Source organism: Mesocricetus auratus, unplaced genomic scaffold (assembly GCF_017639785.1).
Source record: "Mesocricetus auratus isolate SY011 unplaced genomic scaffold, BCM_Maur_2.0 Super-Scaffold_100028, whole genome shotgun sequence".
Lineage (NCBI taxonomy): Eukaryota > Metazoa > Chordata > Mammalia > Rodentia > Cricetidae > Mesocricetus > Mesocricetus auratus.
In genome coordinates, this window is record NW_024429209.1 from 6,568,457 (window position 1) to 6,640,545 (window position 72,089).

The 72,089-nt window shown below is 44.3% G+C and overlaps 1 long non-coding RNA gene across 7 annotated transcripts; it reads right to left on the reverse strand.

The window, feature by feature from the left end:
- Positions 1 to 36,677: 36,677 nt before the first annotated feature.
- On the reverse strand, positions 36,678 to 50,131 carry LOC121134567. 7 transcript variants are annotated; one of them, XR_005871661.1, is made up of 5 exons: positions 47,118 to 47,282; positions 46,409 to 46,607; positions 46,193 to 46,272; positions 44,675 to 44,807; positions 36,678 to 38,491 (listed from the first exon to the last, which is right to left on the reverse strand). It is a non-coding gene; the product is annotated as an uncharacterized LOC121134567 (long non-coding RNA). The 7 variants fall into 7 exon arrangements; XR_005871663.1 differs by lacking the exon at positions 47,118 to 47,282 and adding an exon at positions 46,923 to 47,087 and having other exon boundaries at positions 46,189 to 46,272; XR_005871660.1 differs by lacking the exon at positions 47,118 to 47,282 and adding an exon at positions 46,923 to 47,084.
- Positions 50,132 to 72,089: the final 21,958 nt, after the last annotated feature.

The following is a 72,089-nucleotide window of genomic DNA, read 5'->3' on the forward strand; positions in this document are numbered from 1 at the left end:
TCTAACATCATCGATACTGTGTGTTGACAGCGCTTCTTTTGAGGATGGTTAGTATAATTCATTTTAATCACCTTGATCACAATGAAATTTAAACCTTTAAAAAAATTTTTGTCTCTTTGCAGTTCTGCACATGTTCATTTCAGTTACAGCTCACCCTGTCTTTCTGCATGTGTAGATGTCGGGGTAGGCACTTCCACTGATGTATGAGGGCTGTCTGTCCTCAGATCCACATTGATGGAGTAGGACATCCATCCTTTATCAACCAGTCACCTACAAATTCATGCCTAGGCTAGGGAAGAGGACTGGTGGTAGTGATGTGTCCTGTGTCTTGGGCACTGTGCTGAGCACCTTATATAAATATTTCACTAAGATGGACAAGAGCTATGAAGTAGTCATCAGAATTTCCATTTCACAGATGGAGCCACAAAAGGGACTTGATTGTTCCAACATCACGGTTTGGATTGAAATTCGGATCTATGGGTCTATACAGCTGTTACATGACTGCTGTATTGGCTGCCAGTATCTGAGGGTGAGCAGGATACTACCCAAAGTCCCTTCAGAAGACAAGCAGGCAGTATTTTTCAATAACATTACATGTGGTCAGGGAGCTTTGGAGATATTGGTGAGAAGATTTTACCACAAAGCTTAAGAAGAATTCATTGAGGAGGTGATGCTTCATGGGGTTTTGAAGCTTAAATAAGAGCTTTCCTTCTGGGTAAGGCTCAGCCTTATGAAGAAGAAAGGGGGCTGGTGACATCTCTCAGGGGTACAGTGCTTGCCTAGCAAATGCAAGGCCCTGGGTTTGATCCTCAGCATCTTAAAAGGAGGGAGGGGAAAAGAATCAAGATCCAGGCCTTCCATATATGGGCAGAATTTAGAAACAGATGGAAGTGAATTTTGTTCTTTCTTCTTCTTGCTGGCTGTGATTTGTTTCCAAGCCTTGAGTTTGCCCATCTGTAAAGTGGGTAATCAATTCATCCATTGCTGTGAGGACTGAAGAGCATTAGACTACAAAGTTCAGAGTCTGCTACATCCAAGAAAGATCTCCTCTGTTATCCTAAGTGATATCCTAGAGGACCTCTTTGTCTGTGTTGCAGTGCCTTCCCCTTCCACCTGCAAACCCAAGAATGTTCAAGAAGAGGGCCCTGAGGAGCACAGACTTCTTGACCAATGGAAGCAACTGGCTGATGATGAAAACCACTTTGGTTTTGACTTCAGCCACACATGGTTGGAATGCCTCCTCTGCCACATACTAGTCTGGGCCTGAGAACTTGGGCAAGTCACTTACCCAGCAGAGGCTCAGTTTCAAGCATCTGTGAAATGGGATCAGTCAGCCATGCCTCAGAGGCAACTATGGCATGTGAACAAAGTGCCCAGGTGGCATTGGCACCTGGGTTTAATGGGACACTTCTAAACCTGCCTCTGTATCATCTCCACATACCATGCAGGCACTGATTCCAGTGGTCTGTGGCATATGTCTATGGTTGCAGTATCTACACACAGGCAGTAACCTCCATCTGGGAACTTCTCTGAAGACCTCTGATGCCCTGCATCCTTCAGGGCAACCAGCCTGGCAGAGCCCCTGGGCAGGAGTTACACCTCTGCCTGGGAGACCAACTTCTCCACATCCTCCCCCAGTGATTGCGGGAAGGGGCGTGAGTCATTCAAGGAAAGGGGGTTGGCACTGACTCCCCCAGCCTGGGGGGCAGGCCAGAAGGCTGTGGCTAAAGGACCTGCCTGGGTTGCAAAATAAACCAATGTGCTGTGTTCTGACATCACGTGATGGAGCCAGAGCTGGCTCTTCTTCCCTGGGTCACTGACTCACCTCAAGCTCCCTTTAGTCACATGGGCTCCTGAAGGGTTCTGAGACACTCTGCATTGGAAGAAATACCCCCACAACACACACACACACACAACCACACCACTTTAAAATCTCACCATGAATATATAAATATTATGCAATAATCGGCCAGTTGTGCTGCCACACACCTTTGATCTCAGCACTTAGGAGGCAGATGCAGGTGGAACTCAATGAGCCCCAGGCCAGCCGAGGTTGCAGAACGAGACCCTGTCTCAAACACACAGGAAAATGAAAGAAAGCAAAGACTATCAAGCATGAATACTTGCAATAGCAAATGACACTGAGCCCTTCCATGAGCCTTATACAATACTGAATCTAGAAGTATTCTCCTGAGTGCCTTCAAGGCACCTAACTCAGTTTAAATTCACTTTAATTTATTTTGAAGTATACAAATGCATGCTTCCTCCTAAAATGACAGAATATTACTGAGCAGGCAGGAGCTCCCCCTTAATAATTGTCACCCTATCTGGAGCCAAGCACCACAACTGTGTGCATTTCTTTGCCAGGTCTTGGGTCATCACATGATATATACCTATTATACAAATTTTCATAAGAAAAACAAGGCGAGGGAGTTCCCATGTTAGCTTTCACTCCTTGTGGATTGTTTCGGGGCTTGGTTTTGCAACTATCAGAATGTCTTAGAGTGGTGTTTCCTATTTTGTTTCTTCCAGGCTCCACTTTTTCCCTGTGAAGGTCGCTTAGTATTCAATACTATGAATTGCTGTAACTGTAATAGATGCCAAGTTGTGGGCTTCAAACCTGGCTCTCATTTTTTCCAGTGTTTGTAAGCAATCCTGGAGGCTGAAGCCAAGAAGAATCTGCAACACATGGTTTGGGTGTGGCACACACACTGCACAGCTATCCCAACACGGTGGGTTGTCTACATATCCCTTTAGATACTTCCAGGTAGGAGGCCATGAGGCGTCAGGACTCACTTCCTAGTTCTTCCAGTCAAGTGCCCAAGAGGAAGGTTGAAATACACAGAATTCCTTCTCTCTGAGTCCAGCTGCTCAGCTGAAAAATAGCACGGGGAATAAAGTAGAGCCAAAGGATCATCCAAGGTTGAAGGGAAGCATTCATCTGCTGATCAGAAATTGTCTATATGGGGAAACTGAGGACTGTCAAAGAGAGCTGATTTTCCAAGAGCAGGTCACCACCCCCTTCTTGCTGGACCTGCTCTGAGTGTTTGTTAAAACAAACAAACAAATCCTCTTACCTAGGATCTAGGGGCCATGTTGCCCAATCAAATATGACCAGGTTTCTTCCTTTGCTTAAAATGTGTCAGAGGCTTCCTGTACCCCAGCTTTCTGAGCATCCAGGTTTCCTGAGGTCTTTTCATATTCTTCTGGGTCTCTCAAGAACATTCTTTACTATTGCTTCTGCATGCTCATCTTCATCTCACTTAACTCCCATGTTTTTTAGACCCCAGCTAGATTGCAGGACAGAAGCCAAACTCCTGAATTCAAAAAATGTAATTAATTCACTTATCAGCAACTAATGACCTATTTTGTTTCACTGTTCCCAGAACCTATGAAAATGGCTACTTGGAAAGAAAAATGAAAGGAGAAAGAGAGAGGAGGAGGAACAGAGGGAAGGAAAGAATGGCTGCAGGAAGAGAAGGGGAAAGAAAAGTGTTTGCTTCCCATTGCTGTAACACACAGCAGAGCAAAATCGGCTTGTAAAAGGGAAATGTTGGTTCTCTGTCCCCTGCTTGCAGTTTAGGATGTGAGCTCTCAGACCTCAGCTGTCAGCTTCCAGTCCCAGTTGCCCATATCTGCCCTGCTGTACCCACATTGGGGAGTCTCTAGCCTTCTTGAACCAGAAACCCAAAGTAAACTCTTCTATAAGCTGGTTTGGTTGGTCATGGTCTTTTCTCACAGCAATAGAAAAGTAACAAGACACCTTCTATTACCTCAAGATCTCCCCACTACATAAGCATGCATGCGCAAGCGTGTGCGCGCAGCACACACACACACACACACACACACACACACACCTCTACCTATTAAAGGCTCCACCTTCTGAAAATAATACCAAGCTGGGTACCAAGCCTTTAAGCCCCTGGGCTGAGAATAGATGCTGAAGATCCAAGGGACAGAAAGGAGGGACTTGTGTGGATGTCCCGTATTAAGTTCTCTCTCTCTCTCTCTCTCTCTCTCTCTCTCTCTCTCTCTCTCTCTCTCTCTCTCTCTCTCTCTCTCTCTCTCTCTCTCTCTCTCTGTCTCTTTCTCTGTTGGATTTTTTGAGACAGTGTAGCCTTGGCTGTCCTGGAACTCGCTCTGTAGAACAGGCTGGACCTGAACTCACAGAGATCTGCCTGCCTCTGCCTCCTGAGTGCTGGAATCAAAGGCATGTGCCACCACCGCCCAGCCAGTATTCAGTTTTTACTTGTGGCTTTACTCTCTAAGCACTCCATCCTTCTTTTGCACTGGACTCTAGGGATGTAAGAAGAGAGACAGTGAAGTCCCAGGCATCTTGGAGCTTGAGTTCTGGCACCTGCAGGGATGCTTCAAACAGGCTTCTTTTCTTTTCATGCACCCTATGGAGAACCACATACCCTGAAAAAAACACCAGCAGCCCAGCTTGCCTGAATGGCTTGGTAGTTCCATATCCAAGCAGTAAACATCAGAGAAGTTTGCAAGGAAAAAAACTAATTTCCCAGATCTTTTCCAACCTCTGTCTGTCTAAAACCTGCTTTTTCTCTCCCAGGCTAGACTCTGAAAGTAATGAGACTGACTATATCCCTGCTGACTCATCGCCATTCAAGGCTTCTTCCGGACAGCATGCCCTAGGATGGACCCTGCCGTCACTGCTCCTGAGACCTGGGTTTCTTGGCACCCAGGGAGTTGCTGCTCTGACAGAGCTACAGGAAGCCATTCTCTGGGCCATCTTGCTTTTATTTGTGACTGTCATAGAGATACTTTGCACCAGTTCAGTCATTTCTGCAAAGGCAGAGAGAAACAGCAGGGGAGACCACACTGGGCTGGGACTCTGATTTGGACAGAAGAATAGGAGCCTGGCCTGACCCAAAGGCCAACAGTATTGTGCCAGAGACCAAAGTTTTGGCAGAGCCAGAGTCTTGCTTGCCAAGAGAAGTTGGAAACAGCCAAAACCCTGTGTGGATGAAGACAAGCACCACCCTCGTGTTTGTGATTCACTTTTGCTCAGTCCATCTTGCTGCTTTCCCATGAAAGGGGCTTCCAGCTCAAAGAATCTGAGAACCAGTTTTGGTGTCATTTCATCCAAGGATCTCTCAGCCATGACAAAATGATAGAAGCCATGCTTCTGTGACTTCAAGAAAAATGCCAATCACTAGACTTCCTTTACCTTGCCAGGGCTTAGCTTCCTCATCTGTAAGCTGGGGAGTGACAATGAACCAGGGGTGGCATCCAACAACTACTGTGAAGATTAATTTGATGAATGTATTAGTTAAGTTCCCAACCAGTAATGAACACTGAATATGGTGCTTCCTGTTCATTCTGTGTTCATTGCCAGAATCTTCATCACCACCATGTTATGAGTTGACAGACCTGAAGTCACACATCTTTGGATGTTGCATTAACTGTTAGGATGGATTGCCCTGGTAGTGGCTCTCAAAAATGCCCTACTCAGAAAATATACCATTGTGTGGTTCCTTTATCCAAAACACTGGATTTTGGTCAAGAGCTTGCTTACACCAATGAAATACCCATATTAGAATTATTTGGTCTGGAGGAGATTTATAATGACCCATGCCTTAGGGAGGGCCCAGGCAATCCAGATGTCACCATTAAGCCCAGTTCAAAACTGAATGAAACTGAACATAAGAGACCAATGGAGACCAACAGGAAATCCACCAAGCCAAAGAAGATGGCCTAAAGTACTAACACTTGAGCCACTGTTGCCCATGGCAACAGATAGCTAATTTGGCCATGGCTCTACCAGCTCTCTTTCCTAACTTGTTTTAGTTCAGCTAGACTACCTGGATAGGAAAGTATAGAAACCAAAGCCACTTAAAGAAAGCACCTATCAGTCATCTCAATCACATCCCAAGCTATCTGGACTCGTAGAGTACATCTTTCCACATGAGCCTCACCTCAGGACCACCTGCCATTGAGAGCAGAGGTGAAAGTACCAGCCGAATGTGGTGGTTCCCTCCTGTAACACAGCCCTCAGCAACTGAGATAGGACATTGCAGGAGTTTGAAGCCATCCCAGACTACATAACAAATCCTAGGCCATTGTGGGTTACAAAATGAGACCCTATCTTCAGACAAAGAGAAAGACAGAGAATATGAGTTCAAAATGATTGTAGACACTTCCTTAATATGGGCTTAGAGGGGGAAGACCCACCTGATTAGGAGAAAGCAAAGCACTTTAACAAGTGGACTACAGTTTATTGCTCAGAACAGATACCATAATTCAAAGTAAATACTTACATGCTACCAACAACTGGTCACCAGGGCATCTCTGATGAATGGAGGGTCTCTATTTGCTATAATCATCTGGGTGCTAGCAAGTATCTCCAACACATCTGAAGCTTCTAGGGAAGAGGTGATTTTCTCAAACACCCCCACATTAACCTTACAAAGATTCGCTCTGTGGGCAGCAATAACAACCAGGAAAATAAAGTCATATCTACTCTCCATCCCCAGCCAGGTGTTCCTCTTGGAATAGGCCATGGCCCTGTGTTTACTGAAAGCAGCCACTGGAATGGATTTAACCCACAGCCCACAGCCTGAACTTGCTGCTTACAGACAACCCATGAAGTAGGCATTATATACCCACTTCACAGAGGCAGAAATGAAGGTCACAGGGGTTAAGGTCTGACTCAAAGTCATGAAGCTTGTGGTTCCGTGTTTAATGGATTCCAGATCTCCACCTGGTCTTGCCCCCTTTGTTTCTTCCTTCAGGTTGATCTAAGACACATACAAACAGTTCAAAAGACTTCCTGAGAGTGACTTCCTGCACTGGCTCTGCCACCACTCCTGTCTGGGAGCCCCAAGGCTTCGTCCTCAAGTGATAGTCAAGGTTAGTCATCTCTTTGGACTCCATTCCTCCCTCGCCACAATTTAGCCTCAGAGACACCTGACTCTCTAACAAGGACTTTGTCGTGAATCATCACAGATTCTGGACCCTTCAGGCTTGAGAACATCCTAGCCAGATTCTTCACCACACACCCTTCTTTACTAACGCCCCTTTGGTGGTTTGAAAGAAAATGGCTCCCAAAAGAAGTGGCACTATTAGGAGGTGTAGCTTTGTTGGAGTGAGTGTGGCCGGGTTGGAGGAAGTGTGTCGCTGTAGGAGTGGGCTTTGAGGTTTCCTCAAAGTTAACTCCCAGTGTTAGAGACCATTTCCTGTTGCCTGCAAGATGTAGGACTCTCAGCTATACCAGCGGTACCATGTCTGCCTGCATGCCGCTATGCTCCCTGCCATGATGATAATGGACTGAACCTCTGAAACTGTAAGCTGACACCTCAATTACATCTTTTCCTTTGCAAGAGTTGCCGTGGTCATGGTGTCTCTTCACAGCAACTGAAACCCTAAGACACAAGAACTTTGTTGTAATGTATCATTATAAATTCTGAACTGACATCCCAGCCAGATTCTTTACAATACCCCTAAGTTCATATATACATAACTATTCCACAAATATCCCATGTTCCCTCTCACCACAGGGCCTTTGCACAAGCATAACTTGGAGTTCTCTTTTGTTCCAGGAGTCTTTCCATTAGCTAACTCCTGGATGAATTCCTCCTAAGAAACTTCACTTCAGCCATAGGACCCTCAGAAGTGCCCTACCCAAAGAGCAACCCTTGCTGGCCTGGGTAATACAGCTTTATGGTAGAGCTCCTACTTAATATGAATCAGGCCCTGTGTTCAACACCCAGCACCAAAAATTCAAAGAAATAACTTCTAGCTGTTTTCCTCTTGTTATACTTTCATCTATATATATGGGGTTACAGCTGCTAAAGAATGAATGAATAAATAAATGAATGAATGAATGAATGAATTACTATATTTGCTCAACCCTATTTTGACCTTGCCCAATCTGTGAGCTTGGGTCAAAGAGGTGCCATGGGTCCCTGGGTATACCACATCAGAGACGGATAGACCTCTGTCTGGGGAAAATTTGACCTCAAGGTTGAGTAACAACTCATGGCCGGAAAGAGGCCTTTGGCTCCTTGAGCTCAGCTGCGGAGCATGCTGGGAATGCAGTGGTGAAGGGAGACATGTGAGAGGCATGGACAGAAGCAGAAGTTGGGGAACTAGAGACAAGGCAGGGGTGTTGCCTCAACCTTCAGCAAGGCTCTAAAGGCAAGCAGCCTCTGGGGCAAATGCTGTGTCCTGCTAGGTCACAGGGAATGTGAACATCTGGGGGAAACAACAGCCTCCTCCCTAGTCTGTTAGCATGCCCAGCTCTTTCCCTCCTTGGGCCCTTTGCAGTTGTGTCTTCTGTACCTGCATTTTGCTCCCCTGTCAGTCAAGTTTCATATAAGAGGCTACCTACCCACAGATATATTTCCTAGCCCACCTCCTAATGTCCCCACCCACTCAGTCACTGTTTATTCTGCTTTAAAATCTTGCTTTACTTTCGTTGAGGCATTTGTCAAGGCATCCAGTCATCTGAGGAAAGGCAGAGCCATGTATGTGGTCCCATGGCCTTGCGTCTGCCTCATGGTCAGCCCTTGTCAGAGGGCAGTGAGAAGCAGGAGAAGGGCAGGAGGACAGGGCATTTGTGCCAGCTGTCCCCATGGGCCATAGCAGGATACAGGTGTTCATCCCCTTCCATCTTACCCCCTCCACCAGATTTCCAGGGCCACCCAACAGACCTAAATCCCCTGGACTGGTTGGTTCAGAGTGTTGAGTCTCCAGCAAAGGAGAAACCAGTTCCCTGATTTTGTGTCTTAAAAGGGTGGAGTCATCACCACATACCTACCTGGCCCACCACATACCCACATCAGCATGGCTGTAGCTGGCCTTCAGTTTACTCATCTGTAAAATGGACTTGATAAAAGTCAATTGGAGTTAAGAAACGAAGTAGCAGTCAGAAGCACAGGGTAGATTGTTTAGAAAATGCTACCCTCACCAGCAGTGCTTTCCCATGGCAACCGACATCCACATCCAGCATCCAACATGCTGCTCCTTTCTCCTCCCGTTGCCCCTCAGAATTTGCACTGGGAACCTCCAGAGACATGGAGTCTTACCATGGCTAGCAGTCTTACTCAGCCAGTGCCAAGCTTTTTTATACTGACAGCCTCTGCTCGTGTATAACTACATATACTACGAGAGGGCCCAGCTTCAGTTCTAGAGACCTCGTTCTGGGAAGGGTGATCCTAGCTTTTTTCTGAGTGTCCTCCAGAGTGTCCAGTGAACTTGCCAACCCACAACCCAGAGCAGCTCCAACTAGGAGGGAAGCATCTACACCTTACTTCGGTGTGTGTGTGTGTGTGTGTGTGTGTGTGTGAGAGAGAGAGAGAGAGAGAGAGAGAGACAGAGAGAGAGAGAGAGAGAGAGAGACTTGCACATGTACATGCATGTGTGCTGAGTGTGTGTGCATGTATGTGCTTATGTGGACATATGCACATGTTGCATGAGGGTATGTGAGTGTACAGGAGCCAGAGGTCCATTCTGGGTATCTTTTCCCATCACTTTCCACCTAAGTTCTTAGAAAATGTGTCTCACTGAATCCAAAAGCTTATCAGTTCAGCTTGGCTAGCTGAACAGTGAGCTCAGGGCTTCTGTTTGACTCCCATCCCACTGCCCAGCCCCCAACACTGTACTTAGAGACGCTCACTGCCATTGGCCAGCTTTTTAGATAGATTAGTCAGGTTCCCAGGCTTGCACAACACACATCTCACCTCTGAGCCATCTCCCCACCCTGTGTCCCGATTCTTTCTCTCCTATCTTTATTTTCTTTTTCCTTCTTCCATATATAAGCCTCTGCCTATGGCTCTGTACATCTCTGTCCCCTTGAAGGGGGATGTCCCCTCATCTTCTGTGCTATGGCTTGACCGGCAGTCACCCATTGGCTCTTGGAAGCCATTTCAAATCCCAGTGAGAAACAATTTCTAACCCCGAATGGGTAGGAAAGCCTCTGCTGCAGAAAATGACAGTTCCCTTTGTAAAGAAGCAGAACTGTCTTGGTGACTGAGGCCTGGCAGACCAGAACTGCAGTCTGCATCTAGAAGGACGAGGAACCCAGGCACACCCTCTGCTCCAGCTCCCAGGACCAACCAGTGCTGGTATCATGTGCTGGGATATCAGCCTGTCAGATGTCACCATTCCAAGCCAAGAACCAGAGAGGTGTGGCAGCAGAGAAAGCGGGAGGTGGCTACTCAGGCCAAATGGTGTCATTACTGCCAATTAGAGAAATGGCCCATTATCACCATCTAGTCATCGGCATCACAGGTGTGCCCCCATGGACACCCACCAGGACGCTGCCAGTAAATGCTCATGCTTTACCTTGCCTCCTACTCTCCTCACATAGCTTGAGGGTAAAGGCTAGCACTGCCTGCTCCTTTGCTCAGGGATCATTTTTTGAGACACAGTACTATGCAACCCAGAACCTTACTAGGTTCTAAAATGCCTTCTAAACTAAGACTGAAGAACCTTCCAGAAAGATACTAAGTTTTAATATTTTCTAGCTAGGCCCACAATTTCTCCCTTAGTAAACTGTATGTCATGGTTCAGATAAGTTAAAAGGTATAGATATAAGACTTGGGGTTCTAAAAGCCATGTTACTGTGACTCTAAATATGGTTGTCTTTGTTCTTCTGAATTTCATTCAAAATTAATGAAAACACAGATGATTATTGCTTGAAGTTTAAGAAGCTAGGATGGGGAACCAGAGCTGGATCCAGCATGCTCTTCATAGCTGTGCCCCCTTAAACAAACCATTATAGGGCCAAGAACCTGTCTCAGTGAGAAAGAATCCATGACCCATGTTCCTGTCACTCATAGGGACACAATAAATAGAGGACGATACTTGTATATTATAATGTAATGGGGAACTAGGACCTTGATCCAAAGGACTCTGTAGATGACTGAGACAGGCTGCGTGACCCAGGTGGATCTACATCTTGACTTCAGCCTGAGCAGGCACTGCCAGAGCCTATGCCTCAGCCCTGCCCACCGATGACGTAATACACCTGCTGCAGTACAAGTCCCCAGTTTCTCCGCCCTGCCCAGCTCCAACAACACCCCAGGATCCCCCTCCTCTCTGAACTTGACGTGAATCTTTTAACCATTAGACACTTAGCATCATGTTTTCCACCTTCAGAAGTTTCTAAACAGTAATTAGGCCATGGAACACCCTGCCAGGTGGTGAGAATAAATATCATTAGTGTAGGAGGGAGGGAGTGTGGGGTAAGTAGAGGTGCTCCAAGGCTTGGCAAATGGCTGGGGCTGGCTGGCACGAGGTGGAGATGCCCCATTCTGAACTCCCAGCTTCCTAGCTTTCTCCTGTGGAACAGGGACCTACCAATGGGGATGCAAGGACAGGTGACATAATCAATAGAGACCACACTGGCTTTGGTTTCCAAAAGATCTGCTGCCTGCATATGTCTGTTTGTGCGTTGTTATATATGTACAGCACACGTGTGTGTGTGTGTGTGTGTGTGTGTATACACATGTGTATGTATGTGCACGTGTCTGAACACCAGAGATCAACCTGTCTGAGCGTCAGTGTCCTCACAGTTCACAATTCATCAAGCTTCAGTGGAGGCAAATGAGGGTAAAAGAAGTGCACACCATTCACCAAGGATAGGAGTGGTCGTTCTATATGGACCAGCCTGTAATCCCCAGAGCCTTTTAGTGGAATCACTATTCCACTTCGTAAGGAGGAAACAAGCTCCATGGGAGCCTAGCCCATCAAGCCTAGTGGGTTTAACCTTGAGCCCAGGTCTCCTCCTCAGAGTGCTGTTCTGTTCAGCACAGAATGTGTGATGCAGCTTGGGGAAGATGGCCACACTGCCTCCACCTAGATTTCAAACAGTACAGGGAGGAGGCACTGGTTGAGAAAGAGGGCAGCGCTGCCCGCTTGGTCCTGGGAGATGAGATCTATGTAGGCAGGAAAGCTGGAACTGGTAAGCCCCACCCAAATGCCTGTTCTGAGTCCATAGGTCCATGCCTGTGATATTAATTACAGGTACAGCCAACCTGTTACGCACACAGACCAGGAACTGAGGCATAAGGTGTCTGTAAATGTGGGCCTGGTACCTTCTTTCTCACTATTGTGACAAAGAGGATGACACTGGCAAGCATGTGACGCCTTGCCTGGTCCACTTGGAATAGCTCTGATAGTTTTCCCCTCTTTTGCATGTCCATCATTGTGCCAGTGCAGCTCATATGGCCCAAGCTTTTGCAAGTTTCCTATCTGGTTTTCTGGTTATCAATCTCTCACCACATCTAACTCACCCTCTCTACAAGCCATCAAAGCCATCCTCTTAAAATACAAACCTGATCCTGTCTTAGTTTCACATCCCAGTAAAAGTCTGTGGTCTACAGCTCTTGCTGCTTTCCCAAAGGACCTGAATTTGGTTCACAGCACCCAAGTTTGATAGCTTACAACCACCTATAACTCTTGTTCCAGAGGCTCCATGCCCTCTTCTGAACTCCATGAGTACTCACACATAAGTAGTACATTAATGAGCTTTTACACACAGAGAGGCATACATTAATAAAAATAAATACTATAAAAATACTCTCAAATAAATACTATAAAAATACTCTCAAACAATGAATCTTCAATAGACTCCATTATTCACAGGATCATGTCCAGAGTGCTAGTCAATTGCCCCATTTTACTGCAGTAGAAATTTTTAATAGAAAATAGAAAATAGAATATGATATTTCTGTATCTTTGTGTGTGTGTGTGTGTGTGTGTGTGTGTGTGTGTGTTCATTGCAGCATTCCCACCCCTAACCCCCAGTCTATGGGGATTCCCGCATGCTGGACAGGTCTTTCTGCCTTAGTTGATCCTCTGGAAATGCCCTCGAAAACACTCCCAAAGCTCTGCTTTCCTAATCTCCCAGGTATTTCTCAATGCAATCAAGACTGAGCATTGTGTCTCTCCTCACTTCTCTAGAAGGCAGCATCCAGAAATATGGCTGGTCATGAGATGCAAAAAACAGATGTTTCATCTGTTTAACAAAAACTGAGATGCTGGTGATATTTGGGGATGGAGAGAGAGAGAGAGAGAGAGAGAGAGAGAGAGAGAGAGAGAGAGAGAGAGAGAGAGAGAGAGAGAGAGAGAGAGAGGACCTGAGGACAAGGGGCATGTGTGGCATTGATAGTAGAAACTGAGAAATAGAGAGGACTTTAGGAGCCTATAGCGGAGGATCTTGAATATGGGAGCTTATAGAGTAATCCTTTTCATGGAAAACTTCCTTTGGAAACTAAACATATGCAACACTTCCAAAACTAGGCTGAATCATTTGGAACCTCCAGATTTGTTCAGGTTACACAACCATTGGCATTTACACTAAGTCCATGAAGTTGGCTTATCTACCTTCCCAGTAGGATTGATTCTTCATCAGTGTAACTGTAACAGTCCATAATCCCTTGTTTTAAGTCTTCCCACTGGGATATTTGACTGCCCGTTCTCTCCATGACCAGTCTTTGCCATCCTGAGTGATCAGTGGCAGCCGATCTTCTCCAACAAGTCCTGGCATTTAAAACGAATTAGCAATCAATTGTTGCTGAATACCTGAATGTGAATTTTGGACTCACCCTGCTTACTTTAAGATTAAAGTTTCCATTGAAAACAAGTCAGTCTCCCTCCTCAGTGCCACCACTTTCAGTTTTGGTCCTCACCACTTCCAGCTGAAGATGGAAAACAGAAGTTTAAAGGGTAGAGGAAGAAGTGTCTGAACATTCAAAACAACAAAGAGGGGAAGTTGTCCAATTTGGTTCTAAAAATATGTCTTTGCCCTTCTCCTCATTGCCCAGCGAAAATTTGCTTAACCTCCATCTTGCTGGAAAAGCGACCATAAGAGGGTTTGTCAGAGTCACCCATTAAAGCATTTGTCAGAGTCACCCATTAAAGCATTGCCAAGACCTGTGGGTGGTGGTAGCACGTGTACACCTTTAATCCCAGCACTCAGGAGGCAAAGGCAGGTAGATCTCTGTGAGTTTGAGGCCAGCCTGGTCTACAGAGTGAGTTTCAGGACAGGCTCCAAATCTACTAAGAAGCCCTGTCTCAACCAAAAAAGAAAGAATAAAAGGAAGGGAGGGAAGGAGGGAGGGAGGGAGGAAGAGAGAGAGAAGAGAAGAGAAGAGAAGAGAAGAGAAGAGAAGAGAAGAGAAGAGAAGAGAAGAGAGTAACTTACAAAGCCAAGTACCCAACTAATTGATTGCCATGGCATTTACATCCCTAAGTTCAGGAAGACTGGATACTAGAATACTACTCCTTCCTTCTGGGCCTGTAGCCTTATTTCGTTGCTTGAAACCGTCTCAAAATTATGGCCCCTCTTCATTGTTTTCCTAAACTAGAGAACTAGTCCATAGAATATTCCATGTTGCCTAAGAAGCAGCTCAGAGAGCAGAAAGTTAACCAAAGTCTCCCATCCCTCAGTTTTCAAAGGAATAGACCCCAGACATCTCCTGCACCTCGACTGATGCTATGTGAAAGAAGAAAATTAAAAGCACACTTATAGGAGACATAATACTATAGATGGTATGAGCCTTTCAGGGAATGCATGCCCAAGAAGTCTGAATGGATGCTAACTTTATACAACACTAAAAGAGACAATAAAGTCACCCACAAAGAGAGGAGATAGAAATGACCCTCTTTCGCTTCCTTCTTACATTCTTATTTTCCATTTAAGGGTGGCTACTTCGGGATCTCCCCTCCTTAGAAGAAGTGAGGTGTGCCCTTGGGGAGTAGAATGTAGCGGGATCCTGAAGGTTACTCTGGCCAATCTCTAGACAATGTGAGTGGAAACCCAAAGTTACCTGTGTCTGAGAACCACAGAGCTACCAGGTCTTGTGACCAGCTTAGACGTCACCAGTTGGTGACCAGGCATTACCTCACCTCCAAGAGCCACAACTTCTTTAAAAATATCTATTTCAGTGTCTTGCTCTGGGGACTTGATGTGGTCACACTGCATTTTAGTTGGTAATAAATAGGGAGTTCTTCATAGTCATTTGGGAGACAGTACCAGACTGTGCTAGGTTTCCTTGCCTTCACTCCACAGCTCCTGAACTCCCCATGGAAAGTTTTCTGTGTATCTGTACTTCCTGATCACCTTGTCTATCTCTCTCATGGTCTAGAAGTCTCATGAATGGGTCACAAACCACATTCATCCCAGAAACTAAGAATCATCATAAACTCTCAGAAGATATCCTCAACTTTACCTACATACTACCATCTCAGTGTCTGCTCTCAGATTTCTGCCCATGTCCATGTAGACACTGCTCTTACCTCTTCAAATAATCCTTCTGCTTTGTCCAACCCTTTTGCTGGACCCAGAGCCCACAATTCTACTCCATGTCCCTAGGGTATGAGAATGAGAAGAGCCAGACTGCACTATGCCTCCAAATCTTCAGGAAGTTAAGCAGTGGCTGCTTCCTCCCTTACTATTGTTTGTGGTGAGTCGGGGGACTTCTAGAATTTGTTTTTCTTCTTTTTATTTGGATATTACCAAACAATCATGGGGTGAACAATACATTGGCATCAACATAGTAAACATATAAACTTGACAGCCTTGAACACATCACTCATCGGGCTCTCTTATTCACACCTGACGATAGCTCCACTGTTCAAGGTGGCATTACTACCAGCTGAGGATGAAGTTCAGAGAAGGTAAATCACTTGATCAGGAATCCACTTCATAATGGCAGATCTGGGAATGGAACACAGAGATTGGCTGACTCCAAGATCATACTCTTAGTTACATGATGAACCTCTCCTGCAGGTAAAGAAGCAGATGAATGTGGACCCACAGACTAGCCCTAACCATACCCCTATCTTTGACAATTTGATCAGAGCAAGTGGAGAGGTAGGACTGTGAAACAGTCCTTTTCTACATTATGAATATGAATTGCTCTCATTGGTTAATAAAATGCTCACAGACCCGGTAGCTGGGCAGGAATTAAGGTGGGAAAGTCAAACTCAGAATGATGGGAAGAAGGAGGGTTGAGTCAGGAGAGGTGCCAGCCAGCTGCCCAGGAAGCAAGACATGCTAGAGGACAGGTAAAACCATGAGCCATGTGGCAATACATAAATAATAGAAATAGATGAATTTAAATGTAAGAGTTAGCTAGTAAAAAGTATAAGCTATCAGCCAAGCATTTATAATTAATATAAGCCTCTGTGTGGTGATTTGTCGAGTGGCTGCGGGGTATTTGGGAACAGGCAGTTGGGATAGAAACTGTCCATCTACAGTGGGATCTCTGTCTCTTTCTAATCCTAAACTGGAGAAAGTCTAACCTCTTTAGGAGTGTGTGTGTTTGTGTGTGTGTGTGTGTGTGTGTGTGTGTGTGTGTGTGTGTGTGTGTGTACATGCATCAATGTTTATACATGTCAACAGAGACAGGCAGTGTTATAGCCCAGAGACTTCTGAGGCTTTCCTATTCAGGCCAGGAATAGGTGTGTGGATCAGATTGGGCCTTTTGAGGAGCTTGGATGCTCTCAAAATTTGTCTTCTGACTTCCACATCTGTGCTGTTCCAATAAATAATGATGACAATGATAATAACAATAATGATAATAAATAGTAAATGGATGCAATTAAGAAAAAATCTACTTGAGTCAGCTTTCCAGGTACAATCTGCCTTCTTCTACAGAGGCATGTGGTAGTAATCTGCTGGGGTCTTGCTGTGGTGAAAGCCTGGTCCACTGTGAGACAGATCATGTCTGAATCCTCTACTGTGACTTATGTAAGGACTTGGGCATCCCAGAAGTTACTGCTTCAGTGAACACCGGCTGTATGGATTATGTGAATCAGAGAAACCCGTGTGGACAGGACCAAACAATATTCTCATGCATGGGTCACTGTTTCTAATTCTTAGCTGATGCTTGGAATGGAATGGGAAGAACTAAAGAAGATACAATATGGTCATTGGAATTTTCCAGGGGCTGGGGACTCAAAGTAATGAATCAGCCAAGCATTTATAATTAACATAAGTCTCTGTGTGGTGATTTAGGGAGTGGCTGCTGGGTATTTGGAAACAGGCAGTCGAGTTCTGATGAGTTTCCTACATCTTCCCAAAGACAACCTGTCTCTTTTTCACCCACAAGAGCCACAAAGGACCAGTCCTTCTCTTTGCTGGGCTGATAACAAGCTCCCCCATGAAATGCAGGAGAGCTGATGGCACAGCAACCTGATTTGAACCCAGCCCCAGTACTTAGTAGGAGGGTATAAATATCTATATTCTGTCCCTAAAATATAAAGCCATAGCTTGGTGATTTATACAGAATAGAGATTGTATTGGAGTCACAATTCTGGAGGGGCAAGGTCTTCTTGCCAGCTCTGAAGTAGTGCATAGCATCATCTGGCAGAAGACAAGAGGCACACCCATGTACATGTGTCTATCAGGTCTCTGTCCCCTTTCTTACAAAGCCAACAGGATTCTGTCATGAGGGATCCTGCTGAATAGATTTGCTTAATGTTAACCACACTCCAAAGCCCACCTCTAAATACCACAGTTAGATTACATGCCCATACTCTTAATGCCTCACAATTCAGCAAATGGGAATAAATAGCAATTCACAAAGCTTTGAGAAATCCTCACACCACACGAAAACCACTTGGAGGCACTTCCTTCATTTCTACTCAAACCATTTTCCTTTAAAATGAGCATCTTTTGTGCTTGTCCTGGAAGAGAAGTACCTGACTTCAATCCTGAGAACCCATGCAAAACAGACAAACTCAACACATGCCTATCATCCTAGTAGGAGGCAGAGATGAGATTCATAGGGCTTACTGGCCAGCCAGTCTAACCAAATTAGCAAGCTATAGGTTCAGTAAGAGACCCTACCTCAAAAATAATGTGACAAGTGACTGAGGAAGACACCCTACATCACCCTCGGACCTCCACATACATGTGCACACAATCACAAAAACATACACACATGCATGAACATGTACACATAAAAATGAATAACATGGCATCTTCTCCATTTTTTAAATATTTATTAATTTGTTTATTTATGTATATGAGTGCTTTGTTTTCATCCATACCAGAAAAGAGCACCAGATCTCATTACAGATGGTTGTGAGCCACCACGTGATTGCTGGGAATTGAACTCAGGACCTCTGGAAGAGCAGCCAGTGCTCTTAACTGCTGAGATATCTCCCCAGCCCCCAACATGGCATCTTCTAAGCCTGCCATGATAGAACATCCTGATAGTCCTAGCACTCAGGAAGCTGGGGGAAGGATTGTGATTTCCAGGCCAGCCTGTGCTCTCTTTGCCACAGCAAGTCAACAGTAGACCTGGGATTCAGACCAGGACCACAAACCAAGACTTTGTTCCATTTGAATTTGAATCGAAATCTTCACTCAAAAACAAAATCATTCCTTGAAGACCTACTATATCCACATCCCAGCTCTAGATGCTGAGAATAACTAAGGAAATAAGTCAGATCCTAGATGCTGCCATAGTTAAGGCAAGCACCGCAACATCTCCACATTTATGATGTTGCCATTTCTGCTCCATCACACCACCGCTCTGATACTGGTGACCCAACACTAGAGGGTCATCAGCACACAGTAGCCCAATAATCTCTAGCATACACACCAGCTTTACAGAGCACAGCAGCATGAAGCCCTGCCCACGGGTGGAGACAGAGGCCTGGGACTAGCCACTTCCTGCTTCCCTGGGCAGAACAGGTTGAAGTTCTCTGGCACATGTGGCAGGGCTTGGCTGGGACAGAGAGCAGAGACACAACCTGGAAATTACAGGTCACAAATCTCCCCTCCCTCTCCTCCACCTGGTGCCCCCTCCCTAGTCCAGTCCTCAGCCAAGCACAAGAGCAATCACTCAAGTTTACGAGGCACTGTGTGCAGGTTGCAGACCTACCATCATCAGTAATGGGTTGTTGTTTTTATTTTCCATTTATGGGGAGTCTGAGTTACTACCTAAGGTCACCAAGAGCCATCAAACTGCTCCAGGGCCTGAGATTTACATACAAGTCATGTGACCTGCAACAAACTTGGAGCAGAGAGGGATAAAGGGACATTTACAGTCTAATTAGAGTTGATGATTGATACACAGGGACTGCAAAGATCAGCCTCATCTACCCCTAAAAGCCTGGGAAACCTTCACCCACAATGCATTGTGACAGCCCCTGGCACACAGGGCGTAAAACCAGTGAAGCTGAGGAGTTCTATCTAGGAAGAAGGTAAGGAGGAAGCAGGGGAGGAAGGCCCTCTAGTCCTCTCATCACTGTACCAAATTAATGTAGTAATTACCATTATTAGCTGAACAAAGGTCCCTGACAGCCAGTTAATAAGCTGCGGTGGCCTCCACAGCTTTCATCCCGAGATCTCAGAACGTATTATAAATAATTAAATGCTATCATTTGGTGATTTGTGTAACCAAAGAGCCTTACAACCTCTACTTTCTGGGTTTCTTTCTTTTTTTTCCACTTTACAGGGAAATGCAGCTAAGCATCCTGTGTCCAAGTAGAGAAACTGAGGCACAAAGAGCCCTAGTGAACTGGTTTAGATCATGTGTGGCTTCACAGATGTCTTAGTTTCCACTCCCCACTGTTTCTCTCTATGGGATGAAGGACTGTTCCTCACCTCCCCCCCACCGCTCCACCCCCAGCCCTACCCATTCTCAGGGATGATTATATATTAGAATGTTTCATGCTGGAAAGATCCTTGGCCCCAGCAGGGAAGGTGCACAGATTCCTCACTAGTCCTAACCTAGCCCCCTGCTACTCTGTGCATTCCCTACCTGGAACATGGTCAGAAAGTATACTCCTTTTTCATGTGGTTTAGTGGACCCACAAGTTTGGATTCTTACAAGAAAAGTACATGTTTCTGTAAAGTGTCCAAAGCCTGTGCCCTTTGCATCTGCTATTTAGCTGCCACCTCCCCAAAAGCTATCATTTTCTATTTCCTGTGACTACCATGCACTGGCAGCTTAATTTACATGTGGCAGGACTCTACGACCAAAGAGCCATTTCGTCATCGGCTGCCAACAGGGCTCCAGAGACTGCGCCAGGACCTGCACAGCCCAGGGGCTGTAGGAGCCAAGAGCATACTGTGCTACCCATGTGCAGGGTGGATGTTCCATCTGTAAGGTGGACCTTGTGCTGAGTCCTGCCCAGATACAGGCATTGGGAAGTGAAGTGTTTGCTGAATTTCCCTCTCTCCCATTGGCCTGAGCTTCCTGTCTCTGAATCTTCCCTTTAATTCCTTAACAGTATGAGTGATGTGTTGTGGTTGGTAGTTATTCCCACTTCACAGGTATGAACCCTGAGATTAGAGTGTTATGCAAAACTACACAAAGAGCAGATGCCTGTATGATAAAGGAATTCAGCTTCATGTTCCTCTTCAGTCCCCCCCCCCAGCTAATCCATTACCTAAATAAAGAAGAGAACTACCTCCTGACTGGTTTGAAGCTCCAAGATCCCTCTGAACCAGCATTGGGGGGAGGGAGAGGGGAGATCAACACCTTATCCAAAGCAAAATGGGAAACTGGCAATATCCAGGTCTTCTGGCAACCCAATTCAGAATATTTGGGGGTGAGGAATTTTACTATCATCATTATTATAATTGCCACCACAAATAAAATTAACTAGATCATGCTAGATGTCCTCATTGCCTGTGGAACATTTAGCTGAATCTGCACTTCAGTGAAATTATAGCAGGTCCCAGCCCATCATCTTGTCCATACGGATGAAGCAACCACATCTTGTCTGTGATCACTGCCTCATTTTCATTTATCAGATATTCATTGGGTACCAATGATAAGTCACACCCAGTGCTGGAGGTCAGGATGACATGGATGACTGAGACAGCCCACCCTTGGGAAACACCCAGGCTAGGGAAGCCATTGAGTGCAGATCCCAGAAGGAGGGTGCCAGGGCAGATGGAAGAAGGCTAAGAAATCAGGGAAGCCCAGGATAGACTGTTCACAACTACAATGGGTAGACAGCTAGCTACTGACTCAGAGGTCACTAACAGAATAGGTAACAGAGTAACTAGGACTTGCAAAGCTTTGGAGATCTCTTTGATTCCTCAGGATGACCACGTCTCAACTCATAGAATGGCTAACTTGCTTAGTTTACTCTGCTGTAACGGAGCACCCTAGACTGAGTGACTTAAGCAAATACACTTAACTTCTCTCAGTCCTGGAGTCTAAGAAGTCCAACACTGGGGCACCAATGGATCTGGTGTCTGAAGACATATACTTCTTGGTCACTGGAAGTCATATTCTGGTTGTACTCTCATGTGACCAAGGACTGAGATGGACAATGTCCTCCTGGGACTTCTTAGAAGGACATTAGTTCCATGAGGAAAGTTCTACCCACATGGGATGGGGGCTAATTATAATGGCAGCCTTAAAATGCCCCTCGTTTTAGCCTCCCCACCTTTGCACTCTGCCATAACAAATATTGGGATCTTATTTAACCCTGGTAGTTTCCATGGGTTAAAGAAGATTCTGCCCTCACCAAAAGCACACACTTCAAACAAGTTTTCCTCTCTCGGGGAAAGTCTAATGGCATCTACTTAGGGTAATTTTTGTTTGCTGCTTTTTTAAGACAGAATCGCACTCTGTCTAAGACTAGAACTCAACACAACACCCAACCTCTGTATCCTCCTGCCTCCACTCCCCCAAGTTCTGTTCCACCTGGCTGACAGTCAAAGGACAACAAGCACTGTCCCATCCTACAGATGTTCAGCTCAGGCATCTGAAACATGACCGATAGGGTACAAGAAGGTAAACCTAAACCAAGCCAGGCATTGGTGGTACATGCCTTTAATCCCAGCACTTGGGAGGCAGAGGCAGGCAGATCTCCGTGAGTTAGCACCAGCCTGGTCTACCGAGCAAGTTTCAGGACAGGCTCCAAAACAATACAGAGAAACCCTGTCTTTGAAAAACCAAAAGAAAAAAGAAAAAAAGAAAGAAAAAGAAAGAAAGAATTCTAAACCAAAGAGGTTGGTAACAATATTTGATGCTCACAAAGAAGAATCTAGGATGTAGGGTCACTGCTTGTCTGTTAGCCCCTCAAAGACTTACACAAATTAGGAAGAATTTTTGCACATGATCCAGAGAGCCATCATCCACACAGTGGAGTCTTACTCTGTCTTTAAAAGAGGAAGGGAACCTGCTATTTGAGGTAACATGAGTATCACTGGAGCACTATACTGAGTGAAACAAGAGTCACAGAATAAACGTATGTGCCTGACTCCACTTACATGACATATTTAAAATAGTCAGACTTAGAGACACAAAAAGTAGAATAGTGGTCACCATAGGCTAGGGGCAAGGGAGAGGAGAATAGGACTAAATGTTTCAGATATACAAATAATAGAACCAGTTCTAGTGAAGCAGGGGTGACACACGGGACAGGACAAGGACACAGCACTACTTCTGTGGTTAACAATACAGTACTCTGCACTTAAACATTCTAGAGGGAAAAATCTTCATCTTAATTGTTCCTATCACACAAAGAAATGGGGAAGGAGTGATAGAGCACAAGGAACTTTTGGAATGGTGACTGTATGTATTACCTTGATCAGTGATGGGATGCTGGGCTCAGGCCTCTGCAAACTCATCAAATTCTATACATTAAATCTGTGTATTTTTAATTAAATCTGTGTATTTTTAATATCAATTATAACTTCATAAACCACTTTTTAAAAAGTAGAGGTGAAATAAACTGCATAAGTTCCTAGAAAGCCTTGGACATAGGAATTCTGCCTCATCCTTATGCCAAACTCCATAAAAATCTCCCTTTTATGCGGCTGCTTATGTGGACAGAGTGGCATTCCTGCCCGGGTTGGCAGCTCTATAGAGCAGATCGCAGGCTCTTGGACTTATTGGCTCTGACATATGGGTCATGCTCCCGGGCTGGGGGTTTTTGTTTTGTTTTGTTCCTAATATATATAGTTTTATAAGATTTCTTTTATGTTAGGCTGACTCTTTGATCTCCCCAGGAAACTCCCCCTCCCCCGCCCCCGGGTTTTCTTTTAATCTACAAAAATCACTGACCACAGCTGCAGACTGGGACGGATTCTGTACAAAGACAAGCCGAGTCAGGGAGGGAGCGAGCAGAGCATTGGCTGCAAGAGAGATAACACCGAGTCTGCAAAGTGCTCCTCTGAGGCCCTGCAGTTTGTATCTAGCAAACTGTGGCATCCCAGACCCTGTGTCCAAAATGCAGGACTGCAAGCGGTCTCTGACCCAAGCCTTGCTCAGATGTTTGCTGCTTTAATCCTCACTTGGTAGAGTGAAGACATGACCTGCTTTTAGCAACTGAGGAAACTGAGGCTCAGGGGTCCCTTAGGCTTGGTTCCTCCAAGCAGGCACAGAGACCAAAGATCCTTTCTTTCTTAGGTAATTTGGAATTTAAAGAGGAATAGAAGCCACATCACAGGCTGCTTCCATATATGTTTATCTAGGCTCCCCAATTGTGACACTCTGCCCAATTTGTTTGACTCTATCATTTCCCTGTTTCCTTCACCCCAGACTCTGATGATTATAAAGAAATGAGAAAGAAAACAAGAGATGTCACACATCTCTACCACTAAACGTTTTGATGTTCATGTCCTAGGAATGGGGACCTTCTTTAACACAGTCGCAGTATGATAGTCAGAATCAGTACATTTAACGCAGTTACAATGCCATTCCACCTATACAAAGCACATACTCAAGTTTTGTCAGTTGTGGTAACAAAAGTCTTTTATAAGCTGTTTGTTCTTCCTGGTTCAAGATCCCATCCTAGGCCATGCATTGCATTTAATAATCTTGTCTCTTTAAACTCCTTTGGGCTAATGCTTATATTTAGCTTCCTTGACTTTGGTTTGCTTTAAGATGATTGGCCAGGAAGTTTGCATTATATGCACTAAGTATGATTTGTCACACATACACGCACACCCAAAGAGAGGGAGGGAGGGAGGGAGGGAGGGGGAGAGCAGCAACACCACCTCTTCTTGAAAGCATTCCAGGAAGAAGTAATGGATTTGTGAGAAGTGGTGGCCCAGAAGCGAACCCAGCCAAGTGAATACCCACAATGGGAGGATAAGGACATGTCCCCCAGTGTCAATCACATCTCAGAGTGATCCCAATTGGAGAAGAGCAGAACTGAGGAATATAAACCCTGTTCCCAGTCCTCACTTTCAGCTTAGAATTTCATACCCAGGTACTATAGCCACAGAGGCTCCTGTATCCACAAATAGTGATGGATCTGGGGAATCAAGTTTGGGCACTGACACTGTTAACTATAAAGAGTTTGTCATATCCAGCTTTCATCACACAGCTTCCAACTGCTGGAAATGAAGTTCTATCAAGCTCCCAGGCCATTACCCACAGCCCATCATTTTTCTGGAGAGCTAAAGTCTATCAGAAACTTAGATAATCCAACTCTGCAATGACTGACTGTCCAACAGAAGACCTGCGGAATGGCCTCAAGACTGACTTCATATCCACTAAGACTGGCCCATCAGTGTGACTGGGACCCCACGAGGAGAAGAGCCCCATGAGGTTTCAGAGATAAATTGGGAGTAACAAAGTCAAGACTAGGGATATCTGGGTTTAGATTTCCTGGAAAGTCTGGGCCAGAGGCCAAGATAGAATCCAGGGAGCAAAGTTGAGCAGCCAAGTCAGGGGCCAATGAGCTCCTGGTGAGTTGCCCTGAGGATCAGAGTCCATGAGTCAGACTAGGACAGAGCAAGAGCTCTAGGGTAGGAGGCCCAGATCTCTGAAGGCTTGTATAAACTCACTGATCAACTCCACTAAGCACCTACTGTGTGTCCTGTGCTATTTACAAAGCAGTAAATGCATCAGACAATAATAATAATAATAATAATAATAATAACAACAACAATCCTTTCCCTATGTGCTTATTTTTACTAAGAGGAGAAAGAAGCAGATAAATGAATAAGGTATAGTAGCATACACCAGTGCTCAGGAGTTTTGAGCAGAAGAATCACAAGGTTGAGGCAAGCCTAAACTACATAGCAAGATTCTGAGTCAGCAAAAAGTATGGGTGGTAGTGGAGGGAGCAGGAACCTTGTTGTTGCTCTGCAGAAATAAAGCAAACAAGGAGGAGAATGCCACCCTGGGTGTGAGATGAGGGATGAGTATATTTGATGGATAAAGCACCTCACGCGGGAAGTACGACAAATGTGGCCCAGTGTGTAGTGTTCAAACAATAAATGTAAAGTTTACGGCTCTCACTGTGAGAAGGTGACGAAATCTTAAATGCTCCAGAGGTCAAGCCATCAAACTACAAAGGGGGTTCCTATCCTTCCTGCTAGGGTCCAGTGAGCCCAGCTTCAGGGTATTCATCTATCTTGATTCCAGGAGACTCTGGTAAAGGTTGAGGAGCAGTAAAAAGCTATGGTCTTCTCTGTGGATGCAAAGACCAGAAAGAAGGTGGACATCAAGTTTGTGGTTCCACCTGGACATGTGCCAGCAGCTGGGACTGTAACCCTAGACTTTCATGATTCGGGCAAAATGTGGATAGTGGGGGCAGAAGCAGATCTGAGATGTAAAGATTGATAAGTGGGCTAAGGCAAGGGATGTCAAAGAAATTCCTTCCTGTGGCCCCACTGGGTGCTACATCTACAAGCAACACAAGTGACTTCAGCCCCATTCAGAAAAAGCTGCCACCATGGTCAGCACAGACACCAGGGGAGAAGGGATTGAGTCTGTAGCTATGGTTGTTGGCCTGAATTCCCTTGATTACACTGTATATCCAGCAAAATCACATCATCCAGCACTCTCAGCCTGAGACTTTGCATCATGGCGGAGTCTAGCTAGATTCCAACCTCTTTCCCAGCTTGAATGTATTCCTCCTAACCAACCCACTGAAACCCCAGGGATGGCTCTGCAGGTCCACATAGGGCCCTTGTCCACAATGCTCGTGCTGACTTTTTCTTCTCCTGTCCCTTCTTGCACCTTACAGTCACCTGGATGACTTCTAAATAAGTACCTAGTAAGTGCCAGATGCCATGATCCTATAGAGAACCCTTGCAAGGGTCTGTATCTTACATTTACAGCTGCCACATCACCTAGCACTTCCGGGCAGTAAGTATAAATGAAGAAGGAAACATGGACCTAGGATTCCAACCCAGGCCCAACAACACCAATCCCTTCCACAACTCTCTGTAGCCTCCAGCCCTGTTTCTCAACTGTAAAATGGGTTCAATGATCCATACCTCAAAGGATTGCTGTGAGAGTTCAGTGTGAGGCTGTAAAGAAGTGGTTCTCAACTTATGGGTCTTGACCCTTTTAGGGATCAAATGACCCTTTCACAGAGGTTGCATATCAGATATTTATGATTCGTAACAGTAGCAAAGTTATAGTTATGAAGTAGCAACAAAAATAATTTTATGAGGAACTGTTTTAAAGGGCCACAGCCTCAGGAAGGTAGAGAACCACTGCAAGCCATAGGTGCAGGACGTGGCCCATTCAGGAAGTGCTGAGTTCATAACAGAAGCGGAATCATCCTTTAGCCTCCATTGCAAAGTCCATGGGAATTCATAAAGAAATTCCTGTTCCCTCTCCCAAGAGAAATCACTCCAGCTTCCCAAACCTTTACAACTCCAAACAGGCCCCTTCAGCCCCTTTGGTGAGAATGGGGGCACACACATGCAGGCAGCATTCATTTGTTCACCTATTACAAGCCAGCCTGTATGGCCCTGCTATTAAACTCTCTGTGGGTGAGCCAGGTTAACGGTGGGGCCTTATGTGATAAGTCATTAATCTCCACATGTAAAGCAAGAACCGTACAACTTGCTTCAACCTTAATCTCCCGTGAGTTATGGCCTCTTCTGTGATTCATAAAACAAATCAATCACACCTCCCAGGCGCTCATCTATTTATTACTGCTTTTTAAATGCTTGGAGAGGGAGAACACACTGTATGTTTTTCATCCCTCCTCCAGCTGCAGGGAAATGGACTCTGTGCCCCAGTTCAAGTCACAGACCAAGATTCATGGAATCCTGGGCTTGCAAGGAGCTGGGATGGTTAGTGTCCACAGCGTCCAGAGGGGTCCTTGCTATTGCTCAGTATGGGGACTGGTGACAGGCCTGGTCATCACAAGCAGGGGTCACAAAGGTTCATCCTCCAGGATTCTGGGTGGTGCAGTCTGAAACAGCCCTTTGCTGTCTGCTCCATGAGGAGAGCCTCGCCCCAGCCCAATGCCTTCAGTTGCCATCACTGTTTCCCATCTACTTACTTTACAGCACCATACAATGCTGGTGGAATTCCTGGCTCTGTGTCTTTGCTAGGGGTATCTCAGTGTATTTTAGAAATCAGTCTGTCTCTGCTTGAGTTTGTTGGTCCTTCCACTCATGGTGTGTGTGTTTGTATGCATATGGGGCAAGGGGGTACATGTGGCGGTGCACATGACTGTGGAAGCCAGAGGTCAGCATCCAGTGTTTTCCTCCATTGAACACCGTCTTTGTTTTTATGAGACAGGGTCTCTCATTAAACATAGAGCTCTCCAAGTTGGCTAGATTATCTGACCAGCAGGCTCCAGAGGTCCCCTGACTCCAACTTCTCAGCTCTGGGATTACAAACACAGGCTGTCATGCCAGCTTTGTTGTGTGGATACCGCAGCTCAAGCCCAGTCCTTCTGCTTATTCAGTGGGCAACTAATCCAGGCCCAGCCCCAAGACTCGGTCTTAATCATTGCTATCGCCCTAGCATCCAACTGGGTGCCCATCAAACTATTGACACTCAGAAAACATGTGCAAGTCACTTACTTTGCTATCCTTCCAACTTTGGGAGAAAGGACTAAGAATCCCATTTTAGAGAAGATGAAATGACAGTTTAAAAAGTTAAGTCACAGGTATGAGGTCAAAAATCCAAACACTGAACCATTGTGTTGGTAGAATAGAGGCACAGATCTGCTGGGATGGGGCAGGGGACAGTGGTGGTATTAGGGTATGGACCAAAGTGCCTGGAAGAAATGGAGGAGTAAATACAAGGAGACAAGCTGAAGGGTCAGCTCACATAAAGACCTGGACACCCTCTGGACGTCCTAGCATCTCAAGGAGACAGAAAGCCAAGTGTTATTGCCTGGAGCTCTGGATTGTTGCAATGCTGCCCAGAGGTGTGAAAGCTTTCCCACCCCATCCCCTCTCTCACAGGCCTCTTCTGCTTTTCCATTGGTTCAGGCAGTAGGTGGAGCAGACCATAGAAACTGGGAAGGGGCAGGGTCCAGGGCAAAAGTTGATAGAGGACATGAACTGGTAGGAGGAGCAGCAGAAACAAGCTAGGAACAAAGATACCAGAGAAAATCTCCACTGGCTAGTTCTGATTCCAAAAGCCCAGTTTCCAAGGTCAAAGGTCTTCCACTCCAACTCATAGATTTCACAGTCCGTTGTGCAATGAGCCACCCAAGGTTGCTCCAGAAGGCCATGGGCCAGAGACAAAGCCCCCTTTAGAATCATGCTAATACCCTTGTGCTAACTGCATAGCACTCCTCAGCCTAGACAGAGAGAATGTCCAATCTGAGATTCATCCCTCTGGAGTACAGTAGAAGAATGAGACAGAGAGGAGAAGGAAGAGGGGTGAAGACCACAGCTACAGACAGTGAGTTTCTGTGCAAAGGAAGTGTCCCTCCAGGTGCTGGTCACTGGTATAATGTGGGTGCAGCACAGGAACCCTGAGAAGTGGCCTGATCCATAGGTCATTGCACCTTTGTTTAGAGGAAGCAGGGAAACCCCTTCCCTTTTCCATAGACCAATGCAGAAGCTGGATTATGAGGGCCTAGGGTAAGTAGCTTAAAGAACAGAAGGATGCTAGAGAAAATGCCACTCATTCTGTGTACACGTGCACAGGTGGACATGGGGGCCCATGCCTACTTGTACCTGTATGCTTGTGCACAGTTTGAGAATTGGAGAAGCAAGTAGAAAGTATGAGTAAAAAAATGAAAATCATAGTAATGCATGTGTGGTTCCAACAGTGTCAGTATGAACCAAAGCCCAGCTGTATCTCTCATCAGTGCACTGATGTTCATGTGCAGGTGTTGTTTGGGGCACTGAGTAAACATGAGATTGGGTGAGAGGCTCTGACTTCAGTGAGAAATTCACCATTGATGGTGAGTGCAATGAGACATACAAAAGAAAGGAACCAGGCCATGTCACTCACTTTTTGTCCTCACTGTGACAATATCCCTAACAGAATCCACTTGGGGGAGATTTATTTGGGCTTGTAGACTCCATCATGGTAGGAAAGGCATGGCATTAGGTCAGCCCATGGCAGCAGGAGCTCTCAGTGGCTCGTCACTTCTGGAAAACAAACAGGGAGTAGCAAGATTGTCTGGAAGCAGAGATGGATATAGTTTTCCAGGGGCAACCCCAGAAATACAGTTCTTCCAACAAGATCCCACCTCTGAAAGTTTCAGCAAACCCCATCCCCCAAACAGTGCCTCTTGATGGGAGCCTGTAAGGGCCTTTTCAAGTTCGAACCTTCAAGTGGAAAACTGGGAGATGCCTAGAAAGCTAAGGACGCTGGGCCAAGAAGTGGAAGTCTTTCTCATGGAGAATAAGAGCGCTTGAGAGAGGCTGTGGTGGAGCCAAGACAAATTAGAAAGAGTCTCGAAGAAATAAAAGTAGTAATTATTACTTTAAAGCCCACACTCAAAGCAGCTTAACAGAATGTTGCTTTAATTATATCTACCTTAATGAACAGATAAAAACAGTTCCCAATTAGTTCTGTAATTGGTTATATGAGGAGAGATGCTGCTCCAAGCTCCAAAGCCTATGCCCTTTAGACAATTTATGAGAGGAAGAAAGATGTCTTGAGTCCTAAAGCATGCTGCCCTAAAGAGCTGCCACAGTCCAGGCTCTCACAGACATCTCTTCCATATGAGTTTCTTAGACGCAGACTTTATCCCTAGTCATCCCTGGGTCTGAGACAGGAAAGTAAGAACTTTGACTCTAGATGGCTTAGTACTTAAAGTGCTTCTCAGACAAGCAGGAAGACCTGAGTTCAAATCCCCAGAACTCACATAAATCTAGGAGTGGTTGCTTGTACCTGTAACCACAGTATTTCTACAGCAAAATGAGGGAAGCAGACTAAAGAACCCTAGAAGCTCACAGGCTCGCCAGCCTGGAATTGGCATTTACATCAGAAAAACAACAAAAATACTCTACCTCAAACAAGGTAGAAATGTGACAAACAGTACCCAAAATTGTCCTCCACATACACAGCGAGGTGCGCGAACACTTGTACTCACATAAAGAAACAAACAATTTTGACTTTACATAAGAGTATCTCTCCATATATCATAATGGGCGAAATGAATTCAGACCCTTCATCTGTTTCTCATCAGCTCTGTAGTCTCCAACAATTCCCTCAACCTCTTTCAGATTTACATCATAAAACAGGGATGATGATAGTACCCACTTGGTGGAGTTATAAAAATTTAGCAAGTCAGGGTCTGGAGGGATGGCTCAGGAGGAAAAGTTCTGCAAGCATGATGCCCTGAATTCAGATACCCAACAAGCATATGAAATGCCAGGCATGGTGGCACACTCCAACAATCATGGCACTAAAGAGACAGAGACAGCAAGCTCCTTGGAGCTCACTGGTCAGCTAGTTTTGCTGTATCAGTGAGGTCCAGGCTCAGTGAGGGATACGGTTTCATAACAATAAGGAAAGCAATGCAGGAAGACACCCAACGCTAATGTCTGACCCCCACATGCATGTGCTTGCAAGTGACTTGCACACACACACAAACACGTACACAAGAATACACCACACACATGCTAAAATAATAAAATACATGTGCAAGCCATGTAAGCAAAGGACACTCAGAGTACAGCAGAGCAAGCTTTTTGAAAACTCTGGCTATGGTGTGGATCCACCCAGGGTATGCTAATTTGTTATTGCTAGAGTACAAAGGACTGTTTGGATAGGGGATAAAGTACCAGGGATTTCTCATAGCTCCAAGTTAGATGTTTGGTGTGAGTCTCACATGTCTCCCGAGTTTCTCACCAGGCTGTCTGTAGGACTCACCTCAAGCCCAGGGCTCTGGAGAAGAATCATTCTGATTCTTGATTTTTCCAGCTTCCAGGATTTACTACATGTGTGGGGCCTGGGAAGATGGCTCAACAGTTAAAAGCACATACTGCTCTTCCAGAGAACTTACATGGCAGCTCACAACCATTTGTATCTCCCAGTTTCAGGGGCTCCTTAGGTACGACACACAAGGTGCATGTGACTACATGCAAGCAAAACTCACACACATTAAATAAAAATAAATACACCTTTTAAAAACAAGAGTTAACACTGTTTTGGGTTCATGGTCTCTTCCTTCAACTTCCAAGCATCCCTCCCACCACTCTGGTTAAAGATGTTCGGACCATTGCTGTTCTCCATTTCTAAAGATTTTTGTCATCAGAGTGAGTCTTCCTAGATAATTCTTGCCCATTTTCTCATCTTGATGTCTGTAACCTTAGTCATGACTGCAAAGGATTTTCAGTATGTCAAATTCACAAAATTAGTGCATGGACATGTTTAAAGTGCCATTTTCCTGCCTATCACAATATGTATAGTCACCTACATATTATCACAGTGATTCTTTTCATAAATGGCACATGAAACACTGGTCCTCTAACTGCATCTTATTCTCTTTGGAGTGTCCCTTCAGCCTACCAGCATTAAGTCACATTTATTATGTTTTCTTTTTTCTCAATATATGTTTTTATTTAAATTAGAAACATGCATGCTTCACATGTCAATTCCAGCTCCCTCTCCCATCCCTCCTCCCTTGTCCCTACAACCCCCCCCAACCCCCAGCCCAATCTCCACATTATTCCCCAGGGAGGGTAAGGCCCTCCATGGGGGGATCTCCAGAGTCTGTCATCTCATCAAGGGCAGGACCTAGGCCCTTCCCCATGTGTCCAGGCTGAGAGCATTCCATTTAAATACACCCACAGTCCACACAGTACATGACTCCTATGTAATGATGGTTGAATTGAACTTGAAAAAATATAGCATTCTATACACATTTGACTTAAGTTCTTTCTTACACTTTATAATTTTCTTTACTTCTTCAGATCTGATCTTGGTTATAGATTTCCATAAACTCATAGGTCCATAGACCTAAGGACTGGGTAATCAGAAGACCCCATCTGCCAGCTATTCCTGTGAGGCAGGGAAGGAGATTCAGGGAGAGAGGGAGGGAGTGAGGGAAGGAGGAAGGGAGGGAGGGAGGGACGGGGAGAGGGAGGGAGGAAGGGAGGGAGAGAAATGGAGAAAAAGAGAAAGGAAGAAAACAAATTTAAAAAGAAAGTAAGGAAATAGGAGAAGGGAAGGAGAAGGGCTCCTTAGTATTCTTTTCATTGCTATGAAAATACAATCATCTGCTTTCTCTTTAGGAGCTGTGAACATGGTTCAAGACCACCCATAGGCAATTCAGTCATCATTTGTTTATAGAATGAATAATTCCCTTGCATCCCCACCCTGGGATTCAGGAACACCAAGATGAATAAGCTCCTGTCCCCACCCTTGGGTCTCCCTCGGTCTACCTCATCTCATACATGAGTTTACAAGTGCCACCTTTGCTTAAGAAAATAAGGCTGGCTGATTGTCCGGGCCTTGCCACCACCAAAAGTGAATGAGTCTTCGCCTGATCGTTCAGTGTCTTGAGAACAATTTGTTCCTTTGTCTGGTTTCTCTCCATTTTTCAGATAATTTATATACCATGAAAATACACAGGTTTTAAGGAGACAAATCTTTGGCAGGAAGGTAGAACTTTCCTATCACCCAGAACATTCTCTTGCACCATTGCCCAGCAACCACACCCCCACACACACACACACACACCAGGAAGCAGCCCCTGGCCTGGCTCCTCACTTTTACCTGTCCTGGGGCTTGGTGTGGCTGGAATCAAACCAGTGAAAACTTTTGCATCTGATTTCTTTGGCCCAGAATGATTTTCTTTCAGTTTTGCTCACATTGTGTGTATCGCTAACCTGTTTATTTTTATTGCAATGATGTATCCCACTGTATAAATAGACCATAGACTCTTACCCATTCTCTTGTTAATGAATGTTTTAGCTGTTTCCAGTTTTAGGCTATTGTGATTAAAACTGGTATGAATATTTTTGTACAAGATTTTCTTGTAGATGTGTGTTTTTATTTCGCTCAGACGAATACCAAGAAACAGAAACACTAAACCATAGGCTAGCTGCATATTTGACTCGTTAAGGAACTTCCCAGCATTTTTCAAAGACACTGTAGCTCCTATATACCACCGCTAGTTCCAGAGGCTGTAAGTCCTTGTAATAGTGAATGGCATCTTTTTCATCATTGTTTTGGTAGACATTCTGAAACACATGTTGGGACTCAGGTTTATGATTCTCCCCTCCCTCCCTCACCACCACAATCCTGGAAGATAATTCCCAAACCTTACAATACTTAGCATGCTAAGAGAGTACACTACCATTGAGTTATCTGGCCTGTTTTATTTTGTTCTATTGTGTTCTGTGCCGAGGTTTCAAGATATATCCCAGACTTCAACTTCAACTCATGATCATCTTGCCTTAGCCTCCTTTGAGTGCTGGGATTATAGGTTGGGCCACAGAGCACCACCAGAACTGTTGTTCTTGTTTATGAAGTTACTTATATGAAGCACTGCACAAACAAGGTTTGGTGCCACATACCTGTACTCTCAGGACTCCAGAGGCGGAAGCAAGGGGATCAGGAGTTCAAGGCCATCCTCAGCTATGTAGGGGTTTGAAGCTACATAAAACCCTGTCTCAACCAAATGAAAATGTGTTGCTTCTTGGAACAGACTCTCACTACTTAGCCTAAACTGGCTTCAAACTCATTGACCCTCCCAGCACCACCTCCCTAGTGAAGGGATTATAGGCGTGTACAACCACACCCAGAACAAAGTCAACCCTTAAGAAGTGCTGGACACGTATTACAAAAGCCGGGTGGGGTAGAGGGATTACCCAAAGGAAGGGAGGGAGAAAACCAGCCAGAGTGGGTAAGGAGCACCAGGGACAGTAGTGGGAAGAAGAACAGGTGAAAATGGAATGGCAGGCATGCATTGAAGTGTCATAATGAAATCCATTACCTTGTATACTGACCTAAAAACTTAATACAAAATAAGAGTTGGGACTGGCCAGATTTTCTGATTAAATCAGATCCAGAATATAGTCCCCAAACTGCTCCTCCAGGATGGAAAGAGGGGTGTCAAAGGTCATACAAGCTCCAAAAAAGTCTTTTCAGGGTCTGTTTGAGGACTGCTCTACTGAGATTGCAGCCAGCAAAGACTACAACCACAACTCTTCTGTCACTTAGTATAAGAGCCCACACATGTCTGTGGGCTTTCTGTCCTCCTAGGATCAGGGCTGCACAGCAGAATGTGACATGACCACCTTTTCCTCAAATGACACATCATTTTCATACGGCTCTGGCATCATACCTGGCCACAGCAGGCATGGCAATCCACAGGTGCATCTTCACCTGCAAGAACTCCAGACATCCCATTGGAACAGACCAGCTGAGATGTATATACCAGTCTAGGTGCAGTATTGTCTCCTTTGCTGTCTGATGCAGCACCACTAGCCTTTGAACCTGAAATGCAACTACTTGGCCCCCTGATTAGCTGACCAGTGAATCACAGAGAGCTTCTGTCTACCTCCCTGTCATTGAGATTATAGGGACACACAACTGTACCTGCTGTGTGTGTGTGTATGTGTGTGTGTGTGTGTGTACATGAGTGCGTGCATTGGTGCATATATTTGTATATTTATGTGTGTCTGTGTATATCTTGTGTGTGTGTCTGTATGTATCTGTGTATCTATGTGTGTGAGTATATTTGGATACTTATGTGTGTCTGTATCTTGTGTGTACATCTCTGTGTTTGTGTGTGTGTGTGTGTGTGTGTGTGTGTGTGTCTTTGCTCCTGCAAGTGTTTGTCAGCTGGCCTTCGAGCATCCCATCATGAAGTGGTGCTTATGATACTGCATCCAGCTTTTACAATGGTTATAGGAGATCCAAACTCAGGTCCTCAGGCTTGTGCAGCAAGTAGCTGAGCCATCTCTCCAACAGGTGCCCAGCTTTTTATGTGGTTGCTGGGGATCTAAACTCAAGCTCACACTTATATGGCCAGCATTTTACCACCTGAGCCATCTCCCTGGCCTCTAAATATATTATTAAGATTAACTGTACCCATTTCTCTGTTAATCTAACTATGAAGAATCTTATATGACAAACATGCCTTACATTCTGTTTCCACTTACACCCTCTGGTCCAGCTCATACTCATATATATATGACGCTGTATATGGACACATCTCCAGGTCCAGATCAACTCAACACAGCAACATCACAGTGGAAGCAGATCAGACCCTCATACTCCCACCTCACAGGTCTTCACAGAACCTCCATCATTTAACACTGGGCCTTAAAGAAGTAACTACAAGTCCCCTATGGTCAAACCAAACTCAACAACCTGAGATGGCTGCTGCCTATTACAAGCCCAGACCATCAAAAGAAGCTGCAGGGGCCAGAGAAATGGCATGGTAGATAAAGCAAGGATTTGCTGTGCAAACCTGAAGCACAGATCTGGTCCCCAGCGTCCACATAAAAGCCAGAGAGGTATGGTGGTGGTCAGCCTGCTCTCCTAGCCCTCACGAGGTAGAGCCAAGGAATCCTCCAAGGCAAGCTGGATAGTTAGACTAACCAAGGCCGTGATCTCCTGGTTCAGCAAGTGACTCCGCCTCACAAAGTGGAGAGAAATTAAAGAAGACATCTGATAGCAACCTCCAAATGCATGTGTGCGTGCGTGCACGCGGACACACACACACATACAGGAACATGTATGCATATCACACATACACATGCCAGGGAGGAGGAGGGGTGGGGAGCAGCAGCCTCATGCTGAAATGCTGATGAGGGTGGCCAGCAGCCAAAGAAGCTGCATTCAGTACTGAAACTAATCACTCAGGTGCAAGGCAGGTAAAGGGACCAGCCATCCCGGCTTGCCTGGGACTGTTTGAGGGAGTTTCTGGGAAGTGGGACTTTCAGTTTTTAAAACCAGACAGGCCCAGGCAAAACAGAAGGAGTTGCTCACCATGTACCCAGGCATGCTCTTGGGGCTGATTCCCAGGGGTCTTACAGCAAATGGACCCTCCCACCCAACAACCAAGCCCTAAGATGCATAGAGGAGGGGCAGGGCAGACATAAAACATCTAATCGCTGCAGGCCTCACCTGCCACTGCCTTCCTCGAAGCAGATAGAAACTGAAATTCTCAAGCTCCACCCATAGAGGTAGCAGCAGAAAGAGCCTGGGGGAGCCCTTGGGCTCTGATTAGTGATCAGACTCCAAAGAGCTGTCCCGCATATGACTGATTGGCCCACTTCCCTCACTCCCTGGGGTGGGGTCAGGGTGGGGAGTCTATGCCACTCCCTGTCCAGACCACAAGCCTGTCTGCTTGTACTCAGACAGACAAAGGATCTGTCTCTTAGCTGTCATCAGCTACAGGCCCCACAGGACAGAGGCAGGGTAGGGAGTGTGTGTGTGTATGTGTGTGTGTGTGTGTGTGTGTGTGTGTGTGTGTGTGTGTGTATTTGTGGGGATGACAAAACAGTTCTGTTGTAGCCCGAAATCATACCTCAGAGGGGGAGTGTGGATTAAGAAATGGCCGGTAAAGACACTCAAAGAAAAGACAAAAACACAGGATAGAGTTGGGAGGGCATCCAGTGAATACTAAACCACCCATGTTTATTGTTAACAGTCTTTTTCACCCCCATCAAAAGAAGGGGAGAAGGAAAAATACTTCCTTACCAAGATACAAAGAACAAGCAAGCGTAATTGCCATTTCAATACCCAAAACAGCAAGTAACTCTCTCCTGAGTTAAGTATTTTGTTGTTGAGGCAGGACATGTAACAGCCACACCAAGTAATTATATCCGGAGTTAACTATTCTATTGTTTAGGTAGGACATGCAGCAACCACATCCTATGCCAAGCATCTGTTGCATCCACATCTTAGACCAGACTTCCTGTTGTCAAGGTAGGATACACAACAGCCACATCTTAGGCCAAACATTATGCAGTTTGACCTTGAAGGAGCATTGGCAGGTAAAAACCCTCTCACTGTAAGTCAAAATGAATGGAGTCAATTCTGTGGATTCCCACAGTGTGTGTGTGTGTGTGTGTGTGTGTGTGTGTGTGTGTGTGTGTGTCAGATGACCCTCTCTACCACTCCACCATCCTGTCTACTTCACGCGTGGTCTCTCACTAAATCTGGAGTTACACTAGTATTCAGCACATCCCTAGAAATCCTCTTGACTCTGCCACCATCCTCACTCCTCCACCCCCATCATCCACAGCACTGGGGTTATAGGTGTGACTACATTCAGTTTTTTACATGAGTTCTGGGGATTTGAACTCAGGTCTTCATGCTTGCACAGCAGGTGCTCCTACCTGCTGCGCCATCTCCTCAGTCCTAGGATGATGCTTTCTGTCTTGCGTTTTGCACCTAGGTCAGACCATAAAGGCCTATGATTATCAATATCTCATGGCCCTTTATTTTTGTTGGTTTTTGAGACAGAATCATACTATGTATTCCTGGCTAGCCTGAAACTCGCTATGTAGACCTGACTGTCCTGGATCTCATACAGAGCCCTGCCTGCCTATGCCTCCCAAGTGATGGTTTTTTATCTTATTGTATGTGTTTATGCATATATGTGGGGAGAGGGGGTGTATACATGTGGATGTTGGTGCTTAAAAAGGCCAGAGATATCAGAATCCCCCTGAAGTTCCAGGTGACTCAAGTGAGCACCTCACATGGGAACTAGAGACTTAACTGAGATCCTGTGTAAGAACAGCACATTCTCTCAACCATTGAGCCATCTCTATATGGCCAGGGATCTATCCCAACCTGGGTAATTATGGAGGACTTCCAAAAAAATTATGATGAGACCTAAATATAAGCAGAGTTCACTTATACCAGTCAGTGGTCCTCAACCTTCCTAATGCTGTGACCCTTTAATACATTTCCCCATGTTGTAGTAGCCCCCAACCAGAAAATAATTTTGTGACTACTTCATTACTATAATTTTACCACTTTTATATAATCTTTTAATACTATGCAATATAAATTTCTGATGCAATTCCTATGACTGTTTGGCCCCCCAAGGGGTTTCAACCCACAGGTTGAGAACCACTGACTTATACAGGACTTGGTGCCTTGAGTCCTCAGGCATGAGGACTTGAGGAGAAGCCACACAGAGGCCTCTGGAGTGGTCTTGACTCACTTCAGTATGGATACACTGAGGCCTCAATAAGACTAGGCAAGAGAACACTAGGACCTGGAATCCAGAAGACCCAACATTAGAGGACAGGATGTATCTCCTCAGGAAGAGCTCCATGAAGACTTTGGATTATAGCATCCCAGCCACAGCCTCAAGTGTGAAGTTCTGGACCACTTATCATTTCCACAGCACACCTCTGAGTCTCAGCTTCCTCATCTGACAAATGGGTGTGAAGCTCCTGTGAAAAAATTAAAAGAGAACACATGTAGAAAGCTTTGGCCGGGGGAGTAAATTCAAGATTATCCCAGCACTCAGGAGGCAGCAGGTAGACATCTCTAAGTTTAAGACCAGTCTGGTCTACATATCCACTTTCAGGCCAGCCAAAACTACATGGTAAGATCCTGTCTCAAAAAGAAAAAAAAAAGGAGAGGGAGACACACACAGAGAGAGACAGACAGACACACTCACACATACACAGACACACTCACACATACACACACACACACACACACTCAGAGAGAGAGAGAGAGAGAGAGAGAGAGAGAGAGAGAGAGAGAGAGAGAGAGAGGTTCCCCCTTAGGGTGGGGATTGGCTTTAAACCATTAGCACTACAGTGAAGAAAGAGACAATGTGTTGTGGGAACCTGACTACCTCCTGTCATTTATCTTACAGTAACAGTGATTTAAAAGAAACTCTTAGACTGGCAAAGTGCCATGGTGTGTGTCTCAAGAAAAATCCATGGAGTAAAGCCTTCTGGTGGACATTTGACTTGCAGAAACGGTGTGGAGAGAGGCATGACGAACAGAGTGGGTGGTGCCACGGGAGTGGGCCCACTGTGCTGGCAGGGAAAGCCCAGGGCAGGGACCAGCTGAAGGGCCCTGTGGGCTGTGCAAGGTGGTGCCGGAAGAGAGGAAGGCTGTGCTCTGCTGTCTTCCTCCTAGCAACAATGGCCAGGTTACTGAAGAATCAGAGGTGGTCAATGCTTTGTTGCACAGTGACAGAATGGAGCAGGCCTGAAGAAGACAAGGAGACCAGGCACCAAGAAAGAGGACAGCATGGCATGTTTAGGACCCTCCAAAGCAATGGCTGCTGTTTCTTGACCACACAATTTGACATATATTGGTCCCTCTGCCTAGAACTCCAACTAATTTTTAAATTGTTATTGTCACCCCTTTGGTTTAAGCAATCTTAAACATGTATTCTGGGGGAAGGCCCATTTTATCCTGAAGCTCACTCAGTGTAACTGGTGGTCTGGCAGAAGAACAAGGAAATGCAAATTTTAGACTTTGAGGATCATAGAGTCTGCAGCACACACTGCTACTCCAGAGAAAACCCACCCATATGAATCATACAGTCGAGAGTTTGTGTTTCACTAACTTTATTTGTACGAACAAACAGTGAGAGCCAAGGACACATCTCCATGGTAGAAGGATGCCTGGCATTTAGTTTTAATCCCCTCGATGAGCTATAAGAGAAAAGAAAAAGTGGAGGAAGGGGGGAGATGGAAGGGGGATGAAGAAGAGGAGATGAGAGGGAAGAGAGAGCAGAGGAGAAGAGAAGGGAGGGAAGTGGGAGGGGAGGGGTGGAGAAAGGAAAGGAGGGGAAGAGAAGAGGGAAAGAAAACAAGAAGGGTGTCATATAAGACTGTCCTCTGAGACAAAGGCTATCATCTTCGTGCCCGCTGCTATGCCTGTTTACAAAAATCATCCCAGCTTGGCTTGTTGATTGGGATACAGTGAGGGGGGGTCCTTGAACCCTCACCTGGGTACCCAGTCAAACTCCCCAATCATTTGAATGCAATTGTGCCCTAACTGCAGGTGGCCTCAGGGTCCTAGGGAAGGCCTAGCATATATGGGCTAGGGAAGGGGGTTCTACCAATGCATCTGTGGGAAAGCCAGCATTCATGCAGGACTGCTTTGGAGCCACCCATGCTCCTATCAGGAACCCTTTCCCCATGCTGTTAAGTAAGCTCAATAAACTCATTGATTCCCCAGAAGGAACTTTGGTGGAATCAAATTTTGGTTTTGAGTCCTTAGGAGTGGGTAGGCATTGCCTAGTCCCTGCCAGTGAAAAATTTTCAAAACACAGGGCCTGCTATATGATTTAAATTTTTCTAGTAGCCATACTATGAGGAATACAAAGAAATGGTGAATTTGATTTTCAAAGATATTTAGTTCAATACAATATATCTAAATCTTAAATGCACTGATAAATCATTTAAATAAATAAATAAATATATATATATAATGACTGTTTTTATGCTGTGATAAAACAGTAGCCAAAAGTAATTTGGGGAAGAAGGGGTTTACTTGGCTTATACTTCCATGTCATAGCCCATCCCTGAAAGGAGTCAGGGCTGGAACCCAAGAAGGAGCATAGGCAGGAACCATGGAGGAAAGCTGTTTACTGGCTTGCTTTCTTATATACCCCAGGACCACATGCCTAGGGCTGGCACCATCCTCAGTACCACATTAATCATTAGTTTTAAAAATGTCCCCTTAGACATACCCATAAGCCAATCTGATGGATGCAGTTCCTCAGTGGAGGTTTCCTCTTCCTACGTAACTCTTGTTTGTGTCATATTGACAAAAAACAAAACAAACAACAACAAAACCTGACCAGCACATGTAACAAATTTCAAGTAGTTGCTAATAATTTTGCTTTATATTGCACTGTCTTTTAAAATCTGGTGTGTTTCACACTCGGAGCACACACATCTCAATAACCACAGGTCAAGGACTCTGTATCCTCATGTGGTCACCAAACTAGACAGCACAGCTTCTGAGGGTCCTGCTGGAGAAAGGGAAAAGAGAGAGAGAATAGAGAAGGCTGGGGACATGAAACAATTATCCAAATCCAACATGGCTGCTTCTTTGCTGGGTGATTTTTGAGTCTGGTTATAAACAAATCTGGATCTCTGTCCAACCTAAAGTATTAAATGAAGATTTGGCCTTAGCCACTTGGTTGCTTCCAGATCTACAGTGTGAAGATTCCAGAGTAAGGGTTTGCAGACTAGAACCACCAAGTTGAACTTTTTTCCTAAAGAATTACCTTGGATAAAACCATCATCTTAGGGAAATCGGGGTGAAGTTTCCCCAGAGAGCCAAACTCACCAAGGACCTTTGAGAATGCATGTCTGCTCCTGGGGGACTGGGAGCGACATACAGGATGAAAAAGGGGCAGGAGAAATCTCCTTCCCAGCTGCCTGGGGGAAGAACGCTTAAACACACACATGTATGTGTATGTGCATATGCATGCATGCCCAAGCATACACATATGCACATATATACCACACTCTCATACATGAACAAAGGTGACAGCTGTGATCTTCAGCCCACCTGGGAACAGGACGTGGGAACACAAATAGGCTCTACCTGAGTCAGAGGATGAGTCAGAATGTTCTGTGGAGCCTCAGAAGGAAACTCAGGAGGGGCTGATGGTGAGGAAGGGAGCCAGGCCCCCAGGGGAGAAGGAGGGAGAGCAGGCAAAAGGAAAAGAGCCCACTGCCCCACTAACAGTTTCCCCAAACCAGCCCACACTGGGGTATGCAAGGTGGAAGGGAATTAGGAAAGAGACCCAGAGTGGGAAGCAAGCAGGTAAGAACTAAGCCAGGGTATATGGAACTGCCTCCATGAACACACAAGGTGCTCTTGGCTGGCTTCCCTGTATAGAAACTCAGCCTAATCTCTCTCACTGCAGTAGCTGAGCCTACCTGACACTAGGCTGTGTTGATAAACCATGCTTAACTGGAAAAATTGAGAAAGAGACCATGCTAAGTATACTACTTGACCAGGATGGGACAGGTGAAGCTAGTTCCCAATGCAGAGACCTTCAATGTGTAAATTTGTGTAGACACATGACCAGTGCTGGAGAGCAGCTGTGTCACAATGTCAGACACTCAGAGCTCAGGAGAACTCACCAGACTACCAGCCTTAGGTGTCCAACTTCAGTCAGGACAAGACAGGCCAGGGGAGGGCCCAGTCTGGGAAATGAGCATCTGGAGCCTGAGCCAAGTCACCAAGGCAAGGTGGCAACCAAAGATCTCAACAAACAAAGTGGGGCCTCCGGAGAGGTCCCCCCACAGATATTCTTGGCATGATTTAGCTCTTGGTTGGTACACAGGCCTCAGAGAGGAAACTAGGCTGTCCACAGCCAATACAGATTACAGGACACAGGGTAAGGAATCCCTGAAGATAGAACCAAAGCCATCATCTCTCCTCTCTCTCTCTCTCTCTCTCTCTCTCTCTCTCTCTCTCTCTCTCTCTCTCTCTCTCTCTCTCTCTCTCTCTCTCTCTCTCTCTCTCCTCCCTCTTCCTCTCTCTCTCTCTCATATATATACATATAAATCTCTGTGTGAGAGACAGAGACAGAGGGACAGCCCCATTGAACCCATCCCTCATCTCTCATCTCCCACTCTCTTTGTTTGCTTCATTCTTACATGATCCTAGTCTTAATATGAGTTCCTTCAAGAACAAGAACAGAGTCTGAGATAAGACTTGTGGGGGAAGCAGCTGATTTGAGAGTTGACCCCAGGAAGCATGAGTGAAGGAGCAGGAGAGATTAGGAAGACAGAATAGCTGCCATACCAAGGCATTACTAAGGCCATGACTATAAGCAGAGTAGATTTCAGCACACCAGGACTTCCCTCTAGGAAGGGTACAGAGGATGCCCAGAATTTTCCATCTGCAAAACAGGAGACTGGAACTTTCTGCCATTTCTACGGCCTCATGGTTGAAGGTTTCCCTGGGAATTAATTCCCTGTGTCCTATCTCCCATGCAGTATTTTTGTATTTCAAAGATTTTTTTCATTGTACTTGCCAACCACAGTTCCCCCTCCTTCCCCTCCTCCTGCTCCCCCCAACTTCTCCCTACCTACTCCTTAGTAAGGGTAAGACTTCCCATGGGGAGTCAACAAAATTTGGCACATCAAGTTGAGGCAGGACCAAGCGCCTCCCCTCTGTATCAAGGCTGAGCAAGGTATCCCTCCATAGGGAATGGACTCCGAAAAGTCAGTTCAAGTACTAATGATAAATCCTGGTCCCACTGCCAGTGGCCCTACAGACTAGCCAGGACCCAGAAATGTCATCCACATTCAGAGGGCCTAGTTTGGTCCTATACAGGTTTCTCAGCTATCAGTCCAGAGTCAGTGAGTTCGCTCTAGCTTGGGTCAGCTGTCTTTGTGGATTTCCCCATCATGGTCTTGACCCCTTTGCTCATATAATGCCTCCTAAGAATATAGTCAACAACATAAAGAACAATATGGCCCCCATGCAGTTCTAGAGAAAGCTACGGGCACAATGAGAACAGGACATGGAATGCACAGATGTGGAAGTCAGGTAGTGTGGTCCTTCTGCAGGTAGACACTACTGCTTGCTGTAGCAGGAATCAATGGAAAGCCCTAGAGTAACCAACTACATCCTCTGTGTCTTCCATCTTTAACTCAGTAATGTGCAAATACCTTCATAGACCCAAATGCCACTGCATGATCTGCCCTCTACCTGCTTTCCCATCTTAAGCTCATCCCTTCACTCACGATGCCAGGTATCCACAAGCAGCCATATTATTTCCTTTCCATTTGGACAGAGGCTTGGCTCTTGTTAATTCTATCTTCCAGAAACTCCATAGTCATAGTTACATGATAACCTCCTTCTCTCCATAGCCTTGGCAAACATATCCCCCAACAGGCACCTAGAGAGTTGTCCATGACTCATCTACCTGAAAGCAAACCATTGTGTCCTCTCTCATAGCACAGTTACGAGCTGGTAAATGTTAACAGCCAGTTCTCAGAAGAAAATAAAAGCCCTAGTGGGTTGTGATTGTCAATTCTCACAGAATAATGCTCCCAACATGGTCAATGCCAAGCTCACAATATGAAGCCACAAAGTGCAGAGTTAGAGAAAGAAGCATAGTCACCCACTGTGATGTTATATCCATAGTACAGAACCTCAAATGCAAAAGTAGTTGTAAAATAAACAATGATACATTTCATTTTAATTTTGATTTTAATAGAATGCATTTAATGCTAAATCCATACTACTTAGTTGTTTTCATAATGTCTATATTGGACAAAAGCCTCACAAAATCCCTGTAATAATGAGTCAACATGAGTCAGCTCCAATTTCCTATCACTGGGCTCTTTCCCTCTGTACACCTTTTTAAACTTGTAATTATTTTTCATCATTGCTTTCTTTATGCTGCCCTCTCTAGTGTAGCCACATTGGTTGGGGAAGCTACAACTGATTTATTTATAGCTATATCCTTAGAACCCAGTGCAGAGCCTATCCCGCAGTAGGAATTCATCGAATATTTGCCAGATGAATGTACCTACCCATAAAAGAAAAGTAGGTGTGAATAGGTGAGTGAGGTCAATGGATGTCATTGGGGTTGGGCATCTGCTAAGAACTGAAGAGGAAACACTCACCTGGATCGACCCACCTTAAATCCCAAGAGGCTTGTTTGGGTGCTACCCACAGGGTGTGGGAAGGAACTGCCAGAGCGACACAGGCTGGGAGGTTTCAGGTCAGTCAAGCCAGGCAGTGTCAGTGGAGCAGGATCTGAAATAGTTGTAGAAGGTTCTTAGGGAACCAGAGACAGTATCCACAGCCTCCTTGCAGTTCAGGTGACCCACTGGCTCTCAGACACAACCAAAGGCCACATATTCTCTGCACAGTCATTTTTACGGAGCCAAGCAGGCCATCTGGACACTAGGATTATTCAGTCTTTTCTTGTATGCCTAGAATCTCAGTCACATATGATCCCCAGGAAAGCTGCACCCAACCAGATAGGGATGACCAGCATCCAGGAGAAGAGCAGCACACTCATCAGCTCTTGAGTGTGTGTGTCATCCTTCAACAACCCTTCCAGCCAGGCACCCTGTTGCCCTAACACTCAGGAAACACCTCACTTTGCCTATCTGCAGCATCCAGCACAGAGCCTAAAGGGGGTGGGGAATGGAGAGGATGCTTGCAGCATGAAGGAGCCATGAGTAAGGCACCTTCCCAGAAAACTAAATATGAATCAACACACTTTTCCCACTCAGACAAGTCCAGGGTCTGGCATTTAGCAAGAGCCCAGAGATGTTAGGCCATATTTGCCCCTAACTGCCACCCAGGACAGTAGCCAAGAGCCCAACCCAAGTCAGTCAGACTGGAGCCACATTACAGCTTTGCCAGTCTCCAGCTTGGGCCTTAATTTTCTCATCTGTAAAATGGGGATAAATCATCACTCTCTCACTAAGAGGCTGGGAAGAATAGATGAAAGAACTGGGGACTTGTACATCTCCTGAAATGGCAAAAGAGCTTGTGATATTCTTTCTTGATATGTGAATGTTTGTATAGCAATGTCTTCATGTCTCAAGTACTTTATAAATATTTAAACATATGTATTTATATTTATCTCTGATTCTTTCTATATCATCTTTCTCTTTTTATTTCATTGGTTCAACTTGAGTTTGGTTTTGATATAGAATGCATCTCTTTCACTTTCGTATGCTTTATTATAAAGTAGAGCATTGAGATACATGACCTCTAATCAATCCATTGCTTCTAATACTATGGATCTCTCTGAAGATAGAACCAAAGGTATCATCATCATCATCCTCTCTCTCTCTCTCTCTCTTTCTCTCTCTCTGAGTGTGTGTGTGTGTGTGTGTGTGTGTGTGTCTCTTGAGTCACAGCATCTCCTAGACCTCTCCAGCTACAGAATTGATTACAATGTAAGGACCTGACACTGGACTCTGGACCCCTGTAGTCTATGTTGCTAAGAAACTATAAGAATGGTGGACACCTTGCTCACCTGCAGGGCTCTGGATTGCATGAGCTTCCTCATCTCCCCCTGATATGTGGGACCAACTGTGTAAGAGTCACTGAGACATCAAATTCCTAGCACTAAAAATATCCATTTGTTCTTTGGTCAACAAAAATATTTATTGAGTACCTACTGTATCCTACTGTATGCCAAGGGTTGTATGATGTTCTGGGAATAAGACAAGGAAGGAGATTTGGCTTCACCCATTCTGTCCTATTGGTGAATGGAAAACAAATAAATTAAAAATAGTAATAATAATAAGCTAACAATCTCCTGTCAGAAAACACTGTAAAGAGCATTAAGTAGGCAAAGAAGACAGGGTGGCTGGGCAGTGTTCCGGGGAGCTTACTTAGGAATGCAGACAGAGTCATCCACGACTCAGCAAGTGAGTATCTCTCCTGTTATATGTAGAGGCCTGAATAGCTGAAGGTCTAGAAGGCAGGGAGATACAGTCCCCTAAGATTAGCAGAGCAGGCTGAGGCGGATCAGGTGGCAGAATGAGTCACATGTAGGGACCTGGGCGTTCTTCTGAGTGCGATGGAGAAACACTAGAGAATTTTAAGAGGGGAATTATGGCCTCTTAACTTTCAGCTGTCATTTATTTGCCTGTACACAAGACCCTTTTTACATAATTTGTAGGGCATGGTGCAAACTGGAAATGACACTATTAAAAGTTTCAGGATGGCCTGGGGCTTTTCCAAGCATGGGGTCCTGCCCACAAAGCCAGGCATGCTCACACAAATCTGCATTGATTTTAACAAAGCTTTCTCAGATTTGACAGGCATGTAGTGGAGGCCTAAAATAAGCTTGGCACCATGCCAGTGAAAAAAAATGAGGGACCCTGCAACAAAGGCCAGACTGACCTTAATTTTCCTTTTGATTCTCCAAACACATAGAAGGCCAGAGGACTGGCCACCCTCACCTATTTCCAGTGGTCAGACCCACGAGGGTTCAGGCCTTCCACTGAATAGCTTAGCACAGTTGTTTTGTAATAATGGGACCGATTATTGCAGGTCCCCATCCTGCTGACACACACATGCATGTTGTATTTCACTAACCTCCTGTTAGGACTGGAATGTGAAATGACCATGAAGGCTAGTGGCTTGAATGCTTGTTTCCAAATCTAGTGGCACCGTCTGCTGAGGATGTGGAGTCTTTCTGAGATGTGGCCTAGCTGGCAGACATAGCATACAAGGAGGAGCCTTTGAAGGTCACAGCCTGGCCCCTGGTTCTAGCATCCTGGCTACTTCTTGGTCTTCTAGACTGTGGCTGACTAGTACATTCTCCCATCACTATGACTGCCATCCTTCTGTGACAGCGAGTCTTCATTATCAATGTGGTGGCATTTGGAAGCACCAGAAGCTCTCTGGGCATGCCTGAGAGATTACCTAGATTAGATTAAGAAAAGTGGGAAGACCCACCTTACATATGAGCAGTGCCACTGTACAGGCTGGGGTCCTGCTTTGTCACTCTCTGCTTCATGACTGCAGATGTTATTGGGCCAGGAACCTCTAGCTCTTGCCACCATGACATTCTCCCATGATGGATTGTACCCTGGAACTATCAGCAGAGGAAACCCTTCCATCCTCAAGCTGTTTTGTTGGGTATTTTTGTTGCAGCAAGGACATAGTAAACAACACACTTCTGCCATGGTGGCCCCACTGACTACACAAGCCCCTGGTAAATCTTTCCTCCCATAATGTGTTTCTGTTAAATATTTTGTTACAGCAGCACCGTAGTAACCAATATGTCTCCCCACACCAGCCTGCAATAAGAACCATGCAAGGAAAGCACAAGATAAGAAATCAAGGTCCAAGAAGAATGTTAATTCTTCAGAGCTCTGTCTGTTCCCTGGTCATGGGTAGAGTTAAGACTTGAACTTGCAGCCCTCCTCTCCAGCTGCACAGTCCTGCCTCATGCTCTCTGTACAGTCATGTGACTGATGGAATGAAAGAGTCAAGCTGAGCCTGGTGGTGTGGGTCTTAATCCAAGCTATTCAGGAAGCTGAGCAAAGAATATCACAAGCCTGCCTGTACTACATAGTGAGCCAAGGCTAGCCTGTGAGCCAAGGCTAGCCTGAGTAACATAGTGAAACCTTGTCTCAAAATAAAAGGGAAAAGAGAGCAGAGACTGTAGCTCAATGGCAGAGCACATGCCTAGTGCTCCCTACTGCTGACAAAACAAAGATTGAGCTTAATAACCTCAAGGAGTCATGCCTATGGAGTTTTTGCTATGCCCATGCCTTACATTCAACTCTCCATGTAGGTTTTCTTAGCCTTTTCTATCCTTTATCCTCCACTTTCCTGGTGGAAACCAAGACTCAAGGGTTAAGTAACTTGTCCAATGCTCCCTACTCTCGAAGCAAAAGCTGGTGGTCAAACCCATGCAGATGAACCCAGCCTCTCAACCCTTGCCTCTAATCCCTCAGTTGCTCCCCCTCCACGAAGGCCAGGCATGGTTCTTGCTGCTGCGTTCCATTGGTCACACTCGAGTTAGAAAGGTCAGAGCTCAGAAGTCTAAGGAACCTTGCCCAGGGAGACAGTCTGAGGCTTTGACCCAGTGTCAACATAAGAGCCGAAAATTGCTTCATGCCTGGCCCAAGAGGAACAGGAAAGTCTGACTTCTCCCCTCAGCATGGGAAAGCGGTCTTTCTTTAAATAAATTTATAAAAAAAAGCAAGAACAGAACATGAGTGTGGCATGTCAAGGCCCTTTCCCGTTGCCTGGGTCTTTGGACCTTAGAGATGGTTATCTCGAAAGAGGAAGACTCCCTCCCTCTTGGTTTCTAGCCTTCCTTAAAGAACATACCAAGAGCAAGAGTCTGGGGCCAGGCTTAACCCAGGAAGAACAATTCTTTGCTCTCTAGTACCATCCAAGAGAGGCCCAGCTTCACCCTGGCTCTGTCAAAAGTGAGGCAAGCTAAAGACACCACAGGAAAAATTCAGCGAGGAAGAGACACACAGCTCAGGTCTGGAGGCCTCTGCTAGTGTGTCTCCTCTTCCTGTGTCCTATGGTAATGCTTCTGTCTGTGAGAACTCAGCAAGATCTGTGCTACCCACTTTGTCGCTATTGATCCCTTTTTCCTGAACCAAGTGAAATATCCTCCACTAAGGAGTATGTGAAGATAGGAAAATTTGTTTCTAGGTTCCATGGAGTTACAGAAAGTTTGCTATGGAAAGCAATGGGTACAGTGCTCGCAGGTGTGGTAATAACAGATTATAAGTCTCGGGTTCAAGTTCCCTTGGTAAAGACCTGAGCAACCTTTGCTGCAGGGGCCCCTTTTCTCGTATTCTTAATATCAGTTCATTCTCTTACCAAGTTGGTCTCTTTTGATCCCTGGGATCTCCAAGGGTGCCTGCTTCTTACTCTTACCAAGAAGTCTTCTGGGTTTTTAAATCCTAACCCTACAGAAAGTTCTTCCATTTAGGAGGGCAAGGGAAATGTCTATAGGCAACTCATTTAATTCCATACAAAGATTATCTCTTTAAAGGGGTTCTCTTGTTGTCTTTCCTTAGTTGTAATAATATAAAAACAGATTAATCCAGCCTTGGTGGCTTAGCAAGAACCTGTCTCAAAACAAAATGAAACAATAAATAAGGGCTGTAGAGATAGCTCAGGGGTGGGGCACTTCCCTAGCATGAAAGAGGCCCCAGGTTCAAACCTCGGTAGTACATACAAACATAAATAATAATAATAACCCTGAAAATTAGAATGCTGCTAGAATATGAAAGTCCCTTTAATGTTTTCCTTTTACTAGGAATGCTGCATGTCTTTTATTTGTGTATTCTCCACTAACGTTTTCTTCAAATATGTATTTAACAACAAAACTATTCCTAATTGAGCATCTCCCTTCTGCTAAGCATCTTTAAAGCTTACCTCATAAGAAACTTACAGATATCCTTATCAGAAAATGATGAATGTATGTCATAGCCAGAATGGATGTGGGGTAAGCCTGCTGACACTCTGTCCAGACTGGGAGTCTTTCCAATCAGGTGGCCTTGGACATGTTACCCAAGCCCTCTGAGGTTCACTTTCCTCATCTTTGAGAACAGTAATGGTATCTCCTTTGCTTGGTGGCTATGAAGATTAGATGAGATAACAGAAATAAAACATTTAAATTGCCTAATAAACAAATTCAGTAAAGTTGCAGCCTACAAAATCAACAAGCAAAAGGCAGTCACATTTCCATATGCTAACAATGAGTGATCTAAAAAGTAATTATGAAAATGATTCCACTTAAACAGAACAGAATGTTTAGGAAGAAGCCAAAGAAGAAAGAAGCTTTATAATAAATACCAAAGGCAACAAAACATTGATGAAACACACTAAAGGAGACGCAAATGAACACAAGACCTAATATGATTAAATATCAGTAGCTCCCAAAATCACCGACAGATCCAACCAGCCCCTACCAAAAATCCCAATGGTATTTTTGCACACACAGAAAAGGCATCCTAGAGCCAGTGAGATAGCTCAGCAGGTAGAGGTGTTTGTTTGCCTTGAAAACCTGAGAGCCTGAGTTGTATCCCAGAACAAACTCCTAAAATTTGTCCTCTGACTTCCACATACTCACTGGAGAATGGGCTTGCCTCCTCCCTCATAGCATGCCCACAATAACATAATGATAATGATACTTTTATTATTATTATTTAATTCTGGAAACTTTAGTAACACGAAATAGTCAAAAACAATCATTAAAAAACACAGTTTGGGTACCTAACATTTCCTGATTTCTAATATCGGCATAAAGACAGACATATAAGCCAATGGAGTCAAATAAAGACCACCACATCAACTCTTTTGTCTTTGGCAAAAACAACAAAATCACACAAGAAAGGACAAACCCTTCCACTATGGCATTGAGAAACTGGATACACACTTGGAAAAAAAAGTAAAGTTGGGCCAATACTGTGCACCATATATAAAAGTCAAAACAAAAATGGGCTCAAGACATTCACATATAGGACCTGAGACTTTCAGAAGGCAACAAGTAGAAGAAGCTTCATAATACTGTACTTGGAAGTGACTTCTTGGATACGACACACACAAAAAAAAAACATATGAAAATGAGGAAAAAGAAATAAATGAGATTATATCAAACTTAAAACTGAAATAAAGGGCACAAAATTTAAGGTGACAGGTGTGAGCACATTGATATATATCACTTGAAGCAACACACGAAACCCAAAAATGCACAGTAGTCACTCAGAAATTAAAATAAGTTACTTAAAATAACTTTTTAAAAGTTTATGTTAATACAAAACCATATGTAGTAGACAAAAGGGTTATTAACAAAAATAAAAGGCATCCTACAGAGTGGGACAAAATAGTTAAAAATCGCATGTATGAAAATTTCTACAACTGAACAAACATTCTGGATTTTTTTTAAAAACTGTAGACATGTCTACAATGATCATAAGCAAATTGTTGACAAGAGAGGAAAAAATGTTGAACATAAGTAATCATTAGGAGAATGCAAATTAAAAATTACAGTGAACTCCACTCCCAGCTGGGTGACTACAGCCCACCCAAAGATATAAAGAGCAAACTAACAACTGTTGGTGAGCACATGAAGCTTTGGGGACCCTTTGGCAGTTGATGGGAATGTAAAATCAGGTATAACTGTTAAGAAAAAATAGTATGTTTATTCTTCAAAAGAATTAAAATATAATTAGTCACTACTGGTGAGATTATATATATATGCATATATGTGTGTGCATATATATATATATAATGAAATAAAATGAATGGGTTCCCATCCAACAATGAGAGATGCACTCTCACCCTGGACTCTTGGGGGAGGGTCTGGGCCCTGCCCTGGATGAAATGACAGACTATGGACACCCCCATGGAGGGTATCACCCTCCCTGGGGAAATGAGGGGATATTGGAGGGGTTGGTGGGAGGGCGTGGGAGGAGGGGGAGAGAAAGGGAGAGGGACCTGGGATTGACATGTGAGGTAACCTTGTTTCTAATTTAAATTTAAATTTAAAAATAAAATTAAAAAAATGAAAGTAAGAGCTCAAGGAAATATTTGCACATTGATGTTTAAAGCAACATTACATGTGCCAATAAGCATGTGCCCCACAAGTGCCCATCAGTGACAAATGCATGGTCTGCACATAAAATGGACTATCCCTCGGATTTAAAAAGAAGGAAATTCTGATACAGGCTACACTGTGGATGAACCTTGAGGACGCCACACTAAGTGGCATGAGCCAGTCACAATGGAATAGGTTCTTTGTGCTTACTTAGATGCGTTACTCTACAGTAGACAAATTCATATACTGAGAATAGAAAAGTGGTTGGTTATCAGGCACTGGGAGAGGGGAGAGTGGGAAGTTGTTTGATGGATATAGAGTTTCAGTTTTACAAAAATGAAGAATCTTGAAGCATCTCTTACATAACAGAGTGAGCATGCAAAAAGTGGTAGGTATACCACGTCATGAGTTTTTAATTACAATCAAAAAGTAAAATAAATTCTAGACCTGATGTGCAATAGGGAGGCCACAAAGGCTAGTTTTGATAATCCCATTATAAGCAACAGACGGGGAGCTTTAAAGGCCTGGTTCTTCCCAAACCATTCAAGGGATATGTGGAGGCATGGGGATCCGGCCCTCTCCAGACCTACAGTCTACACTCTTAGCCTCAGCTTAGCATCATTTCTAGCAGCAGCAACAGCATGACGTTAAATCTACCCTAGGTCCCTGGAAGAGATGGACAACAAGAAAGATACATAAAACCTCTGAAGTGCTGATTCTTTCCTAAGGAAGTCCAGGATGCTCTAGAAGCATGGAGGAAGAGGAAAAGAAACAGCACTGTGATATCAGAGAAGGCTGCAGAGTTAACACAGGCACTTGCATGCTGTGAAGAGGTGTCTTTGCCGAAGTGCCTTCTGATTGGTTTATTAAAGATCTGAATGGCCAATATCTAGGCAGGAAGAGTTTAAGCAGGACTTCCAGGAAGAGAAACTCGGGGAGAGGTATGCAAGAGACCCCAGCAAGATGCAGAGCAAGTCAGACATACAGAATAGGAGAGAGGTAAAAGCCATGTGGCAACATAAACAGATTAATTTAAGTTATAAGAGGTCGTTGGAAATAAGCCTAAAGTTAAAGGCCAAACTTTCATAATTAATAATAAATCTCCATGTCATTATTTGTGGGCTGGCAGTCGAAAAGTAATCTAATGAAAAACCTTACTACAGGCACTGCCTCTGCAAGGATGGGGAGCCCTATTTTGAAAACTTTTTTTTTAAGTCATGAACCACTGACATAGGCTGAGGGGTCCGAAGGATAGGAGGGCTGTGGTCCAGGGAATCCATCATTTTACATTACCTCTTCATTCAGTCAAAAGGCCAGTGAACCCTAAGTAAATGAGAGGCCCTGTATGCTGTTGAGAGAGTGATGTTAAAGCTAATCACCAGTGGTTCCCAGTGAAGCTAGGGTTCAGAGCCTGAAGAGATGACATGAGACAGTGTAGCAGGTGTGACAAGGATGCTTTAGGTGGACAGAGATGAAGAGAAAGGTCAGATGGACTGACTGGGGAGAAACATCTCAGTGCTGCATGAATATAAGGATTTGAGTTCAAATCCCCAGATCTCATAAAAAGCCTAGCACAGTAGCTCCCATATGTAATCTAGTGTTCCTACAGTAGGTAGAGCCAAGAGAAGTCCTGGAAAGTCACAGGCAAGTGACACAGCAGCAAACAACAATAGAGACTCTGAAACAAGTTAGAAGATGAGGACCAGCATCTGACCTCCACAGGCACATCAGGGCACAGATACATGAGTGTGTGCATGCACACACTCACATATACACACATGCACACACTTGCAAAGAAAAATGGATAGACTCTACATGGCGATAGACAAAAGGAATGACTTAGAGTTGAATTTTTAAGGAACGTGCTCTGAGTGGAATGTTTGGAAATGAATGTGTAGGATTACGTAACTGACCACATCCCAGGGGTGCGGGAATCTGAGAGATTGCTGATCTCCAGCATAGGGGACCAAGAGGAGAGGATGTGAGAAGCAAAATGTCTAGAACCTTAAGAACCAGTTCAGCTTGCAATCAGCTTTCTTCACATGTTGAGTCTAGACAACCAGTTTCATGGGACAGAGTTGAGAAACAGCCCGTTAAGACCCTGTGTCCCTACCTAGATGACCTAACACCATTGTACCTAGCACCACAGTAGCCCTGGATGTTAAAGAAGACTTTGCAAGTTGTCCTACCCACACTATACTTCAGTCAGGGTTGCTCAGAAACTGGGTATCATCAGCCTGATGGTAATGCGTGAGCGTGACATGCATGCACCCTGTGGGGAAGAACATTCGAGCTCTACTCAGAAAATGCCCTATAGAATATCCAAAGTATGGAGGACCGCATGACCATGCCCACCCTCGTCCACACCTTTCCTGAGCCATGGATCCACACTGATGGTACCAGAAGCTTCCTGGGTATCCAGAAATGACATAAAATGGTTTCTCTTTTCAAAAACTGAAATACTCCCAAGATTGAATGCGCAGAATGCTTGTACAGCTATAATCTTGGCAAACATCTGCCACCTTTGTGTGGCAAGCGCAGTCTCTTCAGAATATTGCCTTTGATTTGGGGGAAAGACAAATCAGTCCGCACGTTTTGTTGTGAATGTGTCTCATCACAGGAGAGATTTTTCAGCAGCTTGGAATTCTAAATGTATGAAAAATGGATTTTTTTTAAACAAAGAGTTCTTGACAAAGGATCAACAAGGTTTCTGAAAGAGATTAAGTCAGTCCTCTATTCCTGTCCCTTTCCCCTCCCATGGTTCATCTCTTTCTGTATACCTTGAGGCTAACCTCTGGAGGCTGATTCCTGCCCCTATGGACACTAACAAATCCAGGGTCCACTCTATGCAGAGGGATGTGCAAGTGAGCCCTGCCACTCTTTTGTCCTGGTGTGCAAACTCACCTTTGTGAGTTGTCGGGATGGAGAGTTGTGCTCTGCTAGGGAGAGTATCTCAAGGCAGCCCCTGACCCCAAGCACGGCAGTACACACACTACAGCCACCCCAGTAACTTTGGGTGTACAAGAACAGCCTCAGTGTGAGCATCATGCTGACATGAGTTCAGTGTCTCCCCTCTGGGCCTTCTAGCAGGGGATCCTGGCTGGGACAGCAAGCCTGCTCACCTCGGATTTACTGTCAACAAAAAAGGCCATTCTAAAGTCTCCCTTTCTGGTGCCAGCCTGTGAATGTGGGTACAAACAGCAAAGTCTGGAAGTTGCAGGGACCACGTCTCCTGGAGTGTAGGATTTTTAAGAGAGTTTGGGGTCAAGCAGGAATGCTGATCACCTTGTGCTTCCAAACCCAGCATAACACCATTATGACAGGATAAAGACTAAGGGACTAAGGTCATCAAAGGGGTGAGATGCATTTTCCAGAAAAATTCATACTGACCAATTCATAAAACAAAAAAGTCTGAGAATTTTAGAATACTATTAATCAAGATACTTCCTTTTTATTAAAGGTTTTGTGGTGTGTGTGTGTGTCTACAGAAGTAAGAAGAAGGAATTAGATCCCCTGAAGCTGGAGGTACAAATGGTTGTAACCCACTCAGAGCTGTTCTGGGAACCAAACTCAAGTCCTCCGAAAGAGCCACAAGTACTCTTAACACCAAGCCATCTCTCTAGTGCCCTCAAGGCGTTTGTTACTTTAGTCAGCACCCCAGTGTCCAGTGTAGTGCTTTTGTAACAGGACAAGGGCAGCACACACTTCTGAGTCAATGTCAGCTTTACATCTGTTTCAGAAACCCCTGTGTCTTATTGCTCTTGCTCTCTAACAGGCTGCTCATTAGGTCAGTGAATTAAAACCATGCCATTCATACAGCTCAAAGTGCTGTAGGCCAGAATCTGCATGACAGTCCTTGGCTGTGCTTCTTGGGTATGATAGTCTTCAGCCATTCAGTCATCTGGGACTCAGTTGTTTAAGGACAGCCTCAGTTTAAAAGGTGTGTTTCAGTTTGGTGTGGTCTCTCAGGAACCAGCAGGATATCTTCTGCACATGACAGAATTCCAGAAGAGAGCCTCAGCCCACCACAGCATAAAGGCCTACACTTGAAACTAATCTAACACCATTTCTACCACACTCTGCTGGCCAGAAAGTTAGCCACATGCCAGTCTAATTTCAAGGACTATGGAGCCCCAAACTTTACCTTTTGATGCCAGGAACTGAAAACATGTTTTAAAGAACTAACGATATAGAAGGGGGTTGGGAAATGAAGCAAAATTTTGCTACTTACAATTTCTTCACATTTTACTTTATAAAACATGCAAACAAGGTGTTTAGTGGCTGCAATAATGTACATTGCTGCCCTTCAGTCATTAACTCAAAAACCCAGGAATGCTCCCAACCTCCCTTGGCCTCTTGACTTATCCTTCCAACCACTCACCAAAACCTTCAACCCCTAGTCTAAATAATCACAGTGTTGTTCCCCTTCCCTATAACCCCACTTCTGAGCCTAAATCTGGGATCTGATCATTGTTCCCTGGAATTAGTATGGCAGCCTCCTAATCTACTTTCTATCTGTAGTTAGGGAGCATAAATTGGACCATGCTATTCCTTGCATTCTAGCCTTATTTAGCTCCTTACTATTGCCACATTCTATCTATCATAGCCCATCTATAATCACCTCTCAGTATCCCTTGCCATACTTTAAATATGCTTCAAGTACAGTTCTAAGGACTGTGCGTCTCTTTTTAAAAACATGATACTCTCAGATCTCCTTCCATGAGCACCTGCCTCATCCCCCTTCACCATACTTATTATTATTTCTCCTCTATTTCTAACAATCTGCTTTCCACGCAACAGTGAAAGTAATCTTTCTAGGGACCATGTCAGGGTGGGCTATTCACTGTTTGAAAGCTTTATTTCTTTCCATATACTTAGAATAAAATCTTCCACAATCTAGAAAGCCCTACTTGATTGAGTTTATGAGACTTCCACAGCCTATCACCCCTATCGTTATTACCTGGACATTCTGAGCCATCACCCTGGTCTTTTCTCTATTCTTCAAAATACATTCTCAAGAATGCATGTGACTGATCCTACATCTGGCCCCAATTTCCATCTTGTCTCTGCATGTTTGGCTTATCTATCAAGCCATCCTCAAATGTTACTCCTCAGAGAGGCCTTCCCTAGTATCATCAAGAATTACTGTGTTTACAAGTTCATTTCATTGTTTATCTAACTAGAATGCAATCTTTATGAAAGCCGAGACTTCATCTGTCTTAGTCTCTGAGTGTCTTCAGCATACAAAGTAGTATCATCAATAAAAGTTGGTCAAATGAGTCAATGAACAAATGAGTAGCATTATTAAGAATTATTAAAACTATTAAATGTATATTTTCTCTGATTTTAAGTGAGAATCTCCCTAGCTGTCCTCAAAAGTAATGATAAATAGAACTGTCTTTACCTCTTTTTGATAAGTGGCATTTAACTATGGCTGAATGAAACTTGAAAATAACCAAATACACTAAACTAGAAAACACCAAATGAGTCCAAAACTGGTTCTCTAGAGACTTCAGAGCAAGAGGAATACACACATATCTAAATGTCCACCAGGTTCTGCAGTGAGCATCCCACAAGTTGAATAGCTCACTGTGACCACAGCTGTGGTCATCGTTTCCCTCTCTCTACCAATTCATCTTCAGCCTTTGTCAACATCCTTGGTGTTTCTTAGGGAGCCAACCTCTTTCCAGAAATTTCCATTAACAATGATTCTTGCCTCAGTCTTCACTTCCTTCGGAGGCTTCCTCCCAGCCATGTCCTCATCTCCATTGTCTCATTGATCCCAAACCATCAGTATAACTTCATAGATATCCACATGGCTCATTACTGGTCTTCCCCACATTTACTCAGGCATATATATGCCTTTCTCTCCATAGCAACCAGAATGACACTTTCAAAGTAAACTGTACATGTATCACAGCTTATCCAAACTCTTTCTTTCACCCTTTTTTAGGACAGATACCAGATCCTTATAAGAGACTACAAAGTCCCATTCAGTCCACTACTACCTGTATATCCATGTCCTACAACATCCAGAGGGCCTCCAATATCTATGGTCATAACCTTCTTTGAGTTCTGATTCTCTGTCAAGTATTTACACTTGCTGGTCTCTGTCTGAAATATTCTCTCACTAAAAGCCGCTACCCACCTCCTGCTCATTCTTCAGAACCCTACATCAGTTTCACTTCTGCTGGAATGTGCTCCCTGGCCATCCAATCTAGACAAAGTCCTCCAAAAACATTTTTTATTTACAAACATTTACATTAATTTACAATTGTGAATTCACTTATGTGACTATATGAGTACTTTTTCCAAACTACAACCTCCAAAGTACAGAGACTTGTCTCTTTTTTGTGCAATCTTGCAAGACCAGGACCTGGTACAGAGTAGCTCAAGGCACTGTATGGAGTGATGAGTCAACGAATCAATGGATGAGGCTCAACTCATATATGGGGGTTGGCTTATTTAGCAATCTTCAAGAGAGATGGGAGAACTGGATGAGCTAGGAATGAAAAGTGGAAGGAACAGCTGTTGAAAGATTAAGAATCCTATGCTGAGACACGCCATTGTTTCCCTGTAACTTGCAAGGACCTATTGTCATTTACTTATTTCTGCACCAAGGAAGTATATAAATGACCCCTATTCTCTTCCAAACCAATGGCACAACACAATCACCTTCTCTTTTGGGAATCTTAGCTAGTGCTCTGGATTCCTCAGAAATGAGAAGAGAGTGGAAGTACAAGGATAGGGAAGGGAGACTGTATTTGCTGCAGTCGCTTCTCCAAGAAAGAAAACAGAAGCATGTATAGGTGCATATATGAACACACACAAAGAGACAGAGGCAGAGACAGAGAGAGCAGAAAGATATAGATACAGAGCAGAAAGAGAGACAGACCGAGGGAGGACAGAGACAGGGACAGATGAGAGGAACAGGGAGACACTTTACAAAAGAAATAAATCCATTCAGACACATAGAGCAGATGGCCCTAGATGACATCTCCACCAGTGACATGGCTAACTTTCTTTCATGTGCTGGTTTGCTGGGAATGCAGCTTGGTGCTTGGAACGCCACATTTGATTCTTGGGATGCAGACCCTTGCTACATGTTCTATGTATGCTGAGCCTATCAGTGGGCACTCATACTGTTACAGTCCAAGCTAAGAGGGAAGTACAGGGGCAAAGGCCACTCAGAGAAGGGCACCTGACCTGGCCTGGAAGTCAGCAGAGACTTGCCAGAGGAACTGAGAGCAAAGCTGCTTCACAATGACCTCAGGTTCCTCATACTTAACTGGAGACCACGAGTCCCACCGTCCAGAGGAGCCAAGGAGATGCTTAGTGAGCACTTACTTTGTGCCATCCACTAGATGAGGCATCTGAACACTGCATCATTAAATCCACATCACAATTCTAGAACGGATAAACAAATATCCCTATGTTACAAATGAGTAAACTGGCGTTTAAGGAAGTCAGGACACATGTCTTGTCACTGGTCTCCTGTCTTTCTGACACCATGCTGGGAGGCAAGGCACATTGACACCTCCACACTTTGACCATGAAAGTCTCTCAGCCCAAAATAAACCATAAATGGATTTCAGTTCCCTTTCTGCCCTCACCCCTTCCTCCCCTTTCATCCATAAAGGAGAAAAAGCAGCAAAGATCCCAGAGTCCTGAGAATTTCACTGATTTCTCTGGATTTTTATGGAGCCAATTTTCCTGAATAAATGTAGTCCATGAAGGGACCCAGAAAAGAAAAATAAGCTATGGAGAACTTTTCCCATCTCAAGAACAATAAACTGAATTCCCAAATCCATCCATAGCCTTGACCCCCACCCAAGAGAGATGCCACGGGAGCTGCTACAGCTCTGCTGTCCCTGGGATTAGAGGACATTGAGTATAAAGGCCAGCTGTCAACACATTCCAGTGATGTCATCTACAACATCAGTCCAGCTCCTAAGGTGAGCACAGCCTGATCACTCTCCCCCACCCCACATCCTCTGAGGCTTGTGTTCCAGCTGCCACACCGCTGGCCCATCCTTAGGACTCATTCCATCTCATCTCTTCAATGCATCACGCACTGGCCCAGCCCTGCCCTCCTCTCTGACCCACACCCCACTCTTTTACTGTATTCTAGGGTTTAGTCTCATGAAAGATGCATTTACTAAGTCGTTTGATTTACTCATTCATTCATTTTTGAGTATGTCATGTGATTGACAGTTCTCTACTGCACTGGCATTCTGAACACAACTACAGGTAAAAATCAAAGAAGATATGACTCCTAGCCAGGTGTGTATCACCCACTTGACTGTAAGCCATCAGTCTGCTCCTCCCTCCAAAGAGCAAAATTATGGCCATGATGTTAAAGTCACTGAAATGGAGCCCTGCTTGCCCAACTCAGCTCAACTAAGAATAACAGTTATGAGCAGACCCCAAGTAAATAAAATGAAATGCCCTGCCCCTGGACCCTGACCCCAATGATTAGGACCTACACTTGTCTGTTCATGTGCTAGGGTAGCAAGATTTAGCAATTACTGGGGTATTAGGAACCCCGAGCCTTCAGATTTATCTGAGGTGCAGTTCCTAGGCCATTTTCCTCATCCTGGCCTATTTGCTCAGCTGACCTTTCAGCCTCCAGTAAAGTGACCAAGCCCATAGGCTTTAGATTCTTTCATCTTCTAGCCTAGTAATTGTGACCAAATGATATTGTACATGTCCAATTCTCAGTCTCCTGTCTATAAAATAGGTTTAGTTGTGGTGATACCTGCTTTGATAGCATTGGATTGATGAGTAGAGGAGAGAATACACACAGTGTAACCCATAGTTTCTCAACCTCAACACTATTGACATTTCGGTCCTGTGCATTATGGGATATTTAGTGGGAACTCTGGCCTCTACTTTCTATGGGCCAGTAGCAAAACTGCCCTGGTTGTGACAAGAATTTCCAAGCATGTTCACAAGTCTCTTGTTTGCCAATGAGGTGTTAAACACAGTGCCACGAAAATAATATATGATTAGTTAATACTAGCTATCAACAGCACTGGCTACTGGAAACCAACCTACCCAGAGGTATCTGGCCATGACCAAATCTTTTCAGTTTAGTGTCCAAAGGTTTATCTCTAATCATAACTTCCTCTGCATCATCAGAACCATTCTTCAAGCTATCTGGAGTTATAGTTCAACTAATACTTGGTTAACAATGCATACAGGTATCTCCTATGTCATATTGAACAGATGAAATCTGTCCTCTGAGAATATCATAAGAAACAGAGTTAGAAGGTGGTAACAAATCAGGAAGAATCTCTAAAAGCAATTCAATTTGGAGCTTAGAAAGAACAGAAAGCAGTGTTGAGAAGATTCAAAGGCACTAGAAACATAGCATTCAACCAATGTAATAAGACATGAAAAGATGATAATTTACTATTGGTACCATGGGTGAAGGCCCACCTACTGATTTTTTATCTAAAGACACTATATAGGGAGAAAGGAAGCACACCATACTAAATCCCACTATGCAAAAATGGAAAAAGAAAAAAATCTAGAAATTGAATTCATTTCACCAGACTCTTCAAGTGACAGCAATATGCATAAATGTACACATAAAGAAATTACTCTATCCTGAGTCCAGCATTTTTAGGTCACTCTATGGGTAGAACTCAGAGACTGGGTAAAATCATGAGTATATACATTTAAGTAATGTGGGCTTGGAGTATCTTGTACCCTGTGGCATTTTCATATTCCCAACTCTCATCCTGTCCCCTATTGGTTCTAATTCCCTGCTCTTCTGTACTCTTTCTTTTATGTTTCTCTCTTCTCCCTCCTTCCCCACAAAGTCTGGCCATGCTTTATCAGTGCTGTCTGGTACCTTCACATCCCACAAAAGTATCCGACTCCCCACTATTTGGCTCAACATCACCTCCTTTGATAAGCACTTCTGTTAAGCACTTACTTTGAATGAAGGACGTCATCATATGCATTATCTGTCTGAACACTGTGATAATTTCTTTTTACTCCATTTTTCAGACCAAAAAAAACCTGAGATGTGGACAGCTTCCTCTATGAGAAAGAAGAGCTATGGTACAAATGAGATAGAATAAAAAGACTAGACAGAGCAAGAAATGGGAGATGATGTCTCATGAAACCTTACTGGAAAGAGATAATCTCCCAGAATTGTCCTTTCCCACTTGTATCTGGTGACTATGGAATCAAGTAGCTGGAATTAATAAATAAGTTTTATCTTCCCTCTTATCAAAGGAGGTGTCACTTGAAGAGTCTGGTGAAATGAATTCCATTTCTAGTTTTCTTTTCTTTTTCCATTTTTGCATGGTGGGATTTGGTATGGTGTGCTTCCTTTCTCCATGGATAGTGTCTTTAGATAAAAAATAAGTAGGTGGGCCTTCATCCATGGTACCAATAGTAAATTATCATCTTTTCATGTCGTATTACATTGGTTTCTTCCATTCCACCCTCCCCTTCTCCCACCTTTCTCCCTGCTCTTTCCTCTTATCCCTAGCCCACACAAAAGCCCATATCCTGCTCAGAGACCACACTCATGCCATGCCAGTTTCCCATCGGTTTCCATCTGGTCTCCAAGTCACAGGTGTGTAGGGATTATGGGGCTCCACCTGTCTTTATGTCTGACCTCCAGCTCCTGACCCACTTCTGACTAAGCCACCTGTGGAGTCATCAAAGACTATGACCCACTTCCCACAGAGCTCCTCCCCAGACGTGCTTCCCCATGGACCTTCTTGTGCCCTGATGCTCCTGCAGCCTGCAGGCACCAGCAACTCCCCTTACGGACTGCTCCACCCACCCAGCCTCAACTGGGTGTTGTCCTGGACTCCACCCTCTTCTCCCACTCAAATTTTTCCCCTCTGTCTGCTGATCCAACCTATCAACATCCCTTGCACTTGGATCTTTGAAAAAATTTTAGCCCTATTCCAACATAATCTCCTCTGAAATATTCAAAAACTTGTTCTTACAAGAAAGTTGTTGCTTAAACAGCTGCTATATATCCCATTTCCTCTAGTGTAAAACTAAATCCCTCCTACAAGGAAACTGAGCCTATCAGTCAAGGACTTACTCTGCCAAGTGATTCCAGGAAAGTTCAGGTTGGTTGCACCAAGTTAACCACTAATGCCTGGAAATGGTTGGTGTTGTGTTCAATAACCCTTAGATCTTAGACTTGTACATCTAGGACTGGGAGGACATCTACCCCCATGGCTCATCAGGTAAAATGGTTGCCTCATAAGCAGGAGGACCTGAATTCAGTCCTTAGAATCCAAATAAAAATGCAGATGTGGTGGTATGTGCTTATAATCCCAGCACTGGGGAGATGAAGACTGATGGATCCCTGGATTTTGCTAGCCTAACTGGTGAACTTCAGGTTGATGAGAGACTCTGACTCAAGGAAGATATGTGGAAGTATTCCTAAGGATGACCCTTGACATTGTCCTGTACTTTCTACACATATGCACACACATGCATACATTTAAAGGTACATGTGAACATGCACATGAATATTTTTAAAAGAAGAATCTTGCATCTTCAAGGAGTCTTAAATCAATTTCTCTGCACCAAAGCTAAGCTTATTTTGACTGTTTCAATTACAGAGCATTCCCAATGTCATGATGCAACCTGCTATGTCCAATGAAGATCTTTCTTGTCCCAGAGCCCTGGAATGGAACCTTAGCCTTATAACACACCCAGGACATGGTAATCTTACAGAGATTAGAAATACCTCTTTACAATAAGCCAACAAATAACCAGATTGATTCCCTAGGAATATATGTGCTTTTATACAATTGTAGATTTGAATCTATATTCAGGGTTTTGCTTCTTTCCCACATGTCTTCAAATGCTCAAAATATGTTTGCCTTCTGAAACCCAGTTCTTTTCCTTCCAGCCAAAAGGCTTGATTCTCTTGTCCAAGAATTCAAACTCTAGGACAAGACAGCCTAAGTTAAAATACCATCTCTACTGTAGGGCCTTGGCTAGAATACCTACCAATGTCCCCTTTGCATGGAAGACTGGAAAATTGTACTATTTTCAGTATAGTCAGAGGAAAAAGAATATTTTTTCAACAGACATAAAGGAGAGAATTCCCTCAAATCAGCACAAATTTTAGGGAAATGCTAAATACTGGCAAATACCCATATACTGGTCTAAGGAGTTATTTTCTAGAAGGGCAAGGAAATGTTTTACTTACTCATCCTTAATCGACCTATTGAGCCTCTAAACTAATCCTCCTCATTCTAAATGTGCATATCCCTACAGTATCTGAACAACTGTTTCTAGTTCATTGCCATAGACTGGCCTTGAGCCCATAATTTCTAGAGCCCCTGGTTTGAAAATCAAGATAAAACGTGTCTGTCCTTGGTTCTTTGGTGTCCATCTCCCTCCCTGTCTAATTTCAAATAAAACCAACAGATCCTGAAAAAACTTGTACAAGTCCCTTCAGGACCCTGGGCTATAAGTCATGAGGAGTAGGGACTTGAATTAATTAAGGTCATTGAGGTCTGCCTTCTGCCTTTCTACTGTACCCTATCTTCAGTTTTGATCTTTCTAGACTAAAAAACTTTCCCTATTGATGAATTGGGCATCTTGGTGTTCTCTACAATAACTGTCAACATCATACCACCAAGCCCTCTGTTGAGGACTCTCTGAGTTTTCCCACTGTTGATCTCCAAACAGCACAATAGAACCCTCATTTGGGGGACCAGAGAGATGACACAGACTGTAGAGTATATGTTGTACAGGCATGAGGACCTGAGTTTGATCCTCAGAACAAAAATGAAAAAAGGCCGCCCATGGTAGTGTACGCATTTATAATACAGCACTGGGGAGCTAGAGACAGATAGACATCTGGGCTCACTGGCCAGTCAGCCTAGTGTGCTTAGAGAGTCCCAGTGAGAGACCCTGTCTCAAAAAAGAAAAAAAAATAAACAGTGCCTGAAGAGCAATGACTAATGTTGTCCTCTGGCCTCCACGTGTATGTGTACCCACACATATATCTATATACAAACATATACAAACAAACACATACAATCGCACAACACACACACACACACACACACACACACACAAACCCTCATTCTTCCAGATGCTACTTCTCCTGAGCTTAGTCTCTCTCGCACAGTTCTTCTTTAATATGAGTCAAATCTCCAAGTGTTTAAATACACACACTTTCTTAATGTTTGCTTGTTTCAACATGTGCCCATCACAGATGCTGTAGAGTTACACTGACTTCTGAATTATCCATATCAGGATTGTACAATTGGAAGAACACAGATGTGGGGGCCAAAGTAGCAGGATCTTGAGTCTTACCTACATCTCTCACCAGCAGCATGAACTTTGTCTCTAACATTAGGGTGACCCTACTGTCACAGAGCTGTAAAACTGGATTGTTTTATAGCAGCACCTTTGGGGGGGAATGTGTCCATTAAGTTTCTTTTATTCATGTTTATTTAATAGAACATAGAGTTTTGTCTGTTTGCTTGAACTCTGGTTTTCACACTCTTTAAAAACAGACAACCAAATAGATACCAAATTTGCAAGGATTTTCTTGTATGTAGTCAAACATACAACACATACTATGTAGCCCAAGTAATGCTGTCTTTGGAAATCCAAAAAGCATTGCAAAACAGCTATAAACATCTCCAGGGCAGGGCTGTTCTTGGAGTATAGGGGTACCTGAGAATATTGTATTGATGGAATTCTGTCAAATAATCATTTTCATTTTAAAATGATTTATCAATGAGCCACGAAGCAGTAAGACCAGAGTGGTTCAATGTCCAATCAGTGCACATAGAAGGTCTTCCTAGTATCATGTCACCATCTCTTCCAATCATGTCCAGAAACCATTCTGTGGAATTCCTAGGTGTGGCCATCAGTCAATTCTTTTGAAGGTGTGAATTGATGTGGGATGCTCCTCTGTATGCTGTTAACAAAGAATCTGATTTGGTCAATAGCCTGACAGAATACAGCTAGGCAGGAAATCCAAACAGAGATACAGAGAGAAAGAACACAGAGTCAGAGAGACACCTTGTAACTGCCTGAGGAGTAAGATGTCAAAACATTACCAGTAAGCCACAGCCATATGGTGACACACAGATTAGTAGAAATGGGTTGATATATGTGTGAGAGCTAGTCAGTAATATGCCTGAGCCATTGGCCAAACAATTTTAATTAATACTAGGTCTCAGATTGATTATTTTATAAGTGACTGTGGGACCAGGTGGAATGCATAAAAGTGAATAGAGAAAAAAAGGTGGAGAAAAGAAAACTTCACCCTGCCTACTTGATTCACCTGGGATGTTAGACTTCTCTTGTACTTAGACTGGGATTTACACCATTAGCTCCCTGGTCCTCAGACCTTAAGTCCATGACTGGGTTTATACCAGGCTTTTCCCAGGACTTACTTCCAACTTGCAGACAGTAGCTATCTTGGCCTCTACAATCACATGAGCCAATTCTCATATTCAGGGACATTTTGGAACCTACTCATTTGGGAATGGTATGGATACCTGGGCCTATCAAGTTCTTTGACAGCTTTTTAATGCCAGTGCATCATTCTTGTGGAGCTGGATCATCCATCATCTATGAATACCAGTTCCTAGTAAGTCACTCAACAGTTCTCACTGAGTGTCATTGATGAAGGCCATGAATACAAGCCTTACAAACTTGGGCACAAAAATGTGAATGACAGTTATTTTTAGTTACATCAAATTATCATTTAGTACAGTATAAAATACATTAAGAAAAGCCAATCTTCAAGTCATGTATAGAATCATTTCTGCCATAATTATTACAATTCTAGAATGTGATTTATTTCACTGTTGATCATATTATCCCTTTTTGCCTGTGGGAAGCACAGGTGAGGGGATCATGATAATAGCAAAAAGAGGGGCTCCATTCATATAAGAATGGCAACCCCTTGTGCACATGGTTTAGATCAACCAAGAAGAGTATATGATGTAGCCATCAAAGACAAGAACATTCATGAAAAGGGCCCATTGACCATCTCAACAGTCCTGATGAGAGTCTTGGCCATTGTTGAAGGATACTGGAGAATATCTAATGCTTAAATGAGGAACCACTGGGGAAGTGGCCACTAAGTGCTAGCAGCAAGGCTTGCCAAAGGAAGGGCCAGAGGGGAGAATCAACAGATCTCACAGGTCATCAGAGTCAAGCAGAAAAGTGTTGTCAGTTTGGACAAACCAAGTCACAGGAAGAATGAGTGAAAGGTGCAGCACTTTCAATAGAGAAGGCACATCCAAGAAACATCAAGTAGTAGTATGGGCTAAAAAGTTGCCCATAATCATGGGTATGGGAAGGATTAGAGCCTGTTCACAAAAGCAAAACTAGTTCATGGGCTGAACTTGTAAGCTATAGAATTTGAACTTTACAAGTCATCCAATCTTATGGAATACCTTCAAGTCTGGATTTGGGTTTTGTTTTAGTAAGTTGTAGAGACTGGAGAGATGACCTGGCAGGTAAAAGTGTGTATTGGTGTATTATTCTTGCAGAGGACCTGGGTTCAATTCCAAGAACCCACAAAGGGAAGTTCATAATCCTCTGTAACTAGAGTTTTAGAGGGATCCAACATCTGGTCTCTGTGAGCATCTGTACTCATGTGTGCACACGCATGTGCATGCACGCACACATACATACACACACACACTTTTTAAAAGTAATCATAGCAACAGAGAGAAATTCAAAAGGGAAGATGAGATTGGTAGGTGAGAAAAAGATAGGAGTAAGCTAGTTTTATTTATCCAGGAGGATATAAGGAAAACTGGACATGAAGTTAAATGATGAACTATTGGGAAGATCATGATAGAGTGTAGGCATGCTTTAGGGGCCAAACAGGATATTATAGTTGAAATAGGTAGGTGTGGGGGACAGGGAGGAGCCCGTTGTAATTCCTAGCTTCTCCCTATGGTGACTAGGTGGATAATGCTGTCATTCCTGAAAGCAGGAACAGAGGAGCAGCAAGTTTGACAGGAAAGAGCATCAGTTCACGCTGGGACTTGCTAAACTGAAGGAGCTTCAGAACTTGGAAAAGGGCCCCAAAAGATAGGGATCACTTTAAAAGTCAAGGGGAAAGTTTGCTCTAGAAAAGAATCATGTATCCCACAGAGAAAATTCTGAAAGAAGGAAACTCAAAGAAGAATCTTTGAAACTGATGCTCAATAAATAGCTACAGATTGAAAACCAACAGACACCCAGGGATGAAGTCTACCTCCCCAGTACTAGAAACCACACCCAGTTCCTTGGCCAAGTTTTCATAGTCAGCTATTCACACACACCCAGACTCCCCCTTTTCTTCTCCACTGATGACTAAAGACAGAACATTCATTCTCACTGACTTTGAAAACTATCAAGTTTCCCTGGAGCCCAACATGGGAGCCCTCCTGAGTCAACTAAAATGAACACAGTCATTGGGTCTGGAGGAAGCTGACTTCAAGAACATGCAATACACCTCCAGTGGACCATCACCAAGGCATAAGGGCCATTTATGTAAGAGCATCTTAATGAATGGGGAAAACTCCAAAGCCTCGGAGCTCAAAATAGAAGGCTCTTAGCTTCGTTTCTGCCTTCCAAAGCTTCAAACAGAGAAACAGACCAGCAGATTGGAAAAAAAAATTATACAAGGTCAATGATTAAACCAAATGGCAGTATTGACATAAGTATATTTTCTGGATTTGATTAAAATATCTTAGGTTGTAGAATGTTTTCATAATTTTCCTGTCAATGCAACTGGGCACCTCAAGCAGAATTTATTAAGATAATGAGGCTGCCACTGCTCTGGCCCATGCAGAAGTTCCTGGGATGAGCCAGGATCCTAGAAAAGCATGAAATGGTAGAAAAAAAGACTGATCATCACTGTTGATGGGATTCACAGATTAGTTCCGCCCTATATGCCTTCCTCCCCAGGGCTACCAGGATGTGTGTTTGTCCTGATAAAGATCTTTGGGGTCATTCAATGATTGTGACATAGGATCCAGACAAATGGGGAAGCATCTTCACTGTTGCCTCCCTAACAAACATCTCTAACATCAATCCCCTGACATCTCTCTCTAACATCCCTCTCCTGACATCTCTCTCTAGCATCCCTCTCCCTGACATTGCTACCTCTGGTCTTACATTGTTCAGGCATTCCCCTTCATGTTTGTCAGATGATTATCTTTGTGAAGCTTGTCTGACAACTTCACTCTCTGCTTGGGAGCACTCAAGGTTCCCTTTCCTAATAAGAAAGTTGAGAAGAGCACCACAGAGAGAGGGATGTAGATTAGTGGTAGACTGTTTGTCTGATATACATAACACCCTGGACCCAGTCCCCAGAACAAGAACTGGAAGGAGAAGGAGGTGTCTGCATGCACACCCAGTCAGCTTCATCCCTTCCACCTGTGTTACCAAGGAAAAGATCAGAAAATCAGAGGTAGAGTATGGGATCGGCCTCCACATGGCACTCTGTTCTCACAATTATAAGCTTAGAGATACAGCTTCACCAGAGCTGCCAGGTCCAAGTGTCCCTTGAAACCACAAGCCCAGACATTCAGAACTGCCATAGCTTTCCTTACACAAGGAAGTAATAGAAAAGTCCCAGCTGCCAGCAGAAACCCTTCCCCTCCCCCTCCTTCTTCATTCTGTGTGGCACAATGCTGATTATATTGCAGACAGACAAAATCATGGGGTGGAGGTGAGGGGAAGACATTTAACAGCCACCCAGTGTGGTCAGAGATGCTCCCTGCCACTAAGTGGTCCCAAGAGTCCCTTAGCTACACTTCCTAGCATATTGTAAGGACATGAAGATGTAGTATGGGTTTGTGCAGGTGCACAAGAGGGACTTCTAGGAGGAAGTGCTGCTCTCAATAACCCAGAGGCATCTCCTAAGGGATGTGAGTCTTGTAGACATGGCATTGGAGGAAAGCAAATTACTTCAATAAACAGTAGGATGGTCTTGGGTACTCACTGCTCTTGGGCTTCAACAAACCTGACTCAAAGAAGAACCCTAAAGGGTAGGAAATACATGCTTGCTTTCCAAATCCTGACTCACAGGCCAGGGCAAGTGTATAAAGCTCAAAATCCATGCAGTTAAGTGTCAGGGGATTTCCCTCTGAGACTCCTGCTTCCATTCACCCCTTTCTCCATATTGTCTCAGGCATCCCTACAGCCCTGGTAAGGTTGATGACAATATCCATTCTAGATGAAGACAGCAAGGCTCAGATGTGCAGCAAAAGTTACCGAAGACATGTGTTTGGGGCTGGTAAGGCTGAAGTGGTCAGCACTTTAGTAAGGTTACTCCCTTAACCTCCCAAGTTCCAGCTCCTACGAGCTCATCAGGCTCTTTTAATGAAAAATAAATGTCTCCGTATTCATGCCCTGTTCATCAGGCCAGATCGGGTAATTATACAATGTTTGTGTGGGGCGTGCTCCACTCTGAGCAAGGAGGATGGCAGTGAGGAATGGTGGCAGGGGAGACACAGCTGGCCGAGCTGCATCTTCTCATGCCCTCTCTAGCCCTTCTCTGAGCCCCTTCCACTCACAAATAAGCTTATCCATTCCAGACCAGCCCCAATCTGCCTGAGGAAGGTGAAATCCCCCAGCATGTATCTAGGACCTGAACCTGAGAATTTCACATGCTTCCCAGTCAAACTAAGACCACCTCGAATGCCCATTCCTGATAATGAACTTGATGTCTATAACCATCCGGGAGCCTTCATCCTGTGACAGATGGAAGCAGAGGCAAGCACACAATTAATCACTGAACTGAACCCAAGGAACCCAGTGACAGAGAGAGAGGAGTGATGAGCAAATTGGCAAAGAATGGGCTGGCAAAACCAGCAGAGACAGCTGATCTGAACAGGGGAGAGCTCTTGGACCCCAGACCGACAGTGGGGAGGCCAGCATGGGACTGATCTGGACTCCCCAAATATGAGTGTCAGCAAGAAGGCCTGGGCAACCTATGGGGCCCTGAGCTGTGGATCAGTGTCTATCCCTGGTATACAAACAGTCTTCGTGTGCCTATAGCACAAAGAGGGATGCTCTCTCAGCCTGGACTCTTAGGGGAGTGCCTGGACCCTACCCAGAGTAAAATGACAGACTCTAGATATCCCCTGTGTGGAAGGATTTGGCAATAGGGTGGGAGGGTAGGGGGAAGGGGAGTGCGGGAGGTGGGGAGAGAGAGGGAACTGGGATTGACATGTAAAACAAGCTATTTAAAATTAAAATAAAAAATGATAAAAAAAGAACTTATACTGTCTGATTTCTGGACTTAAAGCTATTGAGACACAGATGGCATCACATTGGTACAGGGTATCTATATAGATCAATGCCACAGAGAAGTAAGTTATGAAATAAGTCCATTGGTATTTGACCACATGATTTTAAACAAATAAGCTCAGGTAGTCAGATAAGCCAAGGGTGGCCTTTCCTTTAAATGACACTGAGGTACTTGGATGTGCATATGTGAAAAGAATAAATAGAAGGAAATTTTCAACTGTTGCCACAATTCCAAGGAACTGTGAAAGACATCCACCCAAAGGTGTTTACGAATTCTCAGAACAGCTCGAAAAGAATCCCAAACAGGAAACAATGGAAGTCCTCACCAATTACTGAGTAAACATAAGCTCATATAGCACATTAGTCATACAACAGCATCGTCTTCCACAACAAAAAAGACCAAGATGTTTATATATGTCACACCTAAAAATTAATACAAAAAAACTAATCACAGGTCTAACATTAAAAGGTGAAGCTATGGATTCATAAGAAATAAACCTTTGACTATTCAGCTGAAGAAAACAATGGAATATTGAAATTCACAGGCAAATGAATGGCACTAGAAGAAACCGTCCTGAGTGAGGTAACCCAGTCACAAAGGGACAAACATGGCATGTACTCACTCATATATGGATTTTAGACATAGAGCAAAGGATTACTAGCCTGCAATCCACATTGCCAAAGAAGCTAGGAAACAAGGAGGATCCTAA